This window comes from Ctenopharyngodon idella, chromosome 21, assembly GCF_019924925.1.
Source record: "Ctenopharyngodon idella isolate HZGC_01 chromosome 21, HZGC01, whole genome shotgun sequence".
In the NCBI taxonomy this organism is placed as follows: domain Eukaryota; kingdom Metazoa; phylum Chordata; class Actinopteri; order Cypriniformes; family Xenocyprididae; genus Ctenopharyngodon; species Ctenopharyngodon idella.
The window spans coordinates 27,385,950-27,446,897 of NC_067240.1; the positions used below are offsets into that span (position 1 = coordinate 27,385,950).

Sequence of the window (60,948 nt, forward strand, 5' to 3'; positions counted from 1 at the left end):
TCAAATTTGCGCCTATTTGGGTTTCAGCAAAAACATGCCGTTTTTGTGTGTGTCCCTTTAAATGCAAATGAGCTGCTGCTCCCGGCCCCCTTTCCAGAAGAGGGCGGAGCTTTAACAGCTCGCGCTTCGGCAACAACAACAAAGCTGGAGAATCTCACGCAGCCAAAATGAGGATTGTCAGTAACGGTGTTCAGCCTTACATTGTTCAAACCGGAGTCAACACTGATGGAGAGACTCAGGAAGAAGTTACAACTTTTAGAATGAAACTGGATGTTTCTGAATGGTTAGTGGATAAATTTATGAGTTGATTCAACTCATCGACTAGCATGTGCCGTCATGTTAACCTTTTGTGCAAATCCAGTGTTGAATTGACCCTCGTTTGTGAAGCAGTCCGGGGTAAAATGACGGCATGTCAACAACACTCTACTACAACAACTCTTCCTCTTCTCTAAAGCAGAGCCAACATGGCCACGCCCCCTTTGTTACATGTTCTCGGGGGCGGGGTTTATGTAAATTTTAGGGTTAGTGATGTCACTAACCCGGGAAGAAGCTCGTTGTAGTCCCTACCAGCTGTTTGTTGTACTCCTTAAAAAGCGATTTCTGTAAAAGAAAATATCTCCCTTTGCATTGAACTTTGAGCATCGTAACTTTGCAGATGTTGTTTATGCTCAATCAGCAATATTACTAGATTAAAAGATTAAAAAAGCGAAATCATAATCAACCACCCCTTTAAGCTATTTGCTAATAATGTTTTATATAAAAGTATGCCCACATTCACTATTCATAATAGGGCTGCAACAACTAATCAATAAAATCGATTATTATCGACAATAAAAATAATCGACAACGAATTTGATTATTGATTAGTGGCGTCTGCGCGCTGTGGATGGAAACCATCAGCCAGTCATGTCGCTTTACAGTAGTGACTGAATAACCCATTTCTATGGACAAAATGCATATGAAAAATAGCGGAGGACACAGAGTAAGATGCTGCGGGAAAGGTACATGATCCAAGTTGTCTGAAACATACTTGCTGCGCTTCAAACAAAAACATAAGTGTTTACCCCTCTCCTGCTTTGACAGATGTGTGTGCTGTTTAATGCCTTTAACACGTGTTTTCCTCAGCGCATAACTTACATTTTATGGTTATATCCTTATCTGTAGATATTATAAAGTCCCGCAAGTATTTCCATTTAGCATATTCTAACAACTTAAACTTCACAGAGTTCAATGAACGAGCACCGGTGCGCGCATGTGCATCAAACAGATCAATTCTGACTAAAATGAACATTTTGCTAAAATATTTTTTGTTAGAAATTGAGTGTAGTTTTAAAATTCTACATGTAACACAAGTAGCAGTAACAGTAAAGGCACTATTGTTGGTATAGCCCATTAATGCAATATACTATGTTGAGTATATTACATTAATATACAGATGAGTGAATGTGTTTTCCTCATGCCTCAAAATTTTGTGCTTTTGTTTTTCTTTATTATCATTTTTAATTAATCCTTTTAATTTCTGCTTTTAAATAGTAAGCAATCAGTTGTTTTTATGTTTAGAATGTAATGTTTGTATTTTAACCTTTTTTGCCTATAATGTACAGCATAGCCTACATAGATACATTCACTATATTTGTTTTTATATTTGGCTTTATATTACAAATTATTTGGAGGACAGCATTAGGCACTATGTGGAATAAAATAATGAATTTTTATTTATATAATGAATTTATGTATAATTTAGATTTTTCCAAAAAAGATCTACAGATTAATCGATAATTAAAATAATCATTATTTGCAGCCCTAACGTCAAAAACGCAAAACATTTCTTGCCTCATTTATACGAATCATGTGAACCATAGCATATTCTCAATTCAAAACGGTGAAATTTCATTAAAAAGTTGAGTAGTTTGATTCACTGGATATTCCTGTCAGTCGTTGAACATTTCTGTCGTAAAACAGTTGTCAGATATTAAATGTTTAGTTATGTACATCTTACTACACACTCTTTCACTGCTAAAACTAAAGCGTTGAGTTGGAATTCACACTTGTGAACAGTAAGCCACGCCTACTCAGTAAGACCCTCCTACTTTGATCTGACTGGCCATCTCGATCATTTTGACATCTGTGAGCGTTGTTAGACCACTATGGCAGACACAGAGCAGCCTAAAAATTTAACTTTTTAAACTTTTTGTCATCCTAACAGCAAACAGAGCAGTGTGTAAAGGAGTACAGCAGAGCAGCATTAACAATATCATATATTTGGGGGGACAATTTGGCCATTTCTAATTACTGGGGAGGACTTGTAAGAGTAACAAAAGGTAACAATTGTGGGTTAACTGTTTACAGCGTACTCTCTTGATGCACAGCATAATTTCAGTTTATGTTCACAATGCAGCAGCTAGAACACTTAACTTCTCCCGAGAGTACCAGAGCCAGCCGGATCCAGCTCTGTCCAGTCTGATGTCCACCCACCACCTGCAGCCTGTGTCGAGCCTCCAGTGTTCAATGATCAATGTCTGCTGGATGAACTGCTGCCACTTCCAGCCAGACAGCTGGAGAGACGCCTACACCTCGGCCTTATGATGGACTTCATCATGAAGAACACACTGACCAATGCTGGTATTGTCTCTGAAAAATTATACTATGGACTAACTTTAAAAAAAAAAATAACTAATTGTTTACAGCCAAATTTATTATTTTCTTCTCAAATTATTTTTCAGTTATATTTATGGTTTGGTTCAAAGCTTAAATATTGATTTAATATTAATCAAAAATATTTGTTTTCCCAAAAACAAAAGCATTCATACCATGTAGCATTTCTGTAGGTGCTAGCAACGCCAAGGTCATGGGTTCGATTTAACATTTTGTATTTTTTGGATTTTATGTTATTAAATTATATTTATGGGATCCATTTATTACCTGTTAATCACTTTTTGATCATAGACCTGAAAATGAAATTTCCAACTTAAACGGTTGTAAATCTTAAATGTTTGGTCTCTTTTTACAGAAGGCACTTGGCAGATTATTGCTGAAATGAAAGTTTAAAAAATTAAATTAAAAAAAAAGTTATAGAAGTTTAAGTTTATTATGTAAAATGAATAAAAATGCTATTTTACATTTTCCAAAACACATTTCACTCTAAAACTGTGAGAAAACCCAGGCCATAAATCTAAACAAGTTGTGTTCCAAATTTGAGGTTGATATCTCAAAAAAATGAGCTTTCAGTAAGATTCTTTTTGGGTGCAGTACCAAACGTTTCCACTAGATGAAATTCGTTTTTCCATTCATTTCCAATGAGGTCATTTTTGACCGCGAACAGTACAAGTGTGATTTTTTTTTTTTTTCAGAACCATTTAACCTTTTCGAATCATGTCCATGATTTTTTGTGTTCACAAGGCAAGTGTCAAAAACTTTACCAAGTTTCGTACCATTCCAATGAAGTAAAAAATGATAAAAAAAAATGTTTTTGGTTATTCATTTTGGAAAGGGGACAGCATTTGTAGGGGCGTTCCAAACAAAAGTGAACACCTGAATCCCTTCACGAAGGGCTCTTCCACAAGTCCGTCAGCGAAGGGTACATGCCATGGTAATTTTATCATTCATGTGACCCAGGTTAAAGCTAGATGGCGGGAGAGATCGAGTTAATGTATAAACGGAATAATTCAAGTTGTTTTGATTTGTTTGTGATATATTACACACATTTATGTCATACATTTTATATGAATTTTAAATTTCATAGGTAAGAAATTAATTTAATTGTACAACCCGAATTCCAGAAATGTTGGGACGTGTTTTAAATTTGAATAAAATGAAAACTAAAAGACTTTCAAAATCACACGAGCCAATGTTTTATTCACAATAGAACATAGATAACATAAATGTTTAAACCGAGAAATTTTACAATTTTATGCACAAAATGAGCTCATTTCAAATTTGATGCCTGCTACAGGTCTCAAAATAGTTGGGACGGGGGCATGTTTACCATGGTGTAGCATCTCCTCTTCTTTTCAAAACAGTTTGAAGACATCTGGGCATCGAGGTTCTGGAGTTTCTGGAGTTTTGTGTTGGAATTTGGAACCATTCTTGCCTGATATAGGTTTCCAGCTGCTGAAGAGTTTGTGGTCGTCTTAGATGTATTTTTTGCTATAGGTGAAAGATCTGGACACCCGGACTCTTCTACGACTAAGCCATGCTGTTGTAATAGCTGCAGTATGTGGTTTTGCATTGTCCTGCTGATATACACAAGGCCTTCCCTGAAATAGACATCGTCTGGAGGGGAGCATATGTTGCTCTAAAACTTTTATATACCTTTCAGCATTCATAGTGCCTTCCAAAACATGCAAGCTGCCCATACCGTATGCACTTATGCACCCCCATACCATCAGAGATGCTGGCTTTTGAACTAAACGCTGATAACACGCAGGAAGGTCTCCCTCCTCTTTAGCCCATAGGACACGGCATCCGTGATTTCCAACAAGAATGTCAAATTTGGACTCGTCTGACCATAGAACAGTTTTCCACTTTGAAACAGTCCATTTTAAATGAGCCTTGGCCCACAGGACACGACGGCGCTTCTGGACCATGTTCACATATGGCTTCCTTTTTGCATGATAGAGCTTTAGTTGGCATCTGCAGATGGCACGGCGGATTGTGTTTACCGACAGTGGTTTCTAGAAGTATTCCTGAGCCCATTTAGTAATGTCATTGACACAGTCATGCCGATGAGTGATGCAGTGTCGTCTGAGGGCCCAAAGACCACGGGCATCCAATAAAGGTCTTCGGCCTTGTCCCTTACGCACAGAGATTTCTCCAGTTTCTCTGAATCTTTTCATTATGTTATGCACTGTAGATGATGAGATTTGCAAAGCCTTAGCAATTTGACATTGAGGAACTATTATTTTTTAAAGTGTTCCACAATCTTTTTATGCACTCTTTCACAGCTCTGCCCATCTTTACTTCTGAGACTCTGCCTCTCTAAGACATCCCTTTTATAGTTAATCATGTTACAGGCCTGACATCAATTAACTTAATTAGTTGCTAGATGTTCTCCCAGCTGAATCTTTTAAAAATTTCTTGCTTTTTCAGCCATTTGTTGCCCCGTGCCAACTTTTTTGAGACTTGTAGCAGGCATCAAATTTGAAATTAGCTCATTTAGTGGATAAAAGGGTAAAATTTCTCAGTTTAAACATTTATGTTATCTATGTTCTATTGTGAAAAAAAATATTGCTCATGTGATTTGAAAGTCTTTTAGTTTTCATTTTATTCAAATTTAAAAAACGTCCCAACATTTCCGGAATTCGGGTTGTAACATTCCAGGTGAAGATAATGAGGAAATTACGTTGTCTTTCCTTTCTCCGTGTGAGATGTTGCACTTCCGATTGGAATTTGCCCATAGATGGACTGTATGGAGAATAAACTGTTATTGACCACATTAAAAACAAATGACACTGCATGATCAGCCTCAGGACCTCAAAGACATAAGAACTAACCTTGCATTTCAATCAAATTGCTTACATTAACATTGACCATGCTGTAAGATTATACATCCATGTTCATATTGCTTGTGAATATGAATTCACAATTCATGTTGAATTCCTTTCTTGGATCTCTTTAAATGACTATATAAATCAAACTGAATGAGCTATCTCTGATTACAGCAACCATTACCATACATCAACCTGTCTGACCCTCCATACTAAAACACCCCGGTCCAAGCTCTAAATCATGCAACACTACACTGAACACCACCATGAAGTTTTACGATCAAATGGACTTGTTATGCAACCGAGTTGTGTAATACGGAGTGATTATATATTTCACACCTCTTCAAACATGCACTCACACCACCTCTGTTGTTGAAATGTGGAAAATGCAGAACAATGGCCGTTTCACAGCGTTCCTGAAAATGGGTGGAACAAACTTCAAATCTCAGTTGTGCATGAGAAACGCACTCTCTTTCTGAGTTGTTTTCATACCTTTACTGCAATGCTGCACATCTGTTTTATCCTAACATTTGGTGCACTGGTCCCGTTTGTTTGGTTCTGACAGGTTTTGGTGGTACAGTCTTAATGTTACATAAGATTATTCTTAATATCAATTATGAACGCGCCATATCTGATTATTAGAGTAATTACTAATCCATAGGCATATAATCGAACATGCAATCTTCTGGATTCATAATATAGGCTACAATGGATTTTAGTGTCAATTTCACTGTGTGACTTCTTTAGCTGAGGATTTGTGCTGGCATTGTGGATTCTGGTATGTAGCTGTTTTTGACAAGCAGCACAGTGCATTTTCCAGTGTCTCTGAGGATTTGGTGTTTATATAATATGTCTCTCTCTCTCCCTCTCTCTCTCTCTCTCTCTCTCTCCTCACGCAGCATTCAGCGAACTTGAACTCGGAGAGGAAGCAAGCAGCCCACTTCCTATCGTCATGGTAACAGCATGTGAATGCGTTGAGCCAGAGAGAGACGGCGATCGAGTGGGAACGGCATCAGAAGGCACGGCTCGGTCTCCAGAGCGAATGAAAGGTAAGACGAAGGGGAGAATATGGGATGTTTTTTGAGACGGCTGGGGTTTGGTCATCCTCAGATCTCTGGGAAATGTCCTAATGCTACTGCATTTAAAGGTTGGTCGATTGGTCTTTGTGTACGACGTTTGTCCTCTGCGGCAATACTGTGCATTTTGACAAAGTGACCTCTGACTTTGGCCGTGCAATGATAGTTACATTTTCTAAATTGGTTAATTTTTGTGTTTTTTCATAGCGTTTTATTTTTCATATTTATTCCAATGTGGCAAATGGTGTCATGCACATCCATATGGTTACAAACATACATTTTTCTGGTTGTAAGCAGCAACGTCACAATGCACATGCAAGAGCATGTGAGTAGCAAGATATGTGCTTCTTCAATGTTTTGTTGATCTGAAAGATCCTTTTGGTAATGACACTCATGACAACTTTCATGTTGACCATGCTTATTATCAATACAGAGCGACAGGTTGGTCTGAGATCCCAGCGATAGAAAGGCAGGTGTAAACATTTGGTATCATTTTCCAAGCGAGCATTTAGTCGGCCTGATTAATTGAGACACTCTACAGGTCTCATTTTGTTGCAAAACCACCGTAAGCGCTGGGTGGAATCGAAATAGGCTGCGTTTTTAGATTCAGTCCATCATGTTTTTCCTCTTATGACATTTGAATGTCCTCTTACACACTGTTTCAGAGATTTTAATAATATTTTACTATAATTATATACTAATTATGTTTTTAAATACTGGCCTGAGTATTATATAATGGATGCATTCAGTATTTACATGATGGTGTATGGTGGGTTTGGCTGTCCGAGACACTTCGAGGACTTTTTTCTACATTAATAAATTATTTTTTGATAAATCATGAGTCATTCCAGTGAAAGGTATGAGCGGAGTGCAGATACTCTGTGCGTTCACTCTGTTTTTGTTATTTTTCCAGCAATGATGCGTAAAATGACATCACTTAAAGGGATAGTTCACCTTAAAATGAAAATTAAGTCACCATTTACTCACCCTGGTGTTGTTCTAATGCCGTATGCCATTCTTTCTTTTATGGACCACAAAAGGAGATTTTTTTTTTTTTAAATGTTGCACTCGCACTCATCCATATAATGGCGGTGAATAGCGACCAGCATCAAGCTTTTAAAAAAAGACACAAAGGTATCACAGAATAATCCCATTGTGACAAGTGTTCTGGGGGCAGTGTTGGGGAAAGATACTTTTAAAGGTAATGCATTACAATATTACATTACTCCCTAAAAAAGTAACCAATTGCGTTACTTAGTTACTTTTTATGGAAAGTAATGCGTTACATTACTTTTGCATTACTTTTTGTTTGTTTGTTTTTATAATGTAATGTAAAGGCCCTTTCACACCAAAAGTGAAACAAATAAGCCTCAGGATGAAGGAAATGCAAATTCACGTCAGTACAGTAGAGGGCGCAGCTCAAACTTTCAGCTGTGCTGCCATTCTGGAATACAGAAGAATAGGATGCAGAGTAAATGAGTAAATGTATGCTCACATTTAGTCTAGAACTAGTCTGGAATAATGATAATGCTTACACCGCACACAATGCCTCTGCACTTACTCACGATTTCTCTCAACATGGCGATAGGAGAGCTGTCGGTCAATAAATGGTAAATCGAAGTAACTTTTTTGATTGTTACTTATTTGAAAAAGTAACTCAGATATTTTTTTGTAAATTTAAAAGTAATGCGTTACTTTACTAGTTACTTGAAAAAGTAATCTGATTACGAAATTCTAGTTACTTGTAATGCGTTACCCAACAACACAGTCTGGGGGTATACGATATGAAATTTAATGTATTATTTAAATAAAATCCTTACCTTGGCCGTTGGTCAAGACATGACATTCTGACTGTCACCAGACAAACGGAGTTCCAGTCTGGAGATATTTGACTTGCGCAGATATTTTTTTGGATGGGATTTCTAGGCATTGATTTCATGTTGTATTCTTGTTAATATTGATTTCTCACAACTTGTGCGTTTTTGTGGGTAAGTCGGAGTGAACTACGGCACTAATAAGAGTCTCACTAATGCGCAGTCGTGCACAGAAGACCACTGGCCAATGTCAGGATTTTAGTTAAATAGTATATTAAATTTCAGCTTGTTTTTCACTAAACCCTTTCATATACCCTCAGAACACTTGGAATACACAACACATGTCGCATAGGATCATTCTGGTATACTTTTGCGTCTTTTTTTTAAAAGCTTGATGCTGGTCGCTATTCACTGCCATGATATGGACTGCAAGCGGGACATTTTTTTTTGTGGTCCATGAAAGAAGAGCTTACGGGTGAATAAACGATGACTTAAGTTTCATTTCAAGGTGAACTATCCCTTTAATTAATACTATATATTAATAATAAAGATGTTTATTTTGTCAAAGGCCCTTGGATGAAACAAGATTGGGGTAGATTAAGGGTGAAGCTATAAGTAAAAGAACTCTGAAAATCACTTTGATAGCTGTAAAGGCCTGTTTTATTGCCAAGGCATAGATTATCTTTTTATTAACACCTTTCAGAGTGCCAGACTGTTTCTGATCACTTTTGTCATGATGAATCAGATGAGGGCCTTTTATCCCTCACCCGAGCAGTAATCGTCCTTACTGGGAATGCTACATATTTAAAATGTTCAATAAAGTGACGTGGTTAAATCCTACAGTATGTATTTTACAGAGAACTTACTACCTTTGGTGTACAGTAACACATCAAAGCAATCATCCTTCTCATTTTGAATAGCGTTCTGTTGTCCTTCGCTGCTCGTGATTGCTTCTGAGAGCAATAACCTCATGTGTAAATACAGTTGAGATTTCTCTCGAGTCTGCTTTCGGTCTCTGTATGGATGAACAGGTAACTGTTGCCATGGCAAACACCCACTCATGTGCCAAACAAAGACCGAGATGGGCAGATTTTCCCTTCCACACTTTTTAGTCCACTCTGTTTAAAGCATTTGGACAGTGATGTCACCCAGTGATATTTTTAGTGGGAAAGAGACTCAGTATTTGCCTTTATTTCATAACATCACAGCCCTGCAATGAATTCTTCTCTCTGTTCCCCCAGGTTGTGTGTTTTCAAGAACAGCTTGAAGGAGCCAATGGAATATCTCTGCAACGAATTCATGAGAAAGTGCTAAACTAAAATTGAAGATGGAAAACACAACCTTGGTTTGTTCTGGCCAGGGCTGGTGCGGCCCAAACGTTTCCACCTTTTCATCTGAGTGGGATGATAATGTGAACTCCTTTCTGATGGCACCTGACGTGATCAAACCCCCTCCACAGTTCCAGGATCCAGAGGAGCCGAGCCAGGCTTCACCCACTGACTCTGCTGCCGTGACAAGACGAGATAAAGATGGCTTGAGCTCCCTGAAGAAAGAGCGTAGGAGTAGACCGACCAGTAACATAGAGCTCCACAGACGCTCCTTGTCACTTTCCACCACTGTCAATTCCAACCCAGGTGTGGCCCGACGCCGGTGCGAAAGCTACGCGCTTTCATATCCCAGCAGCAGCTCGGAGGACAGCGGCAGCGACAGCACATCTGCAAGGAGGGGGGATCGACTTCCAGATGCAGTGCCGCGGTCTAGATCCCGGAGCATCGTCCTCAAGAAGGCCAAAAGGAAACCAGCTCCACCTGTACGAACAGTATCACTGCAAAGGCTCAAGTATTCGGAACACAAAATACAGGGACTTCACCTCAGAAAAGATGCCCAAAGCGTCATGATACTGCCAGATCTTATCCCAACCTCAAAGCAAGACGTTGGTAAGTGCACGAAATCATCTCCCACCACTGAAGCACCTGGCAAGGTGGCACCGAAGACGTCTGTCTCTAGTCACAGAGCACTAAATGAGCTTCGATCCAGCGAACCATGCAAGCCGGGCCTAGGCACCTCTGCGGCAACTCCAATATATGAAGGTACATCTGGTAATTCTGAAATTAACACATCTCCGTCCTCTTCCCACTCTTCCGCCTCCCAGCCCTCCATCTCTTCACCTTCCAAACGCATTGGGCCAAACTCTCCGTCGAGTGGCTACGCAAGCCAATGTGAAACACCAACTCAGTCAGTCCTGTCCTCAATTGCCATGGGACCTTCTCAAATGGGCTGCAGAATGCGGCATAAGCATTCTGGCGTTATTCCTCCATGCCAAAGGGCAAGAAACCGCAATGCGAGGCTATCTCTTCAGCTTCCTGAGATTCAACGTCCCACTCCTGATCTAGAACCTTCCGCAGTTCAGCCAAAAGTGAATCGGCGCTACTCGGATAGCACTGAAGCCACCAGACCCAAGCAAAGGATGAGTAACAGCCTGTTGATAATGCCAGTGGTTACTCAGGAGGACCTCAACAATGTGCGTTTACGTTCAGTCAGCAGCTCTGATCTGGAGAATGCACAAGAAACTACAACTGACATAATCGAGGAGGAGGCTGAAAGGGGTGGAATCAATTTAAGCCCTACAAACAACCAAAAAGCCAAACCACCAGTGGCTCCGAAGCCACAGAGAAACAAATGGCCACCCAATGCTGTGGTACAGCCACGTTGTGGAGCGGCTTCTGATCCAGAACCGCCAGCAGTCACAGTCAGTGACAGATCAGAAGACATTTACGCAATGATCAACAAAGCAAAACCTACAGTGACTGTACCATCAGAAAGTAACACCAGTGTTGAACAAGCACATCATCAGAGGCAGCAGCTTTTTTTGGAAAAACATGCTCCACAGACGAAGAGAGAACCCCGTCAGCCACAACCCCCATGCTCTTTTGAGCCGCAGAATCCAAATGTGGTCCCCTTCAACGCAACCACCTGTTGTAACCAACCTTATAAGAAGAGAAGAGCCCCACCACCGCCTCTGACAAAGACTCCAGCTGTGGACAATTCGCTTTATCATGACTCAGCTGCTCTGAAGAGCCCAGATGAAGCCCAGTCTCCATCTAAACACTGCAAGTCTCCAAAGTCTCCGACCTCTGCTAGTCAATATCATGTTACCTTATATGGCGTCATTCCAACTTACCCTATGGTCACTGAGCAACAGCACTCAAGTGCAGGAGGTAAGAGAACTGTAATGGGCAAGAATAGGGCTGTCACGATTCCTTGATTAAATTCCAGTACTCGATTTTTTTTAAATCCTTGATAGCAATTTACCAGTGTCGAGTAACCAGCAAAATACTGGAAGTGATGCAGTTTGGGTTGCTTGTAACGTTCATCTGGGAATGTAAATGCAATTTGCACCATTTCATCAGATTTGTAAGTTAAGTAATTTATACACCTACACCAACTCAGGAGAATACATCAATATGTTTCTATAGAGGGTATGCACGTGACGTCACCGTCGGCCGAAGTGACTGCTGTTATGCCCACTGAGTGGCAGCATTAGCATGAATGCTGCGAAAAACACACAAAACACATTCAAAACGGGAAAGAGCTTTGCGATTGACTGTAAATAGATTTGACAAGAAATCTGAGGTATATATTTATAGACTGCCAAAAACTAAAGAAAAAAGAAGCAAATGGATCACTGCAATTCACAGAAACTGGACTTGCAGTTATCATTTTGTCAATATGTTGAATTGTGAGGTAAAATAATACCCTATATGTTGTATTGACAACTCATCAATTAAATATTTACCATCTTATATTTTGCATAATTGGGTGTTTTTAAATCAACTATACAATTTTAGGACTGGATGATATATATAAAATTGATATAAGTGATAACCAGGATTTAGACCCACTTATATATAAAGCAATCAAAGGCAAATTTGCTTTATGTATTTCCCCGCCGTCGAAATCAGGTGCATATAAATGTCTGGAAACACGATTCCTCGCTGCATGTCAATATTCATGGATCACTGGATCTTTGGTAAGTTGTAACAGAAACATTATCGAGTCCAACCTTTAGTTTAATCGTTTGTTTTACTCACGTTTTCGCAGTTTCCCCAATTAAATCCAGTTATTCAGCAGGCTCTTTTGCCACTCAGACCGGCTGAGGGGGCGTGTTCCGGCGGGAAATGCAAACCCTCTATATATGCGAACCTTTCATCGCGATTTCAAAATAAAAGTTTAAACCCTCGCTCTGAGTTTGCATGTCCACATATTCTTGTTCAAGAAATTAGTGGCATTAGTATTTCTATCATAAAGAAGTTGCCAAATATTAAAGAGTAATTAAATATCGTTTGGCCAATATTAAACAAGGATTTAGTAAGTGTCACAACACCAGGCCGTTGGCGCCCTCTGCAGGCATTAATGTACATAAGTTGATAGCTTATATTAAGTATATTATATATATTATGTGTATTATTACCACAAAAAATATCGAGTTAATCGTCAGAATAATTGACTGATTACTCAATTACCAAAATAATTGTTCGTGACAGTCCTAGGCAAGAATAGACTGAATTTTATCTTTCAGTTTGTGAAACTGCTATATACCATATTCAATATTCACTGTCTCATCATATTTAATTCTTCATGTCAACAGATCATTCAACATACGATGTAGAGCAAAGGGACCGAATGCCTGACCTTGGACCTCTACAATTAGTAGGAGAGGAAGACGATGTATTTCTGTACAAGTCCAAATCTCAAACCACGGAGGATCTATTCACCATAATTCACAGGTTAATTAGTGCTGCTACAAAATACTCTAGTTCCCAGTACAGCTCCAGTCTTGTTTTTACATTGTTCTCATCATTTTTCCATTTTGCAGGTCTAAAAGAAAGCTCCTGGGTCGTAAAGACTCCTTTGAAAATAAGCAAGGTGACCCTGGCACTCAGACACTCGGCAGCGGAGCTTCCAAGATCAGTTCTCAAAATGACAACTTCATGGCTTTTCTGAGAAGGACGAGAAGTGCCAAGGCTGGTTGCGGTGAACGAATCTCCGCTGCAGAGCTCCTCAGAAGCTCCAAGCCCACAGTTACCATTGCAGCAAACATCACCCACTGCAAAAATAGCTATGTACAGTCACACGGTCCATAAAGTATAACTATTTTCCCAATCATGTTTTACATCTAAACTAGTTTATCACCACAATGCCATGTCAAAGTTTTTGAAACAATATCAAAGTATCATAAATAAAACTGGCTTGTAAATATTTGCTTTTGCTTTGAAGAGGATCTAAAGCAGAACATTAAGAAGTTGTTCAAACCATATATCTTCCTGAAACGCGTATTGTTTTTTTTTTCATTGTAATGAATGATATGAACAGAATAATCCACATTTGTAAATTCAAATATATCTTTATGTGTTAATGTAGATATAAATGTTTTAAGAGTTGAGATGCTATCTTGAGAAAATATTACAGTTCTTGTCATAAAGTTACTGAATATTAAAACATAAATGATTTGTTGTGTTTGGGCTTCCTGCCTTCCATAACGAAGCAGACTATATTAATGACTGTTTTAAAATGTTCTGCTGTAGATTTGCACATGTTCGGTATATTAAATTGCTTTTCAGAAGTACTAACTCATGTCTGTTTTCTGTTTCTTTGAACATTCTGTATTCACATTTTGGATGCATTTGAATTTTTTCATGTTTATAGAGATAGAATAAAGAAATTGTTGTATATCTTATTTATACATACAATTTAAGCTTTTATCATGCAACTTTTTTTAAATCAAAATACCATTAGATATGTGGGATGTAAGAGCTGTCATAATAAGGAATTAATATAATCTTCAGGTTGCATAGACATAAATCTGCAATGCCATCCTCACACACCTGCTACAGTCTGACTTTGAAGGGATTATTACACGTGTCGACCTGTTGAGAGATGACGTCTTCTTTTAGCACAATTCTTTTCCTTCATTTACAAAAAACAAGAACCTGCTCTCGTAGTAGAGTTTTTTTTATTATCATAAATAAAATACTGCAGGAAAATAAGTCTTTTTCTGCATTATGGGGAGGCAATGCAGTTTATACATTTCTCAACATTCACATTCGACATGGTGAGTTTACCAAAATAACGATAATATATAGCATTCATGCATGGCATTATGAAGTTAAAAGCAATCAATTTAATTTTAACTCATAATGATGTTGTGTTGATATTATATCACAAAACTCATGCTGAACAAAAGATGGTGTTTGCATGAAGATGTCGCAAAATGCTGTGCTTAACCTCAATATAAATAAAAACAGACAGAGATGTGATATACAGTTGAATGTGAATTTAATGGACCTGAGCTAATATGAACTAACAATGCCATGGACATCCCTGTCTCCCATAATGTTTCTCAATTTATCCAGAATCGCGCAGCTCTAGACTAGAATGTATTTAAAACTGCGTTTTTAAAAATGTTTATCAGATGTTTGTACACAAAAGATGTTTTCCAGATGAAGCGTTTTTTAAAAGACATCTTGAAGGAGGTGTTTGTGTGCTATCTAGAGACGATAATTCCGCAAATAACTGCAATTGCAGGTTTCAAACAGAGATGGCGACAAAGAGGCAAAACTTACAGACTGCAGCTTTAACATACAGTATCTTCTTTCATGTTCGTACAGGTATGGAATGACTTAGTTAAACTAAAAAAAAAAAAAAAAAACTCCTCAAAACATTGTTTTTGCAAGGGCATGATGTACCTACATCACAGGGATATGTCATGTCCGACTCAAACCGTCTTAGATGGATGGACGCTTTGTGCTGAAGTGCACAGATTACTGGTTACAACCAGGTTTTGGATGGCCAGAAATTCCCATACATGGATTCCCCAGCAGAGGGCAGAAATTCTATGCCAGTATCAGAGAAACACATACACAGACTGTATTATCCCACTACTTCTCTTCATGTGTTTTTGACTAACCTGATCTAGCGTTTGCACTCTAATCTTCCGCATGCTGCACCTTTCAATATAAAGAGAGTCAAATCATTGGCCATTTTAATATCAGCGTCAGGTAAGAAACATGTCTACATTTTTCTGCTCAGCTATGGTCCAGCTAATAGGGAACGCTCCCATACCTTTGACTAACATTCTTTAAAAGTTATGTAAATGTTAGGACAAAATGTTCTTATAACGCTATTAATAGTTAATATACGTTCTCGTAATGCTGAGAGAAAATGTTCTTAAAACAATGTTCCTTATTTGTACTTGAATGTTCTCATAACGTTAAGAGAAACGTTCTTAGAATAATATTCTCAGAACATCCTTATAATGTTATTATTTGCCAAATGTTTTCATAATGTTATCATAATACGATCCAGTAACGTTAATAGAACGTCAAAACGTCCAGTTTTTTAATGTAGCCTATTAAGAATATTTTTTCTTGGTTTATGTGAACGTTAGAGGAACAATTTCTATCATTTTGAAAATGTTATGAAAACATTATTTCTGAAAGTGTTCTGAATGTTCAAAAACATATAGTTTTTTATTTTATTTTTATTTATTTTTTTAAATGTTTTAAGAACGTTTTGTCCTACCATTTACATAACTTTTAAAGAACGTTAGTCAAAGTTATCCCTGCTAGGACTGAACCTAATGCATTACACTAATCAATCAGGACTTTGAACTTCTCAGAGACTCTTTACACAGTTTAGTGTACTACAACAGTAAAATGTCAATCTTAAAGTAAAGTCTTATCTGTTATTTTTTGTAATTCATATATTTAATGTACTTAAAAACTTTTATGCTCTGGGAAAATGTAAACACTTTTCCATGTTTCCTCCAGGTACTCCAGTTTCCACCACAGGTAAAAGACACGCAGCACAGGTAAATTGTCTGTGTGTGAGCCATGTGTCCGTTCAGGGTGTTTCCCCCGCCTGTGGCCCAAGATGGTGGGATAGACTCCAGCACCAATGCAATCCTAGAGAGGATGAGTGGTGTGGAAAATGGATGGAAGAGTAGAAGTAATGTTCCCAGAGGAATGTTTGGAGGATTTTTGCATAACCAAGAAGAAATATTTTCATGTTTTTAACATTTAAAAAACATTCAGAAATAACATTTTCATAACTTAATGGGAATGTTAGCAAAACATTTTTTTTTTATAATCAGCCAATTCTATACATTTAATGAAGTTTATTTAAATAAGGTTTTTAAAATAATATTTTACATTATGCACGCAACCACATCAAATGACCTTCTGTAACACCCACATCTGAAAAACACTCTCCCCCTCTGTAATAAACACAGAGATGTTAGTCCTATCTGAATCATAAAAGTCACAGATATCAGGGTGACTCAGTTGTCATGTAGAAGACTACTTCCATCCAAATAGAGCTTTAAAGAGAGTACTAAAAGATGGCTTTCTTTGGTAAATGATTGGCTTGTGCAACATGACATTGTTATTGTTTGCACTGGAACACCGTGTCTACACTGGACACAACCGTTGTCTGGTGTAGACACAGTGGAAGAGTTCAAAATACTAAAAAGTTCACCCAAAAATGAAAATTCTGTCATTAATTACTCAGCCTCATGTCGTTCCACACCCGTAAGACCTTCGTTCATCTTCAGAACACAATTTAAGATATTTTTGATGAAATCTGAGAGATTTCTGTCCCTCCATAGACAGCTACGCAACTGACACTTTGACACTGCAAAAACTTCATAAAGAGATCCTAAAACTAATACGTATGAATTTTAGTTTAGTCCAAATTTTCTGAAGAGACTCGATCACTTTATATGATGAACAGATTTAATTTAGGCTTTTATTCACATATAAACATTGATCAGCGAATATGTCCCTGACCTTCTATCCAAACAATTCAAATTAAATTAAATATCCAGACTGTAATTGTGCCCCAAATGACTCACTACACATTATACACAACATTGGAGTCTGATAGCTTTATAATGGTAGCGAACAGTACCCGAGATATTGAAGCTCCAAAAAGTGCATCCATCCATCATAAAAGTAATCCACGTAAGGCTGTTAGCCAGTGATTAAAGATTATAAAGTTATAAATATGGATATTTTTCTTACAAAAACGCATTGCATCTCTTCAGAAGGCCTTTATTAACCCCCTGCTGTTAATAAAAAATTACTTTTATGATGGATGGATGTGCTTTTCTGGGCTTCAAAATTTCAGGGTACCATTCACTCCCATTGTAAAGCTTGGAAGAGCCTGGATATTTATTAATATAACTCCGATCGTGTTCGTCTGAAAGAAGATAGTCATACAACTAAGATGGCTTGAGTGTGAGTAAATTATGAGATAATTTTCATTTTGGGGTGATCTTGCTCTTTAAGTCCACAAGACCATAGAGTGTCCCATTTGTCATTTTAGGTTTCAGAAGGGTGCTCACCAGCGCCCCCTTTGCAGCCATTATGCGCCCTCGATGCACACTTTTGCTGAGACCGCACTGAAGTGAGCTCCACAACAGACTCCTACCTGACAATCAAAGTGCCATTACATCACAAAAGTGTGGATTCGGAGGAAGATCGAGAGGGCTTAGGGTTCTATTTGGGACAGGGCCAGTGTTGAACTTCCTTCTCCTGTATCCTATTCTTCTGCAATCCAGAATGGCAGCACAGCTGAAAGGTTTGTTTGAGCTGCACCCTCTACAGTCGTGAATTTGCTTTTTTTTTTTCTTGAGGTTTATTCATTTCACTTTTGGTGTGAAAGGGCCTTTACATTCACCAAAAATATAACTTTTTTTGTTATTAAAAAACAAACAAGTAAGCTCAGCCCAGGTGAGAAAAAGTAAGTAACATAACACATTACTTTCCATAAAAAGTAACAAAGTAACGCAATTAGATACTTTTTTTTAGGGAGTAATGCCAGGTGCCGATCGTTTTTAGGTGGGCTTTAGCCCCTTTATTGTCTGTCGTCTCAGTCCTCCTAAAACTATAATCACCATGAGGTGCTTCCTCAAGAAAGTTTATCATTTTCACATGTTTTTTAAGTCTTGTCAGTTTAAAAATTCAAGTGATTTTAAGCCATTCAAGCATAAGACTCTATGACAGAGAACTGCAGTACTGGTGCACTGTGATAGATCATTTCTGTGCACGCACTCAGAAAGTCGCCTCTAAGACAGCACTCGAGTACAGAGTCAAGTTATCTTTTGCATCTTCTTGAGCAAATGCACATTATGTCAAAATGCCTGTTTTGACGAGTATCCACGTAAACAGTCTTAAGTGAACAAATAACTTCTGTAGCTTTAATAGTGTCTGTGAATATTTACTTCATGTAGTAATACAGTTATCACAAGTATAGGCCTACTGTAAAGTGTTTAATTTGTATCTTTGTTCTCTTGTATTTATTTGTGCAATTGCTTTAAATTGCTTATTTTATTATTGACTGTTTACTTGTCTTTAATGTTTGAACTTTATATTAGCTAGGCTAGTATTAGTTTAGTATTTGCTCTGATCATAAAGTGGAATCGAGAATTTTCTCTGGTATCTAAAATGTTGGTATTGTAAGGTCAAAAACAATGAAAGCAATAACTTTATTTATTTATTTAGGCAAGGCCAGTGAATGTTTTGGCAGGGCAAATAAATATCTAATCATAAAAAAAATTCTTAATCAATATTTTTGTTTTTTAGCTAGTTAATAGTGATACTTGTTAATAATAATAATATGACGACAATTTTATGTTAGTAAAACAGTAGCCTACATGTGTGTACCGATTTGAAGTGTACTATAGAAAGACTGGTATCATTAGTACCAATTTAAGTACTGGTATGGTACTTCTGACTTACTATATAGTAATATAGTGGTGCCTCTTGCTGTGTTGCAGGTCAGAGGTGCCTAAAGACTTCAAGAGGCTCCTGAAGAAAGTAGAGAGGACGTGTCCCAGCTGCCCTATTGGAATACAATGAAGGAAATGTGTAGTCATGAGAACCAGAAGATCTCAAATTATAACTAAAAGATCATTGGCGATCCTGAGTATATCTTCGTAACTCTCAGACTGTGTCTTCTTACCTGAAGATGTGTCAACAGTTACTTGGCAAAAGATCCCAAAAGACTAAAGTTTGACAGCAGACTCTGAAAGGATAGAGACACACTCTTGAAAATGAAGGTTCTTTATTGGCATTGATGATTCCATGAGGAACCTTAAACATACATGGAACTTTTCCATTGGACAAAAGGTTCTTTACAGTGGAAAACAGTTCCTCAGACTATTAAAATAATTTTAATATTACGAAAAAAGGTTCTTTTGAGAACTGGTCACTGAACGGTTCTTTTCTGTGTTATAATGCTGGATAAGGACAAATTATTATTCTGCAAGGCACCAGTCTATTTCGAGGGTCAAATGATGAGAAATTACATAGCAGAAATGGAAAATACATTTCCAACTGCAAGATAAAAAACATTTTGAGACACTTTCCCCCCTAAAAGACATTTTAGTAAGAGGATCTCTGGATATATTTGGCTCTCATGTCTATAAATAGCCTTTTGGAGTATATGTAAGACTGAGATTAGTCTGATGTTGGTTATTCCCATCATCTGAGTTATCAGTTCACTGACCACATTATCACTGTCTCTACAACTGAATGATGAGAAACTGAAAAAACCTTTTAAAAATTAGTAGTATTGTCATGGGAAGAATAAAACAAGATAATTTGTTCAAGAACATGGATGAAACTACACAACAAAATGCTTCAGATTCGGATTTATTAGTTTATTACTTGAAACACAAGTGTATAAATGTGTAAGGAAATACCACTGAAGTAGACTCTTTATGGTATTTAAAAGCCTGATATTTTCACTAATATTCAAATGTTATATCCTTCTAAAACATGCAACCTCAGTGACTTGATATATCCTTTCAGCCCACACGTATTTAAACTGGTTCCTGAATTGTGCTTCTGATAAGGTTAATGTTTGAAGGATCTAAGGATTTCATTTTTTATTATGAAAATTATGCTGTGTTGTCTACACAAGTAAGTCAGGGATAAGAGAATGTCTCCATCTCAAGGTTTATTGTGAAGCAGCAGTTCTCTATTGCATTATAACACTTGTTGAATTTGTGCGGATGCAATCAAGATTATTCACTAAATCCTGCTCATTTTTAACCATCACTTCATCTCCTGCACTCCAGTCTTCCCACATTGTGGCGAAGAGAGATGCTCAGTACAGTTGGATGAATGAGGCTGGGTCCAACACATTCATAATGAGTATTTAAGGCAGTAAATTAAGATACGACATGCAAAATTATTATTGTTTTATTAGGACGAAAGAAAAATGTGCAATTGAAACATCTATTGACAAAATGCATGGAGGGTTATTGATAACCATCTACTGTCACATAAGGTCAGTATAAAACAGCAGACAGGAGGTCGACTAAAAGAATGTGATGTGATGACTTTGCTATTATTCTAAAATTACTCGAATAGTGTCATAATAATACAGATTATAATAATAAAGAATGAGCAGGAGTGTCCAAACTTTTGACTGACAGATCAGCGCGAGACACTATGCCCCTGTCAGTCATTAAAACCTTTCAATATTTAAATTTTCAATATTAAAAAGATGTAACACCATATTCTTGTGTGAAATAAACCATCTCGCTCTCGCCTTTGGGCTCCTCATCCTTATTTTCATTACAAAGATATTTATTCCAGCACCAGAGTCTGCACACAGAGGCAGAGCTCTCCTCCAATCGACAAGACGCGGTTGCTGGAGCGACGGCTCTGATTGGTTTGGAGTGCTGTCAGTCACGGGGTTTTTTCGCGAGCGGACCAATCAGGAGCGTCTGCTGACCCCGTTCACCCCGCGCAGTACGCTGACGTGCGCGTCACGTGATGTTTTCGCTGGGCTGTAGTGATGTGTAGCCACCATGAGTGAAGCGGGCAAATAAAGATTTATAATGGCAGCGAGCGATGATGGAGGCTCTGCGAAGATGCAATGTTTCGTCGTGCTTGTCGTGCTGAACAATCACCAGGGCGATACATCGGAAAGCAGCACGGATTACTCGAACGTGTAATTGTATCTGAGCTACGAACCCGCAGCCAACAAAATGGGCCGTGCATCGGCGTAAAGCAGAGGTAAAGTGACCTTTCATCGCATTGTCCCATGGAAGATCGGCCGCATTTACCGAATCACGGCGTCATGTTGACACTGGATGCACAACCGCGTCGCGCTGTCACGAAAACGACCGCGACCAACGGCGACATCTCTTGTGCTGCCGGGGAGCCACCATCCTCCTCCTCCTCCTCCTCCACCACCTCAATCAATAACAGCGGCTCCCGTTTGCCCATGCACTTAACAGCCTCCTCTCATTCTCAGCCACAGAGGAGGTACCATCCGCCTTACCACTTTAAAGTGCATCATCTGTTCCCAGATGAGAGCCCTCAGGATGCTGTATTGAGGAAAAACTTGCCACCCCTCCAGTATAAGGTGCACGACTCTGCCTTCTGCCGCGTACTCAGCGCCGACACCACTGCTGCTGCCCTGGCCGCCGCCGCCGCCTGCTCTGGTGGCGTGGACAGGGACATATGGAAATGTGGCTATCTCCGAAAACAGAAACATGGCCACAAGAGGTTCTTTGTCCTGAGGGGCCCCAGCAACCTCGGGCCCAGTCGGTTGGAGTACTATGACAGCGAGAAAAAATTTCGAAATGCCCTCAAAGCTGCTGCCTCCGGTGTTGCGTGCCCTGCCAAAAGGGTGATTTATCTGTCCCAGTGTTTTACGGTCAACAAGAGGGCTGATGCCAAGAACAAATACCTCATTGCCCTTTATACTAAAGATGAGTACTTTGCAGTGGTGGCGGAGAGCGAACAGGAGCAAGAGGAGTGGTACTTATCCCTCACTGAACTTATGACGGAGGGAAAAAAGGGGCAGCTAGACAACGACGAACTTGATGACGGTTACGGGACGATTTCGCCGGGCACTATTTTCAAAGAGGTGTGGCAGGTGAACGTCAAACCTAAAGGCTTGGGTCAGACCAGGAATTTAATGGGCGTGTACCGTCTGTGCCTTTCCGCCAAGACTATTCACCTGGTGAAGCTGAACTCGGAGACGCCTGCCGTCAACCTGCCGCTAATGAACATTCGCCGCTGCGGCCACTCTGAGAGCTTCTTCTTTATCGAGGTGGGCCGCTCTTCTTCCATTGGCCCTGGTGAAATATGGGTGCAAGTCGAGGACTCTGTGGTAGCGCAGAACATGCATGAGACCATTCTGGACACTATGAAGGCTCTGAAGGCCTTTCCGGACTTTAGGCCGCGGAGCAAAAGCCAGTCCTCCAGCTCAAATCCCATGCCGTTTATAACTACTCGTCGGCATCTCGGTAACCTTCCCCCAAGCCAAACTGGTCTGCAGCGCCCCTCCAGAACAGATTCAGTGACGGGCACGCCACCGACGGGGAAAAACCGAGGGCGAGGCCAGCGCTACCGGACGTCCAGTGAGGGCGAAGGCACTCAAGACCGGCCCCTGAGCTCCGGCACGGGCAGCCTGGTGCACCTAAATACCCCCATTCTCAGCGTGGGCCGAGAAGAAAGTGGCAGCTGCTGCAACCACGCCTCACCCAGTTCAAGTCACCACACCCGCTCTGCTTCACTTCCTGTGTCTCACTTCCTGTCTGCCACCAGCCCCATCAGTGTGTCCAGCAGCAGTGGGCATGGCTCGGCCTCTGACACGCACACTCGCCCCTCTAGCTCCTCCATTTGTGGCTCCCCTAGTGACGGAGGCTTCAACTCCTCTGACGAATTCTGCCCTAGCCCGTGCGACTTCAGGTACTTTCACGCAAGTTGTACCACACCCGAATCCCACGGCAGCACCCCACCGATTAGGGAAGACTATCGGCTGACTGAATACATGACCATGGATTGGCATAGAGATGGAGCGAGGACTTTTGAGGAGGAAAGCAGTTACATGGAGAGGACTTTCCTCAAGCTAGCACATTCATCAAAGCCAAAACTGGGTGGCAGCTTGAGTATCACGCAGCAGAAAGCTACGCAAACCTCATCTTCTTTAGATGAATCGAGCCCGGTGGAGTCAAAACGACACCAGGTTTGCTCGTGCCTGCTGAAGTCAGCCTATAAGTCTTACTCTGAATTACATCACCCAAACAAGCCTCCCTTGCTCAGCTCTGAGTGTCAAAAGAAACTGCCAAAAGACGATGGCTACATGCCCATGATTTACAGCATTGCTCCCTCTCCCAATGCAGATTACACCCCTATGCATCCCAGAGCAACCCTGGACATTCACCCCTGTTCCTCGCAGCAAGCGGACCGATACGGCTACATGATGATGCTCCCGGGCGACAGCCCGTCCAGCAGAGAGCAGGCGGAGTATGACGACTACATGGACATGTCCCAACTTACCGTGGCCGAAGGCTTTTCCCAGTCCTCACCTAAAGGCCCAAAAGCCTCATACTTCTCTCTCCCACGCTCCTACAAAGCCCCGTCACGAGAGAAGCACGAAAAGATGGACTACGTTCCCATGTCCCCACCCGAGCCCCCAAGCCCACCTAGTCCCGGAGAATACATTCACATGGACTTCGGGTCCCGTCCCTCTCACCCCTCCGTAGACTCGCCCTCCACTCCGCCACCATCTCAGCCCTGCTATCAGCTGTGTTGCTCCTCACCAGATCATGACTACTTGGGCCTGAACATGGACAGCCTTCTGAAGGACCGGCCTCCTCGTCACTCGCTCGTAGCCCCATGGAACCCCCCCAATTACGCCCGTCCCCTAGGGTGCTCTTACGGACAGGCGTCGGCTAATTTGGATCCCGAGAAGACGCATAACGGATGTGGCGACAGTCCCTTGAGAATGATGCAACACCTTTGCATCTCAGAACAGCTGCCGTTCGTTCATACGGAGCCCAAGGTCATCAGGGCGGACCCACAGGGAAGGAGACGACACAGTTCAGAGACTTTTATCCCCTCGCCTGCTTCTTTTGCTAGTGGTTGCGGAATCAGGCCCTCAGCCAATCAGAATCTCCCCGAAGCTAGCAGATGGCAAAACTCCACCTCCTTCGATAGCATGTGGTCACACTCGGACGCCTCTCCCGACTCGGCAGCCCCAGCGACGAGCGCTGCTACCAGAGGGGCGACTCAGAACACCTCATCCAGCTACCTCAACTACATCGCTCTGGACCTGAGAGAAGTGCCCCGTGACACTCCCCCTCCACACACGGCTCATAGCAACCTCCAAGAGAGCGATGCTTACGCTGGTATAGACTTCTCCGTTTCGGGAGGACGTGCCACTGCCTCAAAAGGTTGGTTGCATCTCTGTCTCCCATTATGCTACAAGTGACAGCAAGTAAAGGCTGCATGCTGCGTCAACATTCATTTGTCTGTCCAGTGTGAATGCAAACCATTAAGACAAGAGTTCCAAATGTGATGTAAAGTAACGTAAACAGTCTTATTTGTTAAGAAGCAGTTGTGAATTGCACCTCTTTTCACAGTTTTTTAAATCAAATAAGTCTTTCCTACAGTCCTGAGGAGAGACGATGGAGCAGAACTGTTGTTATAGTGAAAAATATTGCTGTTGCTTTCAAAGACATTCTTTTTCTTATTTATTTTTGGAACTGAACATGATTTGAAATTTGGTTTTGCACTTTGAATAGCACTGGGTAAAGAGCACTTCATGACTGTACAAAATACAAACACAGAGTTGTGATGTGCAAGTATGATATTAAAGGAATCCACTTGCATGCTGCATAAAATACTCGCTTTCAGTTTTGACAGTCAAGTAAAACTTTCACCAAGATTACTTAAAATGTTTTGATTCTTTGATTTGAATTCCTGGTCTATCAAAGATGCATCCTTGCAGCTGATGTCCTACAAAACTTGCACACCTACATAATTTCAACAAGAACTTTGCGGATGACATTGCACTCACATTGTCATACAAGTAAGCTGAAGTTGACAATTTGTCTTGCTAATTTGCTTACAATATTTATAAAAGCTTTGAGACTTGCATTCACACTATAATACATCTTCAGTTGTTATTGAACAACAACAAAAAAAGAAGTCAACTATTGTATGCACTATAAGCAAAGGCTAAAGGGATAGTTCACCCCAAAATGAACATTTTGTCATCATTTACTCACCCTCAAGTTGTTCCAAACCTGTATGAGTTTCTTTCTTCTGCCGAACACACACACACAAAAGAAGATATTTTGAAGAATATGGGTAACCAAACAGTTGACGGTAACTGTGGACTTCTATAGTTTTTTTTTCTTTTAATATTATGGAAGTCAATGGGGCCCATCAACTGTTTGGTTACCCATATTCTTCAAAATATCTTCTTTTGTGTTCAACAGAAGAAAGAAACTCATACAGGTTTGGAATAACTTGAGGGTGAGTAAATGATGACAGGATTTTCATTTTTTGGATGAACTACTCCTTTAAATGTTATTTTATTACTCTAAGGCTCATCTTTAAGAGATGATACATAAATACATACTATACATAAAAAAAGCCCAGGGTTTTGCTTCTAAGCATTTAGTAAAACATCTGATCCAGTAGTTTTTTGTGAAGAAAAATATTTTGTGGTCCACTCATATTGTTACTATTTTATAAAGAAGGAACTTTCTGTGGGGGGAAAAATCAAACAGTTGTCAACATCATTATCCTGATTTCCAACTTAAGGTTATATTTTTCAAAAATGGAGTCAGTAGTGTCTTATGTACTGTAACAAAAATCTGTTCTTTTGGATCTTAAAGGGTTAGTTCACCCAAAAATGAAATTTCTGTCATTAATTACTCACCCTCATGTCGTTCCAAACCCATAAGACCTTCGTTCGTCTTCAGAACACAAATTAAGATATTTTTGATGAAATCCAAGTTTTTTTTTATCCCATAGAAAGCAACATAATTTCCGTCATTCAAGGTCCAGAAAGGTAGTAAAGGCATCATTTAAAAAACCAACGTGACTACCTTATTGTTCTGAAGTGACAAGAATACTTTTTTGTGTGCAAAAGCAAAACAAAAATAACAACTTTATTCAACAATTTCTTCTCTACCCTGTCAGACTCGTACACAGTGAACGCAGTGCAGCGTTTCCATGTTTACGTCTGAACGCAGACTCATTATTGGCCGGCTCCTGCGTTAGCATCACATGAATGCGTTGTGCTGCTCATGTGAACAGTCTCGGCCAATACTGAGCCGGCTTTCGGACGTAAACACAGAAGATCTGAACTGCATCAACTGCATACAAGACTGACAGGGAAGAGAAATTGTTGAATAAAGTTATTTTTGTTTTGTTTTTGCGCACAAAAAGTATTCTCATCGCTTCATAACATTAAGATTAAACCACTGCAGTCACATGGACTATTTTAACGATGTTTTTACTACTCTTCTGGACCTTGAATTACGTTGGGTGAGTAATTAATGACATAAATTTCATTTTTGGGTGAACTAACCCTTTAATGATTCATACTAGACTTTGATTTTAATATTACTGTAGTAAACTTAAAAAAGCTACTGATTTACATGGTGCCCCAGTATATAAATGAGCTCTAATTCATAAAGATAAAAAAGTTGCTTGATATCCTAAGTGACTTCTATTCTATGAAAGCTATTCATTTCATACATTCCCTGGAAATCAAACCCATGACCTCTACTGTTTGAGCTACAGGAGTGCTTACAGAATGCTAAAACATTAAGCATTTCATAATGTGCCATCTATCTCCTCACCCTTGCAGATTGAGTGAGTCATATGCTGGTGCCCGAAGGAGAATCAGGACACGGAGAATCCAGCGACCTCTGGAACGCCGAAGAGGAAGCCGCCTCCTCCTCCTCCTCCTCAGACCTCCAACAACAAAGACTGAGAAACTGCACAACCTCTAATGCTCTGTATTTCCCACATAACTGCCTCAACAACCGGTTTCATTTGTCCGTTTTTGTCCGAATGACACTGTTTGTTTTTTTCTGTCTTGTTTACTAGAGCGGGTTCGCTAAATTAGAACTGTGAGCTTCAGATATCTAGCACTTCTATTTTTGTGTGTGTACGAAATGAAACGCATCATAGCTCTTTGGTTACAGGTTTATGTTTCTCCACGCAAAGTCGGACAGATCCGTGTAAATAGGAGAAGCTTGTATATTGAATCTCATTTTGTATAATGAGCCGGGTCCCCGTGACGCCCCACTCCTCGAGACGCTCGCCGTACTTAGTTCCACTGATTTTTATTTGTATAAAGTAATTGAATATTTTTTCAGGGGTCGCAGTGAACACGCTGTAAAAGGGTTCGAGTTTGTCACACAGATCACTTCTGTGAAGACCACTTTGTGTTTTGTACAGTCATGAAAGCATCACTTCAGTGCATGGAAACGCCCCCCTGCGAGAGAAAATTTAACATTGGGCGAATTCAAAAAGTACGAGCAGTGCAACGCTTCGAAACAAGTACCGAGACACTTTTCCAATCGAGCACTTTTTAGACGAGACAGTGTTTCTGAATTAACTGGATGCTACCTCCTGTTCATGCCAGTGGGAAAACTACTGAAGCTGGTTTCTGCTACGCAATAAAAAAAAGAAAAGAAAAGAAAATGCGACTTTTTATCTCAATTCTGACTCTTTTTTTTCTCAGAATTGTGAAAAATAATGTCAGAATTGTGAGATATAAAGTCGCAGTTGCATGTTAAAAAGTCAACTGCGTGATATAAACTCGCAATTGCGTTAGAAAATGAGAATTGAGTCGCACTTTAGAGTTTATATCATGCATATTAGAATTGCGAGATGTAAACTCGCAATTGCGAGGGAAAAAAGTCAGAATTATGAGATGAAAAAGTCGCAATTGCGTTACAAAGTCAGAATTGCGTGATATAAACTCGCAATTGCGTTAGAAAATGAGAATTGCAAAATAAAAACTTTTTTCTTGCAATTCTGAAGACTTTTCTCAGAATTGTGAGATAAAAAGTCCTATTCTGAGGGGAAAAAACTTTTCTCATAATTTTCTCTCGCAACTCTGACTTTTTAAGTCGCATTTGTGAGTTTATATCTCGCAATTCTGACTTTATAACTCGTAATTGAGTTTATATCTCGCTACTCTGACTTTATTACTCGCACTATATCTCGCAATTCTGACTATAACTCACAATTGTGAGTATATTCTGACTTTTTAACTCACAATTGCAAGTTTATATCATGCAAGTCAGAATTTATATCACTCAATTGTGAGTTTATATCTCGCAATTCTAACTTTATAACTCGCACTTTAGAGTTTATATCATGCATATCAGAATTGCGAGATGTAAACTCGCAATTGCGAGGGAAAAAAGTCAGAATTTTTTTTTTTTTTTTTATTCAGTGGCGGGAACAAGCTTCCATAGAAAACGCTCACAAAATCCTCGCAACCTGTATTAGTGTGAAATCACGTGATGCAAAATACTGTTATTTCCACGACCGCAGGCTTTTCTGTCCTCGTTTAAAATGCAACGCAGCATTGTTTACATAGATTGCGGGTGTTTTCAGGCCTCGATGTAGCCACTGGACACCATCTTGTATTTCACTACTAGTCTTACAAACTGCCACATTACAGCAGGATAACGTCGTGCTACTTTGCATTCCCTACATGGTACATCCCGTTTTGTTAATTTATTTATTATTTATTGAATATTTATTTATTGAATGCGGTGTAGTGACGATTTAATCGGTGCGTTACTGAGAGCGGGAATTCAGTGTATATACAACTTCAGACGACCTCTCATCTCTTGGGCCTTTTTTAACGAAGTCCTTTTTCCCGCTTGTACCTGGAAGCTTTATATGAAGAGATTTTGGGTTGTGGTTGAAAGCTGTGTAGTAAGATGTGTAAGCTTTACAGTAGTAGTCCAGATTACGTTGGGACGAAATCATACGTCAGTGACCTTTTCCATTCGTTTGGGTTCGCGGCACACTTGTTGCCGCTCTTTCTTTGACTAGCTATTGTGTCATGATATCGCGTTGCTTTAATGTAAGTAAAATGTGAAATGGAAAAAAAAAAAACAGTAGTATATACCGTTTCTTGGGGATTTTGCTACACAATAACTACCGTGACAGCCTGGGGAAATAATCAAAGTGTGTTTTTTTATACTTGGGGCTCTACTGAGGTTATATTTTGGGGATACTGATATTGTTTGGAATTGTGTCGAGTTGTTTGCCTTTTACAATGATTGAAAGGAAGAGTTGGACAAAAAAAAAAAGCATCTGAGATGGGCAAAGTCTGTCAACAATTTGCTGTTCATATGGTCAGTACTCACTTATGCTGAAAGCTTGTGATTGGGTTGAAACATGTTGATAATAATGACTGAAGCAGACCATTATCAGCGCCGTCTTCCTTTTGTAAATATTGTAATTTTTGATATCCCTTCTCTAGTCAACATGCTAACACGGCACCTCATTTGGTTTCAAGGATGAGGGTGTTTGAGTTTTTTTTTTTTTTTTTTTGGTTCACTTCTACATTTTTATATTTTGTTTTTTGTGTATATTTATTAGATTGTTTTTTGCTTGTAATAGAGCTATTGCAATAAAAAAAAGTGCCAAGGTATCTCTGACTGAGTCATGTGCTTGTGATTTATCATGTCTAGTATGATGCAACATTGCTGTGGACATGTTAAGACCCCAGTTTCCCACTTATCCTGTACCCTAGTTGATAACTGCTGACCTCTACTGGCCAAAAAGAGAATATTTCAAAGGTAAACAACAATTATCCATACATTCCATGTCTCCAAAGACCATGTCCCTAAAATGAGGGGGAAATTAAGCCTTAAATATTTATGGGTCAATGATGTGACGGGTCATTTTTTTCCCCCCCAAAGGCCTTAATAATAATAAAAACAAAGATATGACATCCAAAGTATGTAAGGTTGTACAACTAGATCTCTTTTATTGAATCCAAAAGGTTTTAATTATATTTTGCTACATATAAAGGTATTTTTAAAGATTTTGAAGTGTCAAAAGGTCATTCGGTTTAACCGTCCAAAGGCCAATACAGCCATTTCATTTGTGATTAAAATATCTTAAAATGTAATAAATGTATATATTTTTTATTCTGGCATGATTTTATAACATCATATATCAACATAGTGCAAAATGGTATTAAAATTATGTGTAGAAGTCGTTGCTTTGTTATGAGAAAGAATGTCAGGAAAAATTAATTTCATTGATGTCATTCGGAGTAACCAATATAAAGGGACCATTTTGGATCAAGTCATGCGGTCAATATCATGTGACAGGTTCTGACATCATTCAGACACCTGCAAAGGACCACATGATCATGAAGCAAAGTAACTAACTCTTTTAACTATTTGAAAAATCACTTGCTCCTATGCATGTCCCAAAACATCAGGTCATTCGGTACAACCACTATAAAACATGGGAAATGTTATAATATTTTAAAAACTTGTACTAAACATAAAAGGTTTGATTGTCCTTTTGTTAGCTAGTTAGCTATCAGCCTGTTAGCATTGTTTGAAAATATCGTCATTCGGTATAACCAAAAGTGTCATTCGGTAAAACCGAAATTTTGGTTAAAACGAATGACTTTTTTGGTGACAAATTTTGTCCATCTTGTAAAAAAATGACAAAAGTAGTGTTAATTTATTATAAAAACTACATAATCTCACTTAATAAAACTTCAAAATTAATTATATCTCCATTATGTTTTGTTTTTTTACACTTTTAAAAACCTTATTTGTCAATGAACCATATATAATCCATTAAATCAAGTTACATTGCCAAAACTACAATAAAAAAAACTAAAAGATATACAAAGTTACACAAACATTAAAAGTTTGGGGTCTGTAAGATTTATTAAAAAGTTTTTTAAAGTCTCTACTGCTTACTAAAGCTGATCAAAAACAGTAAAATCAGTAATATTGTGAAATATTATTATAACTTAAAATAACTCCTTTCTGTTTGAATATATATTAAAATGAAATTTATTCCTGTGATCAAAGCTAAATTTTCAGCATCATTCGTATTCAGTGTCACATGATCCTTCAGAAATCATTCTGATATGCTGCTCAAGAAACATTTCTGATTATTAATGTTGAAAACAGTTGCATGCTTGATAAAAAAGAAAATAAAAAAGAAGTACTGACCCCAAACTTTGGAACGGTAGTGTGTGTGTATATATGTATATATATATATATATATATATATATATATATATATATATTAGTAATTTAGGGCAATACATTCTTTCTTTAAAGAAGTTACATATTAATATTACATCAGTAATATAATTTATACATCAACCATTGAAGAGTCCTGTTCAGATTTGTCATCCATTACAAACATACAAAGACATGAAAGTGACAATAAATAATAGAACTTGTAATTATTACGTAGTTTATTTCATCTAAAAAAGTGATAGGACCAATCCAAAACACGATAACATATTTAAATATTTTCATTTGAAGCCATATTTACAGATGTGCAGGGGTGGGTAAAATAACCCATTAATAAGGAAAGGAAACATCACCTTTACCAGTCAGAAACATAAATATGTCAAAAAGAGAGGCACTTTTTTTAACCAGTAAGGTTTGTTTTTGTTTCTTGATTAACACTGAATAAAAGACGCCTGCATATCATCCATCTCCTGCAGTCAGGAGGTAGAGTGTGTTGAGGTTGTAAAGATATCATCCTCATAAAAGCCTTCACCACTCCATCATACAGTACGAGAAAGTTCATGCAACTTGACAAGTTCTCTGTTTGTTTCCATAGTTAAAAACACAAGCCTCTGAGTGAGGCGAAACGTCACACAAAGTTGCTACGGGATCCTTGGCTTGTTTTTTTTTTTTCTCCTGTTAACCACAGCACGAGCTCATGTTTGATGCTGTGTTTTTTTGCGTATGGTAAGCGTGTGCTTGGTGTTGATCTGAGGCACTTGTGCAGCGTGGAGCAGAGGAAGGCTACAGACACCCCATCACACGTTTAGGATCTCAAACTCCTCTTCCGACTCAAAAAGCTTGTCTGGGGACTCGATGAACTCTGGAAGAAACGCACAGAGGGCAGGAATGACGTTTAGGTTATGAAACACTAATTCACTTTACCACAGTTATCTGGCATGTCTGAAGTTCTTGCAAAATATCTACTAACTAACATCCTGTTTACATCTTGTATTAAGATGCTTTTTGGTCAATCACAAATGGACGAGGGAGACACATTCCTGTTTACACCTGGTGTTTTAATCCGTCTCTTTTGTCCACTTTCAACCACTGATTTCTTCGAGGGGAGGGTCTATGGGTGGGTAAATGAATGGGGTTTTTCAGATCCTTCGATCTAATGGATGAAATAAGCTCTCACGCAATTTACATATGAACAGATCCGGAGATGATGGAAAACATACGGAGAGCATCAGCTTTCGTTTCTACTCTGATAGCTGAAAGACCGGCCAGGCGCTTCGAGTGTGTGTTAGACATCAGGAATGGTGAGAGAACATTGTGCTTGGTACATTTTTCATCTTCAAACCAAACTTGGGTCTTCAGCCGACAAAGTTTAAATCCCGTATGGCAGTCTCTTGTGGCTGTTTGAACACATTTGACCACATGAGCGTGTACACTATGAAAGCAATCCGGTCTAATGCGTTTTCGACTACCTCTGGAAGTGGTTGAAAGTGGACAAGCTCAAAACATTTTAGACCCCATTTACACCTGTATTTAGTGTCGTCCACTTGTGATCTGATCAACCAAAACGTATCTTAAAGGGTTAGTTCACCCAAAAATGAAAATTCTGTCATCATTTACTCATCCTCATGTCCTTCCAAACCCGTAAGACTTTCGTTCATCTTCGGAACACAAATGAAGATCTTTTTGATTAAATCTGAGAGCTTTCTGTCCCTCCATTGACAGCTACGCAACTGACACTTTGACGCTTCAAAAAGTTCATGAAGAGATTGTAAAACTAATCCATATGAATTGAGCGGTTAAGTCAACATTTTCTGAAGAGACTCGATCACTTTATATGATGAACAGATTTAAATTAGGCTTTTATTCACATATAAACATTGATCAGCAAACATAAACTGCAGCTCAACCAAACCTGCTTATCGCACGAGAACAAACCTCTTGCTGAAGCTCAAACGTGCTGCGTAACACGAGAATGAACCTCATTGGTTCTTGCTGAAGGTCAAACGTGCTGCGGAACACAAGAATGAACCTCATTGGTCCTCGCACGTCAAGCAAACATGCTGATGTGTGCGCTGATGAATGTTCATATGTGAATAAAAGCCTAAATTAAATCTGTTCATCATATAAAGCGATCGTGTCTCTTCAGAAAATGTTCAATTCATATGGATTAGTTTTACGATCTCTTTATGAATTTTTTGAAGTGTCAAAGTGTCAGTTGCGTATCTGTCAATGGAGGGACAGAAAGCTCTCAGATTTTATCAAAAATATCTTAATTTGTGTTCTGAAGATGAATGAAGGACTTACGGGTGTGGAACGACACGAGGGTGAGTAATTAATGACAGAATTTTCATTTTTGGGTGAACTAACCCTTTAATACCAGGTGTAAACAGGGCCTAAGTGCTAATTTATCGAGGTGAGGATCAGACACATTACCTGCTCCTGTGGTCTGCACCTCTGGTTTCGTGGGGGGAACAAACGGAGGCCAATGAGAGGGATGTTTCTCTACCAGCTCGAACATACGCAAGTTTCTTTTTTTGAGGAGCTCCTTAAAATCAGAGAGAAATAATGAGAGCAAGTTAAAACTATAAACCAAGCAAGCTGGTAGAGCCTGACGTGAAGCAGACGTGACAGTCTTACCTGCTGAACCAGATCGCACCAGCTGTCAAAGTCCTCCTCGCTCTTGCAGAAAAAACCCTAGGGACAAACATTCACGTTTACTGGCCAATGAAACGAAAGCCTACACACACTCAACCATCTGTAACTGAAAACGCTTGGCTCATTCTCTCATTTATTCGTTTGGAAGTGAAATGGTTTCAGCAAATGAACAAATGCCTTTATGAGAAGAAAAAACAGAAAGTTGAGCTTTGTTCATTATCATGCTTGACAACTTGTATTTTCAATGGATGACCATTATTATTTCTTGAGAGTGATAACAGGAAATAAGGGGGGGGACAAGATAAGGAAATGGCACATGCTGAATTCAAACTTGACAGATGGGAGTTTTTTAATGTGCTAAGAAGGTTTCACAGGCTCTTTATGTTTTCACACATAAGCACGGACAGGTGTTTGATTAAAGCAATATGTAATGAACTACAGTTCTGACAACTGTATACACTTTTATTTTGGGGTGTTTTCAAGTAAATTACAATTAACATTATGTAAAACATCAGAGAATAATATGAACTATTTCTCTGCCAGCATTTTTTTTAAAAGTTGCCAGCCACCGCCAGCATTTTTGATAATTTTCACAAAAATATAATTCCCCCCCCAGAGTATTTTGTTGTATGAATATGTGAACATTCAATATATCAAAAGAAGGAACAGAGCCTCTGCTTTTAAACAAAATAACCTGTTTCATTCTAGCTTCATGCATTCTTTCCTATAAACACCTGAATACGTTTTTTTTTTTCCCCAAAGACTACAACTTGCTGCATAAGCAATGCTTTTATCAATTGTATCTGCTCCTTTTTTGCCTGTTTTGATCCGGAGATTATGTACTCTTTCAGAAGATGTGTCATAGCATCCTCTACCGTCTAACAGTGAAAACACGGAAAGCCGGAAAATTCCATCAATGGCGGGGAAAGAGTTAATAATAACATTACATAACTTTGCAATATTTCTATCAAACATTAATATTCTGATTCTTTTTTTGCTTCATGTAACTTCATTTTTTTTGTTCCCTTGATGGAATTGATAAGAATCAGAATCGATAAGCAGAATTAGAATTGCTATAATTCAAACTATATCCAACCCTGGCCTTGGTGAACATAAGAGACGTCTTTCAAAAACATTAAAAAATCTTCATAATTCCAAACCTTGTGTGGGGAGAAATGTTAAAGGATTAGTTCACTTCAGAATTAAAATTTCCTGATAATTTACTCACCCTCATGTCATCCAAGATGTTCATGTCTTTCTTTCTTCAGTCGAAAAGAAATTAAGGTTTTTAAGGAAAACATTCCAGGATTTTTCTCCATATAGTGGACTTCACTGGGGTTCAACTGGTTGAAGGTCCAAATGTCAGTTTCAGTGCAGCTTCAAAGAGCTCTACATGATCCCAGACAAGGAATAAGGGTCTTATCTAGAGAAACCATTGGTCATTTTCTAAAAAAAATTAACCACAAATGCTCGTCTTGCTCTGCTCTGAGATGCTCCACGCATGACGTAATCACGTTGGAAAGGTCACGCGTGACGTAGGCAGAAGTACCGATCCAGTGTTTACAAAGTGAACGTGCAAAAACTAAATCAAATGCCCTTTACAAAAAAAAGGTAAAACGACGATGTTGGCGATTTTGAAGTCGGAGAATAAAATGAGAAGTTTTTCGACCTGCCGCGGTACTTCCGCCTACGTCACGCATGACCTTTCCAACATGATTACGTAATGCGTGGCGCATCGCAGAGCAGTGCAAGACGAGCATTTGCGGTTAAAAAGTATATCATATTTTTTTTTTTTTTTTTTTTAAATGACAATCGTTTCTCTAGATAAGACTCTTATTCCTCGTCTGGGATCGTGTAGAGCTCTTTGAAGCTGCACTGAAACTGACATTTGGACCTTCAACCCGTTGAACCCCAGTGAAGTCCACTATATGGAGAAAAATCCTGGAATGTTTTCCTCAAAAACCTTCATTTCTTTTCAACTGAAGAAAGAAACACATGAACATCTTGGATGACATGGGGGTGAGTAAATTATCAGGAAATTTTAATTCTGAAGTCAACTAGTCCTTTGAAAGAGAATATAAAATATATGCTGAAGGGAAGCACAGGATGACATTCCCATGGTTTGAGCTCTCACCAGTGCAACAGAAGGGTCCAGGCTGGTGATTTTCATGCGGTGAGGGGTCCTCTGACAGTGATAGCTCTGATCGTCCACAGCACTGCCTGATTCAGTGTCCACGGCCTGCTGTGTAGTGTGAGGGTCCAGATAGATCAACTCGTCATCTGAAGAAGCAAAATCGATAATGTCTCAATGACACATTTCAAGGACAAAGCATCACTTGTTTGATTAATTTTCATACGAATCATTGGGGAGAAGAGAAGATCCAGAAATGATGAGTGTATCATTTTATTACTCAAAACTCAATTTGAGCGCATTGAGATTGAGAAAACTCACCAATATATCCAATAAAATAATAGGCCAGGTTGGGCTTTCCTCCCAAAACACCACATGACTGAGGCATCTTGAAACACTCCTAGTGAAAGAAGATATGAAACATGTGCATGTGATACATGAAGGACCACAGAGATTATGCCACAGACTCTAGGGCTGAACATCAGAGAAGTGTCATACTTTGAAGGCCTGAATGTAGACGGGGTTGATGCTGTTAATGCCCATTCGGAGAGGAATGACCAGCAGCAAGGGCCTCCAGTCCAGGGATTGTGACTGAAGGTGAAGCGCCCTTTCCTGAGCCTCTGAACAGCTCTGGCCGGACACGGACACCTCTCCCCGGACACAGGGACCAGCCCTGGGCTTGCTTTCCCGGCCTGGCTGCTGACACTGTTTCTCTGGTCCAGAGGAAGGAGGTGAGGATGTCAAGAAGGGTGGAAGAGAGAAATAAGAAGAGTCAAGGTTGATTATTTGTCAGCCTTTCTAATGAAGTCAGGCCAGAGGAGAACTGCCTCTATTTCTGTCACCTGATGAAGTCTGGGCTCCTTGCCACTAGCTATGTTTCCATCCAAACTTATGCGCAAAATTGAAATATCGGATAAAACATTTGCAGATAAAGCACTGTTTCCATCCCATGTGTTCAAGAGAACAAAACCGTCATTTCCTGGGAAATTGCCGCAAAATATCTGCAATAAGAATGGAAGTTGCTACAACCAATGAAGCTTTCGGATGCTGGTGTTTGTGAACGCAATCATGTGAGATGCTTCTGGGTGAGAATTTGACCAAATCATTCAAATGACAGACTTTGGAGTTTCAGAATGACCAAACAAACATTTGAGATGCTGTGATGCGATTGGTCCGCTGGTTAGTCCAGTTATCCAATCACATCCTCTGCTGATTCAAAGTTATGTGAGTTTTTTGTTGCACAATGATGGATTTATTCGGTAAATGTGTTTCAATTGTAGTTAATGCACATGTCTTCTTATTTTTGTACAATATCCCAAAATTCATATAAAAAAAGGTAGATGGAAACAGCTAGTAACTGTGCAAAAATGCAATGGAAGCTGTTTTTCGGTTTAAGGTATTTGCCCCTATTTGGGTGTGAGCAAAAACATGCCGTTTTTGTGTGTGTCCCTTTAAATGCAAATGAGCTGCAGCTCCCGGCCCCCTTTCCAGAAGAGGGCAGAGCTTTAACAGCTTGTGCTTCAGTTGCTCAACAACAACAAAGCTGGAGAATCTCACGCAGCCAAAATGAGGATTGTCAGTAACAGTGTTCAGCCTTACATTGTTCAAACCGGAGTCGACACTGATGGAGAGACTCAGGAAGAAGTTACAACTTGTAGAATGAAACTGGACGTTTCTGAATGGTTAGTGGATAAATATATGTAGTTACTGTGGAGTCATCGACTAGCATGTGCCGTCATGTTAATCTTTTGTGCAAAACCCATATAGACGCCCACTATACATAGCGTACCTGTTTGCCAAACGTTTATGATTGCTATCAAATGCTGTGAATGGTCTAATATTTTTATTAAAATATCGCTCGGACAGAAACGGTCCTTTTTTAGCAATTGAGCTAGCCAGGGTCAACTTGCAGGCTATCTAAGCTAACGAGACTCTAAATAGTGTTGTGTGCTCGTCTGTGCAGCCAACGACAGAGCAGTTAGCATGCTTTGCTCGAACTTTTGCCATAGCATTAGAACTGGTACACAGTTTTTTTTGCGAAAACAAAATAGCGGCGCTGTGGGTGGAAACGTGCAGATTTAGGGGTGGCAATATTATAATAAGATCCTCTTCTTATGTCACAAATGGAGCGAAATCTGAGCGGCTCATTTTTTCACATGCTTGCAGAGAATGGCTTACTAAAACAAAGTTACCAGGTTCTCTTTTTCACGTTTTCTGGGTTGGTAGATGCACCGGGGACCTGATTATAGCACTTAAACACGGGAAAAGTCAGATTTTCATGATATGTCCCCTTTAAAGATGGCACAGTATGGTTGGACAGAAGACTGGATTCTAAACAACAAATAAATGCCACAATTATCAAGACCTCAAAGCAGATTTGAGGGTGAAACACCTCATACATGTCCGCTCCCAAGTATAAGGGGCTTTCCTTGCCATTAATGCTTGGATAACTCACCTACGTCTCCTTTGATTAAAAATAATGGTTAGTGCAGTGGCTGCGATATACTTAAACCTACTAACATCCGTCGCCATGATTTTTAGAATGACTTAACCCGAGAGGAAAAAATTACGTTTTAGTCGCATAACATCAGTAAATGGAAACGCTGTCATTTCCCAATAGTTAGAAAATATCGCAATTTTGCGCAAATCTGTAATGGAAACCTGGCTAGTGTCTGTCGCCTATGGCTTGCTTAGTCCGAGTTTAAAAGATTAATATTCAGTGTTATTATCAATTTTACTGCACTTACACTATCTGATGAGAACAAAACTTGAAGTGAATTCAGCTAAAAACAACACTACTGTCTTCTATAAAGCTGCTTTACAATGGAAATTCAAATCGTTTTGCAACACACTGTTATTTTGCTGCTTTAAAACAATCTGTATTGTATAAAACACTAAATGTGACTTTACATGAATCTAATCAGAAAAAGACACTTACTGATGTCTTCAATAACAACCGTGTTGTCCATTGACACATACACAGCCAAAGTATTCCAGTCATCAAACAGGGCAAGTTTCCTGCAAGCAAACAGATATTGGACATTAGTTCACCAAATTTTGCATTTAAACTACAAGACTTGATTTTAAATGGTGCTTTCCGGGCTTGACCACCCCTGGTGACTACATGCTTTCATTTTCGGGAATAAAGCTTTGTGGCAAATTCTTCAAAACATCGACTTTTGTGCACCACAGAAGAAAGAAAGTCGTACCAGTATGGAACGACATGAGGGTGAGTGAATGATGACAGAATATCTTGTGGTTCTCAAAGTGTGGAGGGTATAGAGGTATTGAAGGGGTTGGTTCTCAAATCTCCTACACATTCATGTTGAACAAATATTAACTGAGTGCAGTTTCCTCTCCTCCGCCACCTTCTCCATATACGGTGTCAAGCACACGCACGGCTTTTATACGAACAATCAGACGTTCTTGTGTGCATGCACACAAAGCTCTCGATCGTCTTCAGAACAACTTAAATAAAGTGCACAAATCATATAGACTAGTTTTATGGTGCTTAATGGAGCTTGACAGTTATTATAATCATCATCCTCTCAAAAAATAAAGCTAAGAGATTTTTTAAAGGGAATCTATTATGCCCTTTTTCAAAAACTTGATGTTTTTGGGCTCTATTAGAACAAGTTTTCATGCTTAAAGGGTTAGTTCATTAATTACTCACCCTCATGCCGTTCCACACCCGTAAGATCTTCGGAACGCAAATTAAGATATTTTTGTTGAAATCCGATGGCTCAGTGAGGCCTACATAGCCAGCAATGACATTTCCTCTCTCAAGATCCATTAATGTACTAAAAACATATTTAAATCAGTTCATGTGAGTACAGTGGTTCAATATTAATATTATAAAGCGACGAGAATATTTTTGGTGCGCCAAAAAAACAAAATAACGACTTATTTAGTGATGGCCGATTTCAAAAACTGCTTCATGAAGCTTCGGAGCGTTATGAATCAGCGTGCCGAATCATGATTCGGATCGCGTGTCAAACCGCCAAACTGCTGAAATCACGTGACTTTGGCGCTCCGAACCGCTGATTCGACACACTGATTCATAACGCTCCGAAGCTTCATGAAGCAGTGTTTTGAAATCGGCCATCATTATATAAGTTGTTATTTTGGGGTTTTTTGGCGCACCAAAAATATTTTCGTCACTTTATAATATTAATATTCAACCACTGTACTCACATGAACTGATTTAAATATGTTTTTAGTATATTAATGGATCTTGAGAGAGGAAATGTCATTGCTGGCCTCACTGAGCCATCGGATTTCAACAAAAATATCTTAATTTGTGTTCCGAAGATTAATGAAGGTCTTACGGGTGTGAAACGGCATGAGGGTGAGTAATAAATGACATTATTTTCATTTTTGGGTGAACTAACCCTTTAAATATTCAAAAACATATTATTTTCCTCATATTCTCCATTGTTGCATATTCTCTTCCCAGTCTGTCAGTAACGCTCTGTTTAGTTCCTGTCTCTATGAAGCCCCTCCTTCTGAAAAGCACAATGTGCTCTGATTGGTCGGCTGGACAAGTGCGTTTTAATTGGTCAAGAGCTTCAGAAATGTCCTGCCCCTTACCATAAAAGCAAAATATATAGAGAATAACTCCCTTTGGAGTGACTTTTTTATGCTCAAACAGCAACATTACACACTAAAGAAAGCGTAATAGGTCCTTTTTAATACAGGCCATTGGATTTGGGAGGGTTGAATGTGTAAAACCACTGCTTTAAAACAAGGACAAATGACAACAACAACAACAAAATTACATGTACATATACTTTGTATTTACAACAAAATATTATTTTAAAGATATCAATCTTTGGCAAAGAAAATGTCACTTGCTTGAGTACTTGCGCCACTGTGTTCGGTCCATACCATTCTCCAACAGACTTGCCCTCTCCAACGCCCATCTGAGCTACACAGGACACACAATACACCGACATCAGTACCACTGCGGTGTATAGTACTCACATCACACATAGAGAGCTTCAGATACACAATACAAAGATGTGCACTTGCTCTTAACTAATGGTTTTAAACTAAACGCGCAAAGGACATTGAGACGGTCTTGAATGACAGTATTCTCTGCTGCCAGATGGGCTGTTGTTTGAGTTTCCCAGCCAAAGGCAGCTGCACCGTTACACACACACACACACACACACACATTATATGCCTCACCCATCTGATGGATGGAGTAGCAGCTATCTTTCTTGTCTAGAAAGCAGCTCAAGATACGATGGTACTCTTTGGGCTGATGTTTCTCTGGATCCCACCTCCAATCTAGAACACACAGTGAAGTAGGGCACTTGAACAGAGCAGCCGTTAACCCGTTTCCAGCACCTACACAAACCTGGGAGACATTTTCTTACCTCGGCCGAGGTGCCTGCAGACCAAAGCCTGTGCAAGGATCATCTGTCCACAGCGGAGCATGCAGCCCCAGCCCGCATCTGATGAAGGCCCTGTTCCTCCTGCAGATCACACACAAACAAGGGCCATTGGACACACTTCTCTGCACACTAACACACTGATCATCCTCTAATCGGTCCTGGTTTGGGTTGAGTTAGACTAGTTTCCTGGCCACTTACCTATGGGAGAAAACTTTTTCCTATATGTGAACCACAATCGCGATCGCACATCTGAGAGCAGCTCTGATTTCTCTGGAAGAGATAAAATGAACAAACTGAATATTAGTTTAGGCTAAAGGGGAAGTCTATTTTGAGCACAGATTTTTTGAGCACAGTCTTTGTTATACATTTAGTCGTTGACTGATATATGATATACGGCTGATATTCGGCAGTTTTTAATAATTAGTTCGTTTTTCTGTTTGCCTGATAAGTGTTGTGAACGGGACTTTTATTTTGGCACTGCTGAGAATCCAGCGCTTTATTTTATTTGAGAATATATATTTTTTCCAGTGCACACAGACTTGCCAGATTAACGATTTCACTGTTGTTTACAGTATTTACTTCCCTTTATTCTGATGTATTAAAATAATTTTATCTGTTAAAACTCATCTTTGATCACCAAAATGACATATTCTGTGAAAAAAAAATATTCACACCTTAAAATTGAATGTAACTCTACACCCTTGCTTCATTTATTATATGCGAAGCTATGAATATGCAAATTAGCCCCGCCTCCACTCAATCACACCAGCTCAGAATACCTGATCCACTCGCTCAACTTTACTACAGTAAACGCTGCACAATGGCAAGTGGAAATACTGGTTTAATTCAGCCATAAATGTTTGAACTAGAAACTGATTCGAAAGAAGAAGAGAAAGAGTGAATTATACAGGCTCGTCTACAAGTCAATGTATCAGAATGGTAATGCGTTTTATGTATCGCTCTCACAATACGGAAATTAATATGATTAGCCTTTTGCTTGACTATGTTATCAAACAGCTAATAATGTGTTAATGTTACACAAACCATGTTCCTGTTCACCATCTCAGTCTACCTTCTAAAAATCATCCTTTGCTTTGGAAAGTCAGAACGTCAGTGGAGAAAGGCATATAGTTCATCATAACATAGTAATATACATCATATACATAATTTTTATAATTTGTTTATTTTACAGATTTTCTGCATCAAGTTCAAATAACTTATTTCCAATTATATCAGTAAATATGTAAAAACAAATAAGGTAAATTTTATGCTTGTGTTATTTACTATCGTTAAATATCATATATATATATATATATATATATATATGCTTTAGATCAGCCATCCTGCTCAGATAGGGTACCAGCACAAGCCATCAATAATAATCTGTTGATCACTATACATGTTACAAGTATTTACTATAGTAATAACACTAAATGATGCATAATTACAAGCAACTAACTAACCCTAAATCAAACCTTATAGTAACATGTTGTTAATTAATATTACACAGTACTTGATTGTGTAATTACATTGTAACAGGGACACCTTAACATAAAGTGTAAACAAAATGTAATATATTAGTTAGTGGTCAACTAATATGGCTTTTGAGGCTGATTCTTCTGATACAAACATCTAGAGAGCAGGGTAGCTGATATAATGCAAATCACAATTCAATAATAGCAAATGTGTTGAAAATGGTTAACTCATTGTGCATTATAACTTTATTTGTGGCATGTCTTACTTGTTTTAACGTTGTAACATTCTCCCAAGATCCACACTGGCTCGTCTGCATCCGGCAGGTCTTCTAGGAGCTCGGAAAACTGATTCTCATACTTGGCTAGAACTGGAATAATTGGTGACACGTTAGAGTTACGACACACTGTAAACATGCATTGCTTGCACTTTTTACCACCCTGAAATCCTGGAGAAGCAACAGCACAGTTAGGAAAGTTGGCGGTGATGGTAATACCATAAAAATGACTTGTTCATATATTTTGTATTTACTGGGTACTACTTGAATACCATGGTACATATCTAGAAAACATGGTAAATGTCCACAAACATGGTATTACCATGATAATATGTTAATGCCAACGTACAGAATATAACTGTGGTCATCTGAACAACAACTACAAGGACTCGTGGAATATACAAACTCTATTTGTCTGATTTTGTAAGTGATAGATGTACAGGCCACTGAAGAACAATGAGAAAACTTGAAACTCAGTTACGAAATTTCCTCGGGAAGAATCCCGAGCAGATCTTACTAGACTTTTGTCGAGCTTTTCTAACGTAAGATGTCACCTGAACGTTGTCAACGAAATAAAACGATAAATTGCAAACCAATTTCGTATTTTTAACCATAAATACCCTACCTGCCTCCATCCTCGGCCGTCATCGGATACAAATACATCGCGGTGCACTGTGGGTAACGCTGTCCAAGTCTGAGTCATTCCATTAGTCGACGGCGACATAAAAACTACAATGACCAGATTTTGAGGCTTAGACGCGGAAGTCGGATGTTATAAATCATAACATATACTGGGGTTTGTAGTCTATTGGCCCTCCATCTTTTTTTTTACGTCATTTCTTTTCTATTTTCCCACAACAGAGGCTGGGAAAGCAGCGGATTTTACAAGACACCTTCGAGATATCATTCTGAGGTATTGATTAATCTTCTTCAGTATTATAAAGGAGGTTATTAGATGGTATTATTGGTTACAGTCGTGTGCTTTGTTTTTGTTGATTAACACACTAGCTTGACAAAGCTAGTCCACTAGCTAGTAATCATTCGTGAAGTTTATTTTGATTATTGAAACATTTCGCAGCATAATTTAATAACTTTTATTTAATATATTTTTACAATTTATTAAGCTTGAACTTATTATGTGGTTGGTGCACACAACATCCATCATAAACACTTGCGAACAGAGATTTAAGGTTCAATTGTGTATTTTAGGTAAGTTAAGCATTTTTGAGCACCTTTAACTAGTTAATCCATGGACGTGTGGTGTGACAAATGAGTGTGTAAAAATACACATTTTGCATTAATATGAGGTCCAAACAGGGCTTCCAACTTTTGAGTTGAGCCTGGATTTGATTCATAAGCTTGAGATTCGATTCTGATCTTGATTCAACATCGATTCATTTGGCTAAATATCAGGTACAGTAAGGCCTACATGTTAATTTTTCTCAGAGAAACAAATCTCTCTCAACTAATGCTGTAAACATACAGGGAAACCTGTCAGCTGGTATTATTATTAAAGGTTAAAATTAACCATTAATTCTAATACAATTAATATAATTCGATTTTTTAAATAATGTTATAATATTTTTAAATGATATGAGAGTAAAAATATAATAAATATGTAATATAGTGCATATATTTAGCATAATGCTCTAGAATTCCTTTTTCTAGCTAACTATCATGCTATATGGTCATTGAATGGCTTTACACGACATATTGTTCACAAGTTGTTTTATTGACTTCTTTCCACGGTTGAAACAGTAATTACATGCGACAAGATATGTTTCAGTAAGATGGACTGTATCTTTTAACATACCTTCTGATGTTCATTGTTTATTTGGTGCTACAACTAGTAATAAAGAGGAAAACCGATTGGTTCACAACACATTAAAAAGCATCAAAACAGTATTAATGTTTGAATTTTGTAATAAAATTGACAGAATTTGAAAGCTGAGACTGTGTTTCATATCAAAAGTAACCTGCTCTGTCTTGTCTGTCGGCATGTTGTCAGTGTCCTCTTTTCTCCACAATGTTTGTTTTTCACTGTGTAAGAAAATGTAAGATGTGTGGCGTGAGAACAGTGTCAATTGCGTGACTCTCACGCTGATTGGCCATTGTGTTCACATGCTCAACAGATATGTCTGTGATTGGCTACAATGATAAACACTTCAAAAATGTGTTGTTGATTGAATAGACAACGACGCTCTTCAAAGATACACATGGGAGCGTTTTTTTAAAAGCAGGCATCTATCAGCGTATGGAAGGCCAAAAGGTTCAAAAACACATGAATTTTAACACATCAACAACACGTGAAATAAGTGTATTTCACGAGTATTTAACATGTATTTAACACGTGAAATACGCGTTAAATATATGTATTTTACATGTTGTTGACGTGTTAAAATTCACGTTTTTGAACTTTTTGGCCTTCGATATTAGCAGATATATTAGGGAACCGCTGATAGATGCCTGCTTTCAAACCCTCACATGTGTATCTGTGTAAGAGCATCATTGATGTCTATTTAAAATGTTTTTGAAGCATTGATCATTGTAGCCAATCACAGACATATCTGTTGAGTGCGTGAACACAATGGCCAATCAGAGGTGTTTAAGAATCCACTCAACAGCGCTCAAAATGCTGGTATCGTCACATTTTTAAAATTTAAAAAGTCTGTCTTTTTGACAACACCCATGTTCCAAAATTGATTTTTATTCCCAAACCTCTGACACCAGGTGCAAAATGTCCTACGTCTTCATCAACGACTCCCTGCAGACCACCGTGCCGCTGCTGCAGGCCTGTATCGACGGTGATCTCGCTCACACTAAACGGCTCCTGGAGTCCGGATTCGACCCAAACACCCGGGACTGCCGTGGACGGACTGGACTGCATCTGGCTGCCGCACGGGGAAACGTAGAGATCTGCTGTATGCTGCACAAATTTGGTGCTGATCTGTTGGCCACTGACTCGCAGGGCAACACGGCACTGCACATGTGTGGGCATGTGGACACCATCCAGTTCCTGGTGTCCAACGGCCTCAAGATTGACATCTGGTCAGTGTCTTTTTTTCCCTTATAGATATATAAAATTATCATATTCATATACCATGCTATTCTGAGATACACTACAAGTCCTAAAACATAAAGGTAGATAAATATTTGAAAAATATTGTCCCGGTTAGGCCTTAGCTCAATTAGAACATATAAGTAGCTTTTATAAACATATTTTTTTGTATTATTTTTATATTTATTTTTCCCCACACCCCTGACTTACTGTATACATACTAGAAGGTCAGTTTCCCTGAGATTTGGTGTCAAGGGCACAACGATGAGGATTCATGGACCACTCAAAGTGCTTCATGTCTGTGCTTTTTGATCTGAACAGCAATCACAACGGAGCCACTCCTCTGGTGCTGGCCAAGAGACGTGGTGTGAACAAGGACGCGCTCCATCTGCTGGAGGGGCTGGAGGAACAGGAAGTCAAGGGCTTCAACCGCAGCTCCCACTCCAGTCTGGAGAAGATGCACATGGCTGAGAATGAAAGGTAAGATCGTAATCATTATAATCAGAACTTATTGATCGCTCAAAGTGTCCTTATTCATTATGGACTGTTGTATGTCCTGCAGTGCCATGGAGAGCCACTCTCTTCTCAACCCACACTTACACAACAGCGACGGCGTGTTGTCCAGCTTCCGTACCACATGGCAGGAGTTTGTGGAAGATCTTGGTTTCTGGCGAGTGCTCTTGCTGCTCCTTGTCATCGCTCTGCTCTCGCTCGGCATTGCGTATTATGTCAGTGGAGTCCTACCCTTCGCATCTAACCAGCTGGAACTCGTGCACTGAGGCGCTGACATATGAAAGCTCATTAAAAACAATGATTTTTTTTTAATCCTTCATTAGCTGATGATTGTTCCTACAGTTGCTAATTGTGTATAACCACGCTTTAAATTGCAACCATACATTCTGTGGCTGATTTTTTTTTTTTTGTGTATAATAATGTAAATAGACCTTTCATGTGCTAAAAAAAAATATGTAATTACTATTTTCATTTCTCTTGTGTGTTTGAAAACCCTTACGAAAATAAACCATGGTTCTAATAGAAATAAAACCCCCCCAAAAATGTGGTTATTGTAGTTAAAAAAACACAAATTAACCATGGTTTTGCTACATTAATCATAGTTTAACCATGGTATTTGTAGTAAAACTGTGGTTATACAAATGGTAATCAATCCGCCAAAAAAATAAATAAATAAAATAAAAACCATGGTTAATTTTCGTAAGGGAATATCTTTTTGTTGTGTATTCTTAACATTTATAATATTAAGTGTGTGACAGCCCACCTTGGCACCTATTTAATTTAAATTATTGGATTTGCACATTAAAGTTTTGCGGCTGCAAAAAGTGTAATGGCGTTTTGTATATATAGAGTTTAACATAATAAATGTTATAATTACCAAAAACAACTGTTCAGTCTTACATGTGAAAGGTAATTCCCAGATATGTGGTTTGGATTGTGCGACGGTTTATAAAACCTCAAAATAGTGAAGCATCTTTTCTTTAGTCCACTTATGAGAGCTACGGCAAGTTGCTCCGACCAATATGGCGGCCAATGGGGCGTCTATGTATTTTAAGGATGTTCAAGCAAAGTCCCTTTCAAGTCCTCCTGATAAGTTCGTTTTATGAGTTGGGAAGTCGTGTTTTACGACGTCAGGTGCGTTAAAGTCACTTTCGCTGGAGCAAGATGGCGATGTACATGTTCTTAATTAACTACACAAAAATACAGCAAGGTTTTTTTAAATCTACCAATAGAAAATGAAGAAAAGAGTGTGCATCGGGTGTGTTTTGTTTTTTAATGTTTTTAATAAATTTATGAAGCCACTGTAAACTTTATCATTACATTACATTTATCGTTACGTTACATTATATTGTCATATTACAATGCTATTATATTTTGTGCAGGGGATTAGCATATTTTGTTGTAAATAAAAAAGCCTGACAATGTCACAGCTAAATATATTGTTGTAATCTGCCACGTTTCAACTCGCAAATACGATGTTTTCGTTGTTTTGAACGCATTATATGTCTAAGTTTAACCGCTGCGCCTCAACAATGGTGTTTATGTGGTTCATTACGCAAGCCAATGATCCAGTGACTTAGATTACATACAAATAAACAGATAAAATGTACAAATTTAACAATTGTAATCTACAGACACAGGGTTGTTTATATAACAATAACAACGTAAAATGTAAACAGTGCCATCCGGTGGGCGGGGCGAGGGTGTGACGTCACTGTGTTTGGTCGCGTTTGCCAACCGTCTGCTCTGTGTGAGTGAGTGAGTGCCAGTCAGTAAGCCAGTCTTTCCTTTTCACTTCATTGAACTATGATCTGAAGAGGAAACCATGAATCTACGAGGCGTTTTTCAAGATTTCAATCCTAGGTAAGTTGTGTGTGCGTGCGTTAAGTGAACAATGAAACGCAGTGCTTTGTTTTTGAAACGCTACCATTCACTTTGTTAGCTTAGCTGCTAATGTTTACCGTCAGGCCTTTTGGATTTGCCTTAGCATAGTTTAGCAGCCTCACTGGACATTAAGCAGTGAAGGAAACTGCTTTAACATTGAAACCGGCTAGTGTTGAATGCTTGACAAAATACTGACACGTTCGTTTGTTCAAAGCTCCTCTCAATTCTTGTCTTCTTCTGTCTCAGTCAGGCCTGTCTCGTGATTTTGACAGAAGTCATGTAAGTTTGACAGATCTGACTGCATATGTGTTGTTGTCCTGCAGTAAGTTCCTGATCTACGCGTGTCTGCTGCTCTTCTCTGTGCTGCTGTCGCTGAGGTTGGATGGCATTATCCAGTGGAGCTACTGGGCTGTGTTTGCGCCCATCTGGCTCTGGAAACTCATGGTCATCATAGGGGCTTCCGTGGGCACTGGAGTCTGGGCTCACAACCCACAGTACAGGTCAGACACAACCTTTCTCTGCTTATGATTACGAGCAAGCTGGTTTCGTACAGTGCTGTGAGGTAATTAACCCTATAAAGCCTGCTGTATCATATACAGATACCATCTTCAGCTCATGGTACATGTGTATTTTTGCAGTGAAATCTTTATTGATTTTCTTGTATAACTTTTATATTGTTAGTAATATTTATGATGAACTCTTACTGGACTGAAGCAACTTAGGGTTGCTTGATTATTATACAATTTTATAAAAAAAAAAAAAAAAAATTAAAGGATTAATTGACTTCAGAATTCAAATTTCCTGATAATTTACTCACCCCCATGTCATCCAAGATGTTTATGTCTTTCTTTCTTCAGTTGAAAAGAAATGAAGGTTTTTGAGGAAAACATTCCAGGATTTTTCTCCATATAGTGGACTTCACTGGGGTTCAACGGGTTGAAGGTCCAAATGTCAGTTTCAGTGCAGCTTCAAAGAGCTCTAAACGATCCCAGACAAGGAATAAGGGTCTTGTCTAGAGAAACCACCGGTGAGGTCACGCGTGACGTAGGTGGAAGTACCGATCCAGTGTTTACAAAGCGAACATGCAAAGACTAAGTCAAACCTTTACAAAAAAGGTAAAACAACGAAGTTGGAGGAGAAAATGAGATGGAGTTTTTCGCCCTACCGCGGTACTTCCGTCTATGTCACGCCTGACCTTTCCAACGTGATTACGTAATGCGTTGCGCATGGCAGAGCAGTGCAAGTCGAGCATTTGTGGTTAAGCATATAAATTTTAATTTTTTTTTTAAAAAAAATGGTCAGTGGTTTCTCTAGATAAGACTCCTATTCCTCGTCTGGGATCATGTAGAGCTCTTTGAAGCTGCACTGAAACTGACATTTGGACCTTCAACCCGTTGAACCCCAGTGAAGTCCACTATATGGAGAAAAATCCTGGAATGTTTTGCTCAAATCCTTAATTTCTTTTCGACTGAAGAAAGAAAGACAAACATCTTGGATGACATGGGGGTGAATAAATTATCAGGAAATTTTAATTCTGAAGTAAACTAATCCTTTAAGTATGACCCATCAGGCTTTCGAGAAATGTTTATTATCTCTCAATTATCAGTTGCATTGCATTATACGTTTTGCCCAACCATGATAAAAACACATTATTGGGAGATATAGAGTGATTTATGTGCATTTTATGTAAGTATTCTTAAAGTTGTCATTGATTTACATTACAAGCTATTAAAAATGCTGTCTTTCATTTTACCCATATAAATACTTTTTTGCTTTGAATAAAATTGAGGCGTTTTTTCCTCCTCGAGTGTGAGCTCCATATTCTCACTATGTCGTACATTAATATATAAACTATAAATACCTGATGTATAAAATATGATGCAAACTTATTTTGCATGATTCATTTGTACACATATCAAAAGGTGCATGGATTTGTTTTATTTTAGCCAATCTAAAAATGCACTGATTAGGCTTTTGTTGAAGGTGCTGCAGCCTTTCTGAAGTCTTGCCAATAGTGTTTTACTCTGAAATATGTCATATTATGTAAAATGGTTTGAGAATACTGTATCATGTTGACTTTGGCTATGTTCAGACCAATCAAATGTTTCTTCGATACGATACCTTGAAAAAACATCAATATTCGATACCATTTTCGATACCACTGGGAAAACTGCCATTTATACCCCATACAGATGATTTATTATCTCATAATTCTTTTGATAATTTGGGTAATTTTGTTGTAATAGCTTACACACAGCACAGGGAGGCTATATTAGAAACTTTGTACTAAAATGAACAAATTGCAAATGATAGCACAAATAAATACAACAGAATAAAGAGACAAATGAAATAAACAGCTTTAAGTTTTTCAGGTGGGTCTAACAGAAGCATTCAGGTAAGAAATACTACAGAAATGAAAGTAATTAAATGTAAAATAACACTGGATATTTTTAATTGTAAAAATTAAATACAGATGAATGCTTACAATTAAAGTTACAAAAGTTATTGAGTCAAGAGCAGCGAGTGATTTTCTCAGCAGGTTTATTAGGCTGCTGTCACTTTAAGAGCGGATGCACTGATCCAATATACTGTTACACAACATGCGTTTTCTCAACTATTTACATTCCAAAACTGACTGTATCTACCTGAATACTCTGCATGATGGGCATTTTGGCATCATTTTGTATGAATTTGATCGTTTATGCGCAATAAGCCACAAAAAAGAAGTTAATTTGGTACTCATGAGCTGTTTGAGAGGTGGCTTTATGTGAGAAAGTGCAGCTGGTATCAGTGTATTGATACTGCAGAATAGGAGTATTGAAACCGTTTCAGATATTTCAGGATCAATACATATCGAAATATCAATATTTTTGACAACACTAGTCCAGACATAACCAACCTATCTGCAGAGAATGCTTTGGTAAGGACGTAGGCATACCCACGTATCTGACGAGGCTTTCAGAACGGATGCAGGAAAAATGGAGGTGCATCATCTCGCTCTCCAAATAAGCGCCCTGTCGAGTCATGGTGCAGAACTTGTCCGTCGCACAAGAAAAACTCGGAGGAGTCTGGTATACATCATGATGTTCTGTGCTGTAGTCACAGCCGATATCTTAGGACACGCCGTTTGAAAACCGTATGAATACTTCCGGCATTTCCGCAACCAGTTTTGGCTTTATTGTTGTGTGTTGCTTTAAGAGTGATGCAAAAGACAAATTGAAATCCGATTTGAGACGCATATTGGAATCGCATTTCAAACCACCTCCAAATGTGGTTTGAATCCGATTTGATGTGTTTTTTTGCTGTTCAGACTTTCAAAAAAACCCATCTGGATAAAATCTAGATATGAAAAAAAATCAAACTTTTGCTGGCAGTCTGAACATATCCTTTAAGACTTGAGGAAAACCGTGAGTTTGTCCATGTATATCATGCAGTCATTTGTTGTCCTCAGGGCCGAGGGGGAGACCTGCGTGGAGTTTAAGGCCATGCTGATTGCTGTGGGGATCCACCTGCTCCTGCTCACCTTCGAGGTGCTGGTGTGTAACAGTGTACAGGCTGGTGTGGAACAGGGTACACGCTACTGGCTCTTGGTCTTCATGCCGCTCTTCTTCGTCTCGCCCATCTCAGTGGCGGCGTGCGTGTGGGGATTCAGGCACGACCGCTCGCTTGAGGTATCAGCCGGGAAAGATTTGTCTGACATATCTTTTTCAGGATGTTTGAATCTGACTAATTTATGTTCAGGTCATATTTCATGCCAAAATCAAAAGAAAAATTAAAATAATAATAATACTAATCTTTAATATGCACAAAATGTTGCATTGACATTATTTTCATAACAATTTAGTACTTCCCATTATTCAGTTATTTTAATTACTATAGTGTTACATTCATTTTTAATGTATTACTATGACTGAATTCTGTACAGTTTTGACTGTTTTTTGTAATAAAGTTTCTGACTATATATGGTTTATTTAAAACTAAACTAAATGATAAATAACTTATTATTATTTAGCATTACGGTAAAGATTTTTTTTTAAATTCTTGGTCCTAGAACATATGGAAACTTGTTTCTGCCATGGAATAAAAAATAAAAAAGGTAACTGTGACTTTTTATCTCACAATTCTTACTTTTTCTTGGAATTGTGTGATATAAAGTCAGAATTGCGAGTTATAAAGTTAGATTTGTGTGATATAAAGTCAGAATTGCGTGATATAAAGTCAGAATTGCGTGATATAAAGTCGGAATTGCGTGATATAAAGTCGGATTTGCGAGTTATAAAGTCGGAATTGCGAGTTATAAAGTCGGAATTGCGTGATATAAAGTCGGAATTGCGTGATATAAAGTCGGAATTGCAAGTTATAAAGTCGGAGTTGCAAGCTATAAAGTCAGAATTGCGTGATATAAAGTCGGAATTGCGAGTTATAAAGTCGGAATTGCGAGTTATCAAGTCGGAATTGCGAGTTATAAAGTCGGAATTGCGTGATATAAAGTCGGAATTGCGAGTTATAAAGTCGGAGTTGCGAGCTATAAAGTCAAAATTGCGTGATATAAAGTCGGAATTGCGAGTTATCAAGTTGGATTTGCGAGTTATAAAGTCGGAATTGCGTGATATAAAGTCAGAATTGACCCTCACATTATTGTCAGATTCACCCACATGAAATCAAGTATGTCTCCCTAAGCATTTATATCTTTGTGTTTATAGAAACGCATCTTTCCTGATTGTACTCTCTCCCTCACTCATACTTTGTGTTTTTTTCCATCAGCTGGAGATTCTGTGCTCTGTAAATATTCTTCAGTTCATCTTCATAGCTTTGAGACTGGATAAGATCATCGCCTGGCCGTGGTTGGTAAGGATGCCAACACCAGTAATTTACTTCAGAGTCACCTGCAGTTTGGTAATCTGAGCTCTGGCATGTTATGAGAGTCTGAACCGGGTCTTTTCCAGGTGGTGTGCGTACCGCTGTGGATTCTCATGTCCTTCCTGTGTCTGGTGGTGCTCTATTACATCGTCTGGTCTGTGCTCTTCCTGCGCTCCATGGATGTCATTGCAGAGCAGCGGCGTACACACATCACCATGGCAATCAGCTGGATGACCATAGTTGTGCCCCTGCTTACCTTTGAGGTTTGATTCCAACATCATTTACTTAATTGTGTTTATGCAATAAGATAAAAACACTCAGATTGACCGATATTGATTTTAATAACCAATATCAATGCTGATTATTTTCCTGTTTAAGTGTGCTTTACCTGATATACAGAACCAGTATTTTTAATAAAAAAAATGTTTTTTAATGCTTTTTATTTTGCACATTGCTAAGTAGATCATTACAATAAAACTACAACAATAAAATCATATTATGTATATATTACAGTGTTCTTGTTACACGTTACATGTACTTATAATAACAGTAAATTATGCATAATTACATGCAACTAAGCCTAAATACTATACTAACAGTCACACTTTAGTGTCCAATTCTCACTATTAACTAACTATTAACTGCGACTTTTGCCTTAATAAACTCTTAATTACTGCTTATTAATAGTTAGTAAGGTAGTTGTTAAGTTTAGGTATGGGGTAGGATTAAGAATGTAGAATAAGGTCATGCAGAACAAGGAATTAATATGTGCTTTGTAAGTACTAATAAACAGCCAATATTCTAGTAATATGCATGCTAATAAGCAACTAGTTAATAGTGAGAATTGAACCCTAAACCCTAAAGTGTTACCTTATTAACCCTAAACCTATAGTAAGTACATGTTGTTTTTATTATTATTACTCAGTACTTAAATAGTATATCTACACTGTAACAAGGACACCTTAAAATAAAGTGTACCTAAAATGTTTTTGAAAGAAGTCTCTTATATTCGCCTGTATCAAAAATACAGTAAAAATAATGTGAAATATTATTACAAATTAAAATAGCTGTTTTCTATGTGAATATATAGTAAAATGTCATTTATTCCTGTGATCAAAGCTGAATTTTCAGCATCATTACTCCAGTCTTCAGTGTCACATGATCCTTCAGAAATCATTCTAATATGATGATTTGCTGCCCAAAGAAACATTATTATAATCAATGTTGAAAAAACTGATTTTGTTTTTTCTCAGAATTCTTTAATGAATAGAAAGTTCAAAAGAACAGCATTTATTTAAAAAGGAAAATCTTTTGTAACTTATAAATGCCTTTACTATCGTTTTTAAACAATTGAATGCATCCTTGCTAAATAAAATTGTTTATTTCTTTAAAAAAAAAAAACGTTCTGAGCCAACACATTAAATAATTGTAGATCACATACTTTGCATAAATATAAAGGTCCATGTGAAACTAAAAGCTTTAGGTTTTTACAGCTTTTTGAAGCACTATTTCATTGAATAATCAGTGAAAAACTGAATATATTGCCACAATCACAGCTAATGACCAACTAACAAACTGCTATTTTCTAGTGTTTTTACCATGAGCAAAATGTCTGCAGTAGGAATGGGACAATATATCAAATTTCGAAATATCACAGACCAAAAAACCTGACAAATGACATCTAGGCAAAATTGAATATTTCATCATTTGCAGCAATGCTTTCTGTCCACGTGTAAATGAAATGCCTGAAATGACCGCCATCAACATTTACATTGCTTTACTCTACCCTTTTTAGACCATACAACAATCTCCATCTTGTGTGCAGTAGTAGCTCTACTTCACTAAATGCCTTTGCATCATTTGAATATGACTACAGACCGGCAACACGCCCGACACAGAGACTGAGAGTGCTGCGTCTGTGCTGAAGTCACCAGTGTGGCAGCAGTTTGGTTTTCCTCTGAAGTACGAAAATAACATTCGGGCAGTTGACAAGACTTAAGGCCCGTTCACACCAAGGACTATAACAATAATGATATAGTTCTAAATATAAAAGAATAGCAGTAGAGTCCACACCACAACTAGAACAGCACAGAGAAACACTATCATTGGAATCACTTTCAGAATGATTTCTTCCAGCTGATGAATGATAAAAACATTGAGAGCCAATCAAAATCCATCCTGCTTTAAAGAGCTCGAGCATTTAAAGCGACAGTCGACATAAACTGCATCGAGTGCTTAGAATAAACAGAATGATATCGTGCACAGGTGTGGATGCTAATATGTATTGCAGTATACTGTCAAAAATATAAATTTTTCGATACATATCGATACTGAAATATCTGAAATGCTTCCAATACTCATTTTCCGCAGAATAGATACATGATATCAGTTGCTCTTTCTCTCTTTCTTATCTCTCTGACATTGAGTGACACACAAACCCTCCTCTCCTCACTCTCTCATTTGCTCCGGATGAATATTGTTGGTGTTTCAGGGCTTGAATTTCACCGTGGGATTGCACATATTGCCCATAATTTTACTCATTTCCACAGATTTTGTGCTCACACCCAAAGTGCGCCACATAAAGCCGCCTCTCAGTACTAAATTGAGTTCCTTTTCGTTGCTTATTGCACTCAAATACACACAAAATAAAGTCAAAATGCCGGTCTTGGTGAGTATTCATGTAAACACAGTCAGTTATGTTTTAACTGAACATACTATGAACTTTACTATTTCTGTCACTGTAAGGTGAATCATTGACTTGTGCACTCAACTGATTCATTCAGGAACACAACAGTTAAATCTGCTGTGGCTTTGTTTTGGATTATTTCTGTTTGTGGAGCAAAAATAGACAAAATTACTAAATGGCAACAGTTTATAATTGATAATTGATTATAAAAATGATTACCTAAGGCCGAATCACAGCTGTAAATCATAGTTTTGAAAGACATGAGGGTGAGAATGTTAATTTTGGGTGAACTATTCTTTTAAGGATGCAGTCACTTGTGCAGAGCTCAATGTTTACAGTAGTACAGAGTTGACACTCATCAGTGTTTGTTTTGTTTTCAGATTCTCCTCGTTCACAAGCTGGATGGCCATTATAACTCCAACTACGTCCCGGTGTTTGTTCCTCTCTGGGTTTCTTTGCTGACTCTAATGGTGACCACGTTTGGCCAAAAAGGGGGGAATCACTGTACGTGACAAGTGTAACTTACATCTATCTTCTTATTTCGCTTGCTACTCATTCTTTATAACGGCAGGATTCAGATCAGAGCTGCACGATAAATCTTAAAAAAATCGCAATCTCGATCCAACACCCTCACTGTCTTATTTATTAACAAAATCCGACACATTTATTAACAAAATCTTTTGACAAAATCATACCGGAACATTCAAATCTGTGTTCGTTCTGCTGCTGAACCAGAGAGAGCAGTTTTGAACCACACAGTAGTTATTTTGTGTTACAAATATTCACATTATCACCGATGTACTAAGAGAAAAGTTTATAGTTAGGATATAAACACTGATGTCTACGATGGCGATCAAACTAGAGTAAACCACTTTTTGACTTAACCCTAGTCTTCCAGCCTAGGTTTAAGTCAGTATGTACATTGTATTTGTCCCAAATCGCTGTTGATGTAATTTAATGGAAAACTATGTGAGTGGCGCTGTGGATTCTGGACATCCTCCGGAGTCGTAGTTGGGCGCTGCCGATAAGTTCTGAGGGTTCTGATAGCGATGATAGGATATAATTTATGAATCATAACCCACCATGCATCAAATTGCCTTGTGAATTGATATGCGTTACCCACAACACCTGATTTTCACCCACAATTGGCGGGTGTTAATTTCAAACCCAAATTTTTAGCTTTCTAAGAACTGTGTTGTTTTGCTAAATCAGGCATCACTATTACTGTTCTTCATACTTGGGGTGAGTGTTTTAAACAAACCCCAAACCCCAAAAGTATTAAACTTTGCTGTGTAATTCTTCCCACACTTACCTCACTCTCATTTTCTTGCGCACATTTCTGTATCACAAGTGATTAGCGCAAAATGCATTTCACCATTTTTGGCCCTGTTTCCACCTGGTATTAAGATGTGTTTTGGTCGAGGTAGACGAGGGAGACATTCCCGTTTACAACTGGCGTTTTAATCCGTCTCTTTGTTCATTTTCAACCACTTCTGTCCTGATTTATTCGAGGGGAGGGTTTATGGGCGGGTAAATGTGTGGCTTTTTCAGAACTTTTCGATCTAATGGACGAAATAAGCTCGCGCAATTTATATATGAACACGAACGGAGACAACAGAAAAACATACGGAGAGCATCAGCTTTCATTTCTGCTCTGACAGACGCGAGACCAGCCGAACGCTGTGAGTGTGTGTTAGAAATCAGGAATGGTGAGAGAACATTGTGCTTGGTACATTTTTCGTCTTCAAACCAAACTTGGGTCTTCAGCCGACAAAGTTTAAATCCCGTCTGGCTAGCGCGCTTCCCCTAATGACCGTTAGCTCACGAGACGAGATTTTTACACAGTATTTTTAAGAAATCGTCAATGATGAAATACATGACTAGAAAAATAGTCATATGTCAGACGCTTAAAGGCTCTGTTGTGCAACGAATCCTCCGCCATGGTCTTGTCAGTCATCTCATCACGTGATCAGTGAACTCTGATTCCTGCTGCACTACATACGACTCTGCAGCTCGTGTTGGACGAGCTGGATGGAATTGAAGCGACCGTTATACAACTGAATTAAATAGGTTTTTATTTCTATAAAAAGCAAAACAACAGTAGAGGAGTAATGTAGCGGTGGCATTTTCTATCCTAATTTCACCCTCACGCTCCGTCATGGCAATATCGTGAGACAGCTTTTCACCTAAACGAGAAATATCGTCATCTTGCGAGATCTCGTGGCACGAGATCCCGTCACACCCCTATCATTTACAATACGAAAGCAATTAGGTTGAATGCGTTTTCGACTACCTCTGGAAGTGGTCAAAAGTGGACAAGCTCAAAACGCTTTAGACCCCATTTACACTGTATTTAGCGTCATCCACTTGTGATCCGATCGAGCAAAATGCATCTTAATACCAGGCTGGAAACAGGGCCTTTGTCATCCAGTACATTGTAATAGCAAAAACAAAGTATATTCTATATTTGCGTTTTGTTTTTTTAATGAAAAGATTCTGTTTCTCCTAGCTTTGTTTCAGTGTTGACTTGTCTCTGATTTCCCTCAGGGTGGTTTGGCATTCGCAAAGACTTCTGCCAGTTTCTCCTTGAACTCTTCCCCTTCCTGAGGGAATATGGCAACATATCCTACGACTTGCACCATGAGGACTCTGAGGTGTCCGAGGAATTGCCCATCCACGAGGTGCCTAAAATCCCTCCCATGTTTCGTAAGAAGACGGGCGTGGTGATTACCCAAAGTCCTGGCAAGTACTTTGTGCCACCACCCAAACTGTGCATCGACATGCCAGACTAATGTTCAAAACTCTGTCCTGGTTTGGCTGTTCATGAACAGTATAGCACTATGCACTGGGGTCCGCTTCAGGACTCGCCATTAAAGACAAAAAACAATCCCACTACAAAGATGCTTCTTCTGAGGCTCTTCAGGAGAGACCCTTGTGTTTGAGCTAAGCTCAGATACCGGCTCCTAAACCGTTTTGTATAATCTGTAAAATCCACCTGCATAGATGGGACCTGTTGCCTTCAGGAAAGATTCGTTTGAAACTTTCCTGACAACTCAGTCAAAGGACTCGCCAAGAGATTGTCTAATCTGTAAATAAGCCAAGTGTTTTGTTTTTTTACCTTCTTTTCTGTGTTTTAAATCCACACATATGATGTAGGCTTTCAGTTATTCATCCGTCTGTCTTTGCTAGCATCTGCAAGATATTTCTCTGTGCAAGCCTGGGAATTCATACATGACAGTTCCTCTTTTTTGTGGTGGTGGAAGAAAGGCATTGGTGTAAAAAAAGCTTCATTCACATGAATCTGAAGTGGATTTCTTCATCTGATATGTGAGAGAGGCTAGCCAATGAAAATGTTTTCAATGCAGCTGTTGTTTCTCAAGCTTCTGGACTGTCACAATTACACTCATATGTGATCGCAAGAGTGTAAAATAAAAAGTAGGTAATCTTTATTGGAAATATAATCACTACCTAGCAGAACCTGTTCTTATTGTATGTTCCCTGTCATTTCAGTTCATTGTGTTGTACAGTACCCTTTCAATCCCTCTTTTAATTGCTATTTAAGTGTTGACCAGTTGTAGTATGTTTCCAATCTGTCATGCAAGACTATGAATTCTCCTCGTATTCAATGGCTAGCAGACAAGTACTTAAGTCACTTTCTCAGCTGGTCTGAGTGAAATGCCATAGAAATGTTTAGGTTATTTTGTAGATGTGGACCAATATCACGGTTTTAACGCTGTTCCCCACTGTACACTTTTACCGCTCTTGACGTTCATTGTGTCCATTCCTTTGTAAAGGCTAGACATACCGTAGCTCTCGACAGTGCCTCACATTAAAATCATACTGTTTATCATGCAAATGCTGTGTGAATCTGTCCATGTTTCAAGCCCCTTTCTTTTTGTTGTTTATTCCCAATGATCCATTATCATATATTTATCACATTTGCGACAGGTGCTCGCTAAGACTCGCACTGAAGACTCAGATATTCAGTGTAATGCGTTATATAACTGTATACACCTTTGGAAGCTAAGCTTATAAAACAGTCATAACTCAATATTTTTCAACTAAAACCATATCGTATCTAATCAGTAACTTCTCATTAATGAGTGAATGCACAAAAGTTACCATGTTTTTACCATTTACCCCCTTTTTATTAATTAAAAAATTGAGAAATTCTTTGAAATTTCACATTTTTCAAGAACTACAGCAAAAACCAGTGTGATGCAAGAAAAGATGTATATTTTTTTTTTATCAATATAAGTTTTATTTGAATATATCATTAGAGTAAATTTATAAGAACAAATAATATGAGAATTAGGAGTATGAACTCCATTGACTTCAATGGATTTAATTAAATTTATTTGAAACTTATAACTCATGACTGCTCAGAATGGTCTAAATTAGTGAAATCTACATATTCTTTTTCTAAAAAAAAAGCAGCAACACCAAAATAACATCAATATTACTCTGAAATGTTTTACTTGCATACATTTTTTTTACATAATTGTTGAATACATTTATTTTTTTGTTTTTGCGCACTAAAA

General features: G+C 38.5%; 5 protein-coding genes across 8 annotated transcripts; 4 read left to right on the forward strand and 1 right to left on the reverse strand.

Annotated features, from left to right (window-relative positions):
- The first annotated feature begins 2,414 nt into the window (after positions 1-2,414).
- si:ch73-362m14.2 (NHS-like protein 2) lies at positions 2,415-14,006 on the forward strand. 3 transcript variants are annotated; one of them, XM_051876762.1, is made up of 5 exons: positions 2,415-2,622; positions 6,386-6,633; positions 9,618-11,594; positions 13,025-13,163; positions 13,253-14,006. In XM_051876762.1, exons 3-5 carry the CDS (start codon positions 9,704-9,706, stop codon positions 13,518-13,520), a joined length of 2,298 nt encoding a protein of 765 aa, XP_051732722.1. In that variant the 5' UTR covers positions 2,415-2,622; positions 6,386-6,633; positions 9,618-9,703; the 3' UTR covers positions 13,521-14,006. The 3 variants fall into 3 exon arrangements, with proteins under 3 accessions (XP_051732722.1, XP_051732720.1, XP_051732721.1); XM_051876760.1 differs by having other exon boundaries at positions 2,417-2,622; positions 6,386-6,535; XM_051876761.1 differs by lacking the exon at positions 2,415-2,622 and adding an exon at positions 6,246-6,264 and having other exon boundaries at positions 6,386-6,535.
- Positions 14,007-15,337: 1,331 nt separating this feature from the next.
- On the forward strand, positions 15,338-23,289 carry irs4a (insulin receptor substrate 4a). The gene is given in 5 exon segments (XM_051876763.1): positions 15,338-15,434; positions 16,206-16,246; positions 17,761-18,015; positions 19,214-22,857; positions 22,860-23,289. Coding segments are annotated over 2 exon segments (1,557 nt in total). The 5' UTR covers positions 15,338-15,434; positions 16,206-16,246; positions 17,761-18,015; positions 19,214-21,492; the 3' UTR covers positions 23,052-23,289.
- An 8,385-nt stretch (positions 23,290-31,674) lies between these two features.
- On the reverse strand, positions 31,675-44,140 carry atg4a (autophagy related 4A, cysteine peptidase). 2 transcript variants are annotated; one of them, XM_051876765.1, is made up of 13 exons: positions 44,032-44,140; positions 43,398-43,499; positions 41,855-41,926; positions 41,639-41,737; positions 41,448-41,549; positions 41,112-41,184; positions 39,196-39,275; positions 36,756-36,970; positions 36,579-36,657; positions 36,261-36,406; positions 34,109-34,165; positions 33,905-34,016; positions 31,675-32,333 (listed from the first exon to the last, which is right to left on the reverse strand). In XM_051876765.1, the coding sequence occupies exons 1-13, from the start codon at positions 44,039-44,041 to the stop codon at positions 32,269-32,271; spliced, it is 1,212 nt and encodes a 403-aa protein (XP_051732725.1). In that variant the 5' UTR covers positions 44,042-44,140; the 3' UTR covers positions 31,675-32,268. The 2 variants fall into 2 exon arrangements, with proteins under 2 accessions (XP_051732725.1, XP_051732724.1); XM_051876764.1 differs by lacking the exon at positions 44,032-44,140 and adding an exon at positions 43,924-43,950.
- Positions 44,141-44,161: 21 nt separating this feature from the next.
- Positions 44,162-47,863, forward strand: ankrd46a (ankyrin repeat domain 46a). The gene is made up of 4 exons (XM_051876768.1): positions 44,162-44,319; positions 46,137-46,454; positions 46,786-46,944; positions 47,027-47,863. The coding sequence occupies exons 2-4, from the start codon at positions 46,144-46,146 to the stop codon at positions 47,241-47,243; spliced, it is 687 nt and encodes a 228-aa protein (XP_051732728.1). The 5' UTR covers positions 44,162-44,319; positions 46,137-46,143; the 3' UTR covers positions 47,244-47,863.
- An 813-nt stretch (positions 47,864-48,676) lies between these two features.
- On the forward strand, positions 48,677-60,263 carry tmem185 (transmembrane protein 185). The gene is made up of 7 exons (XM_051876767.1): positions 48,677-48,840; positions 49,185-49,361; positions 52,313-52,532; positions 53,626-53,709; positions 53,808-53,984; positions 56,788-56,911; positions 58,955-60,263. The coding sequence occupies exons 1-7, from the start codon at positions 48,803-48,805 to the stop codon at positions 59,197-59,199; spliced, it is 1,065 nt and encodes a 354-aa protein (XP_051732727.1). The 5' UTR covers positions 48,677-48,802; the 3' UTR covers positions 59,200-60,263.
- The last annotated feature ends 685 nt before the right edge of the window (positions 60,264-60,948 follow it).

Excerpts from the sequence above, each read along its gene's own strand:
- ankrd46a (XM_051876768.1), top strand. The coding sequence starts at position 46,144 with ATGTCCTACGTCTTCATCAACGACTCCCTGCAGACCACCGTGCCGCTG. Across the intron at positions 46,455-46,785 it reads GGCCTCAAGATTGACATCTG|CAATCACAACGGAGCCACTC; the intron begins GTCAGTGTCTTT and ends TGATCTGAACAG. Across the intron at positions 46,945-47,026 it reads CACATGGCTGAGAATGAAAG|TGCCATGGAGAGCCACTCTC; the intron begins GTAAGATCGTAA and ends TATGTCCTGCAG.
- si:ch73-362m14.2 (XM_051876762.1), top strand. The coding sequence starts at position 9,704 with ATGGAAAACACAACCTTGGTTTGTTCTGGCCAGGGCTGGTGCGGCCCA. Across the intron at positions 11,595-13,024 it reads ACAGCACTCAAGTGCAGGAG|ATCATTCAACATACGATGTA; the intron begins GTAAGAGAACTG and ends TCATGTCAACAG. Across the intron at positions 13,164-13,252 it reads CTATTCACCATAATTCACAG|GTCTAAAAGAAAGCTCCTGG; the intron begins GTTAATTAGTGC and ends TCCATTTTGCAG.
- atg4a (XM_051876765.1), bottom strand. Across the intron at positions 39,276-41,111 it reads ACAGTGGCGCAAGTACTCAA|GAAACTTGCCCTGTTTGATG; the intron begins GCAAGTGACATT and ends GTTTGCTTGCAG. Across the intron at positions 32,334-33,904 it reads GGTGCAGACCACAGGAGCAG|AGTTCATCGAGTCCCCAGAC; the intron begins GTAATGTGTCTG and ends CGTTTCTTCCAG.
- tmem185 (XM_051876767.1), top strand. The coding sequence starts at position 48,803 with ATGAATCTACGAGGCGTTTTTCAAGATTTCAATCCTAG. Across the intron at positions 48,841-49,184 it reads TTTCAAGATTTCAATCCTAG|TAAGTTCCTGATCTACGCGT; the intron begins GTAAGTTGTGTG and ends GTTGTCCTGCAG. Across the intron at positions 53,985-56,787 it reads TGCCCCTGCTTACCTTTGAG|ATTCTCCTCGTTCACAAGCT; the intron begins GTTTGATTCCAA and ends TTTTGTTTTCAG.